The 64,480-nt window shown below is 36.8% G+C and overlaps 3 protein-coding genes and 1 long non-coding RNA gene across 6 annotated transcripts; all 4 read right to left on the reverse strand.

The window, feature by feature from the left end:
- Positions 1-9,085: 9,085 nt before the first annotated feature.
- Positions 9,086-16,373, reverse strand: LOC18431222 (calreticulin). Its single transcript, XM_006841350.4, has 14 exons — positions 16,224-16,373; positions 14,310-14,417; positions 13,954-14,146; positions 12,426-12,684; positions 12,066-12,122; positions 11,516-11,563; positions 11,211-11,297; positions 10,873-10,930; positions 10,651-10,718; positions 10,077-10,172; positions 9,941-9,988; positions 9,815-9,847; positions 9,537-9,602; positions 9,086-9,276 (listed from the first exon to the last, which is right to left on the reverse strand). The coding sequence occupies exons 1-14, from the start codon at positions 16,312-16,314 to the stop codon at positions 9,265-9,267; spliced, it is 1,224 nt and encodes a 407-aa protein (XP_006841413.2). The 5' UTR covers positions 16,315-16,373; the 3' UTR covers positions 9,086-9,264.
- An 8,430-nt stretch (positions 16,374-24,803) lies between these two features.
- On the reverse strand, positions 24,804-28,923 carry LOC148783386 (uncharacterized). Its single transcript, XR_016049819.1, has 4 exons — positions 28,723-28,923; positions 25,789-25,985; positions 25,603-25,674; positions 24,804-24,999 (listed from the first exon to the last, which is right to left on the reverse strand). It is a non-coding gene; the product is annotated as an uncharacterized LOC148783386 (long non-coding RNA).
- Positions 28,924-32,251: 3,328 nt separating this feature from the next.
- On the reverse strand, positions 32,252-40,007 carry EMB2739 (embryo defective 2739). Of its 2 annotated transcripts, none has more exons than XM_020665531.2 (4): positions 34,657-40,007; positions 33,310-33,371; positions 32,919-33,119; positions 32,252-32,463 (listed from the first exon to the last, which is right to left on the reverse strand). In XM_020665531.2, exon 1 carries the CDS (start codon positions 38,716-38,718, stop codon positions 34,789-34,791), a length of 3,930 nt encoding a protein of 1,309 aa, XP_020521190.1. In that variant the 5' UTR covers positions 38,719-40,007; the 3' UTR covers positions 32,252-32,463; positions 32,919-33,119; positions 33,310-33,371; positions 34,657-34,788. The 2 variants fall into 2 exon arrangements, with proteins under 2 accessions (XP_020521190.1, XP_020521189.1); XM_020665530.2 differs by having other exon boundaries at positions 33,274-33,371.
- Positions 40,008-42,461: 2,454 nt separating this feature from the next.
- MIRO1 (MIRO-related GTP-ase 1) lies at positions 42,462-56,788 on the reverse strand. Of its 2 annotated transcripts, none has more exons than XR_016049818.1 (15): positions 56,592-56,788; positions 55,901-56,123; positions 55,005-55,137; positions 54,698-54,844; positions 54,272-54,448; positions 53,913-54,167; positions 53,286-53,354; positions 52,941-52,996; positions 50,989-51,070; positions 46,327-46,538; positions 45,475-46,166; positions 45,258-45,370; positions 43,983-44,133; positions 43,330-43,513; positions 42,462-42,790 (listed from the first exon to the last, which is right to left on the reverse strand). XR_016049818.1 is itself a non-coding variant. In XM_006841346.4 (15 exons), the coding sequence occupies exons 2-15, from the start codon at positions 56,113-56,115 to the stop codon at positions 42,717-42,719; spliced, it is 1,941 nt and encodes a 646-aa protein (XP_006841409.1). In that variant the 5' UTR covers positions 56,116-56,123; positions 56,592-56,788; the 3' UTR covers positions 42,462-42,716. The 2 variants fall into 2 exon arrangements, 1 of the variants encoding a protein (XP_006841409.1); XM_006841346.4 differs by having other exon boundaries at positions 46,094-46,166.
- Between the last annotated feature and the right edge of the window lie 7,692 nt (positions 56,789-64,480).

A 64,480-nucleotide genomic window follows, 5' to 3' on the forward strand; every position in this document is an offset into this window, starting at 1 on the left:
ATAAAATGCGTACAAATTTTGGAAATAACACTTCAATTTTTCAAAAATTTATTTTTTTAGGTTTCTATAATAAATTTAGTAAAAGAGATTGTTAGTAGAAAGATGGAGATTTCAAATAGAATAAACTTTTTATTTTTATTTTTTTTATACCTTTCATATTATTTACAAAAATAATTATACCACTATATAGAACAAAAATTAACTGTTATGTAAAAAATTAATTTTTTATTTTTCATTTTTTTATGCCTTTTATATTATTTACAAAAAGATTTATATTTATACCAACTACTATATACACAACAAAAATATTTATATTTATACCAACCACTATATACACAACAAAAATGCAATACATGCCCCAGGGGATTCGAATGCAACACATGCCCAAGGGGATTCGACCTTGGGACATCAAGTAAAAAAACAAAAAATCATAACAACCAAACCATCTAACTACATGTGATTATAAATTGTTGATTAATAGTCTATATTTACATTTCGTTTTCATTTAATGATGTTTGGGAATTATCCCACATCGAAAGATGGATATTCAACTTTGGTATATAAATACCTATGTAATATGAACTATAACATGCGTACAAAAATATTAGGACAACCTCACACGTGCGCTTGGATACACGTGTGCACGCGTGAGTGTGCGTGGGATACACTCACACGTGAGTGTGCGTGGGGCACGCTCGTATGTGTGCTCGGATACACATGTGCACATGTGAGTGTGCGTGGGGCACGCTTGCACGTGCGCTCGGACACACGTGTGCACGTGTGAGTGTGCGTGGGGCACGCTTGCACGTGCGCTCGGACACACGTGTGCACGTGTGAGTGTGCGTGGGGCACGCTTGCACGTGCGCTCGGACACACGTGTGCACGTGTGAGTGTGCGTGGGGCACGCTTGCACGTGTGCTCGGACACACGTGTGCACGTGTGAGTGTGCGTGGGGCACGCTCGCATGTGCGATCGGACACATGTGTGCACATGTGAGTGTGCGTGGGGCACGCTCGTATGTGTGCTCGGATACACATGTGCACATGTGAGTGTGCGTGGGGCACGCTTGCACGTGCGCTCGGACACACGTGTGCATGTGTGAGTGTGCGTGGGGCACGCTTGCACGTGCACTCGGACACACGTGTGCACGTGCGAGTGTGCATGGGGCACGCTCGTATGTGTGAGTGTGCGTGGGGCACGCTTGCACGTGCGCTCGGACACACATGTGCACGTGTGAGTGTGGGTGGGGCACGCTTGCATGTGCACTCGAACACACGTGTACATGTGTGAGTGTGCATGGGGCACGCTCGCACATGCGCTCGGACACACGTGTGCACGGCACGCTCGCATGTGCGATCGGACACATGTGTGCACATGTGAGTGTGCGTGGGGCACGCTCGTATGTGTGCTCGGATACACATGTGCACATGTGAGTGTGCGTGGGGCACGCTTGCACGTGCGCTCGGACACACGTGTGCACGTGTGAGTGTGCGTGGGATACACTCACACGTGAGTGTGCGTGGGGCACGCTCGTATGTGTGCTCGGATACACATGTGCACATGTGAGTGTGCGTGGGGCACGCTTGCACGTGCGCTCGGACACACGTGTGCACGTGTGAGTGTGCGTGGGGCACGCTTGCACATGCGCTCGGACACACGTGTGCACGTGTGAGTGTGCGTGGGGCACGCTTGCACGTGCGCTCGGACACACGTGTGCACGTGTGAGTGTGCGTGGGGCACGCTTGCACGTGTGCTCGGACACACGTGTGCACGTGTGAGTGTGCGTGGGGCACGCTCGCATGTGCGATCGGACACATGTGTGCACATGTGAGTGTGCGTGGGGCACGCTTGCACGTGTGCTCGGATACACATGTGCACGTGTGAGTGTGCGTGGGGCACGCTCGCATGTGCGATCGGACACATGTGTGCACATGTGAGTGTGCGTGGGGCACGCTCGTATGTGTGCTCGGATACACATGTGCACATGTGAGTGTGCGTGGGGCACGCTTGCACGTGCGCTCGGACACACGTGTGCACGTGTGAGTGTGCGTGGGGCACGCTTGCACGTGCACTCGGACACACGTGTGCCCGTGCGAGTGTGCATGGGGCACGCTCGTATGTGTGAGTGTGCGTGGGGCACGCTTGCACGTACGCTCGGACACACATGTGCACGTGTGAGTGTGCGTGGGGCACGCTTGCATGTGCACTCGAACACACGTGTACATGTGTGAGTGTGCATGGGGCACGCTCGCACATGCGCTCGGACACACGTGTGCACGTGTGAGTGTGCGTGGGGCACGCTGGCACGTGCGATCGGACACACGTGTGCACGCGTGAGTGTGTGTAGGGCACGCTTGCACGTGCGCTCGGACACACGTGTGCACCCGTGAGTGTGTGTAGGGCATGCTTACACGTGCGCTTGGACACGCGTGTGCACGTGTGAGTGTGCGTGGGGCACGCTTGCACGTGTGCTCGGATACACATGTGCACGTGTGAGTGTGCGTGGGGCACGCTCGCATGTGCGATCGGACACATGTGTGCACATGTGAGTGTGCGTGGGGCACGCTCGTATGTGTGCTCGGATACACATGTGCACATGTGAGTGTGCATGGGGCACGCTTGCACGTGCGCTCGGACACACGTGTGCACGTGTGAGTGTGCGTGGGGCACGCTTGCACGTGTGCTCGGACACACGTGTGCACGTGTGAGTGTGCGTGGGGCACGCTCGCATGTGCGATCGGACACATGTGTGCACATGTGAGTGTGCGTGGGGCACGCTCGTATGTGTGCTCGGATACACATGTGCACATGTGAGTGTGCGTGGGGCACGCTTGCACGTGCGCTCGGACACACGTGTGCACGTGTGAGTGTGCGTGGGGCACGCTCGTATGTGTGAGTGTGCGTGGGGCACGCTTGCACGTGCGCTCGGACACACATGTGCACGTGTGAGTGTGCGTGGGGCACGCTTGCATGTGCACTCGAACACACGTGTACATGTGTGAGTGTGCATGGGGCACGCTCGCACATGCGCTCGGACACACGTGTGCACGTGTGAGTGTGCGTGGGGCACGCTTGCACGTGCGATCGGACACACGTGTGCACGCGTGAGTGTGTGTAGGGCACGCTTGCACGTGCGCTCGGACACACGTGTGCACCCGTGAGTGTGTGTAGGGCATGCTTACACGTGCGCTTGGACACGCGTGTGCACGTGTGAGTGTGCGTGGGGCACGCTTGCACGTGTGCTCGGATACACATGTGCACGTGTGAGTGTGCGTGGGGCACTCTCGCATGTGCGATCGGACACATGTGTGCACATGTGAGTGTGCGTGGGGCACGCTCGTATGTGTGCTCGGATACACATGTACACATGTGAGTGTGCGTGGGGCACGCTTGCACGTGCGCTCGGACACACGTGTGCACGTGTGAGTGTGCGTGGGGCACGCTTGCACGTGCACTCAGACACACGTGTACACGTGCGAGTGTGCATGGGGCACGCTCATATGTGTGAGTGTGCGTGGGGCACGCTTGCACGTGCGCTCGGACACACATGTGCACGTGTGAGTGTGCGTGGGGCATGCTTGCATGTGCACTCGAACACACGTGTACATGTGTGAGTGTGCATGGGGCACGCTCGCACATGCGCTCGGACACACGTGTGCACGTGTGAGTGTGCGTGGGGCACGCTTGCACGTGCGATCGGACACACGTGTGCACGCGTGAGTGTGTGTAGGGCACGCTTGCACGTGCGCTCGGACACACGTGTGCACGTGTGAGTGTACGTGGGGCACGCTTGCACGTGCACTCGGACATACGTGTGCACGTGTGAGTGTGCATGGGGCACGCTCGTATGTGTGAGTGTGCGTGGGGCACGCTTGCACGTGCGCTCAGACACACGTGTGCACGTGTGAGTGTGCGTGGGGCACGCTTGCACGTGCACTCGGACACACGTGTACACGTGTGAGTGTGCATGGGGCACGCTCGCACATGCCCTCGGACACACGTGTACACGTGTGAGTGTGCGTGGGGCACGCTAGCACATGCATGTCATGCGTTATGTGTGTGAACTGGACTAAACCGGATAGGAACCGTTGGTTCTACTCTAGAACCGGACGGTTCCCGGTTTTGTGCTGGAAGTCGAACCGGTTGTTTTTTAAAACTCGTCCGGTTTGACTCGTCGTTTTTTAAAACACTGATTTCATTACTAAAAATCTTTTTGATAGCCTTAAAATATATTTTCATCTTTATTTATAAAGTTTAAAGCTTAAAAAATAATGTACTCTTGAAAATCTTGAAAATTGACGATTGAAAAGTGAGTTACAAAACACACTATTTCCAAAACTTGAAATCCATTTTTTTCTCATGTCCATGCATCTTGATGTCGAGATGATGAATTTGAGGATATTTGTGTATCAAAACAACCTCTTCTAGTAAAATTTTTGAGGTATGCTTGAATGTGATTGTTTAGAGCCTCGGCTCTATATAAATTTTTCCCAACAAATAAAGCCTCACTCAAAACTCATTGATAATTATGGTTCTTGCATGGTTAATCTTTAAATCAATCATCTCGGCCTTGACCATGTTTCTATAAAAAAAAAAAAAATATATATGAAGATTTCAAGCCTTAAAATAGTGAATGTTGTACCACATTATCTAAACCATTCATTTTGCCCTAAAAATAAGTGTTTATGGATCCGCAAGGTCTATATTAGTTTTGACCTTCAAATTTCATAATGGGTGTTTGAAAATTGATTTTAAAGCCATGATATAGATTTTGATGCCCAAGTGTTTTTCAGACAAGGATTCAATGTGAGGCGTTACTTTGTTTTCATAAAGCTTAGGCCTTATAAAAATTGCATCAAATTCAAATATATATTATTTTTTTTGCTATTTATAATCAAGATTAAGTTGGGTAATTGAGTGGTACACTACATGCTGGATATGATTAATTGTTCAATTGAAGAAGACAAGCGACCCAAGCAAATAGTGGTACTTACATCACCAATTACTGAGATGATCTCGAAAGTATAAGATGAATTCAAGAAGCTCAAGATCAAGTTTCTCCCAACCTCGAAAAAATTATGTACGGGTTTTTTTTAGTATGTTTAATGGATTTTAGGTTTGGGGTTATTTTGGCTTTTTAGTTTTCTTAAGGGTTTTTATTTTTTATTTTTGCAATAAATAATTGAGGGATAGAATTGAAAGTTTTTTATTTATAGAAAAAACATGAAATACTAGGATATCATTAGGGTTTCTTAAGGAGCAAATTAGATTTTAGGTTTCTTTTCTTCCAGAACAAAATAGAAATAGAAGAAACAAAAGTTTATTTTGAATCTTGTGAAAGATCATTTGTGGTGGATTCCCTTACGGATCCTAAGAGGGTATATTCTCTCTTTCTTTTATTGTTTTCCTTTGTAATGTTCTGATTTATTAATTTTCGTCCCCTGCTCCCTACATCAAGTGTTATCTAAGCTTTTCTCCATTAATTGGTATTAGAGTATTGAGTTGTATTATACCATTACAAACATCAACCGATCCAATCATGAAGCGTTTGGATTGATTGGATCAAATATTTGGGAGACCAAAGAAGACTTTGGTAAAGTAATACAACAAAGTCTAAAAGATCTACTTAGTAGATTGTAACATAAAGAGGTAAATCTTATTGTAAAAAATGTGAATAACAAAAAAATGCTATACATTTCAATTATTAATTATGAAATAGAAGATCCGCTGACCGTATTATGTTAAATACCACCCTTTAAGCTCCAAGGAGAAATCAAAAGGAGAAATCAAGATTAAGTTGAGTATTTGAGAGATCTACTACTGGATATCAAATGTTTGATCAATTGTTTAATTGAAGAAGACAAGGAACCCAAGTAAATGGTGGTACTCCATCACCAATTATTAGAATACCCTCTAAAGGATATGATGAATTCAATAAGCTCAAAGTTAAGTTTTTTTCAACCCCAAAAGAATGATGTAATGGGTTTTTTAAATATTTTTATTTTATTGTTTTATGGATTTTAGGTTTGGGCTTCTCTTTTGGTTATAGAGATCCTAAGAGAGTATATTCTCTTATTCATTCATTATTTCCTTGTTATTTTTTTATTTTTTATTTTCCCTCCCCTTCTCCATAGAGCACCTGTCGTAGCAATAGAGCACCGGTCGTAGGAGTAGGTTTTGGGCACATTGTGATAAATGGATTTTATAAAGCTCTGATACCACCTAGAGCATAGATGAAGGGAAAAGAAAATAAATATTTAAAATAATAAAATGAAGAAAAGTATATGATGAGACCATTTACCTTTATTATAAGGTGGTCACAATAATTCTTGACTGTTGGATGTGAAATTAGATGGCTGCATTTATTTTATTGACCAAAAACAAAGTTCAAACGAATTTTTCTCAAACTTTGTGACATATCCGAACTATCAGATTTCACATCAAATGGTTGTAAGTAATGATGACCTCCCTATTTCAAAGGTAAATGATCTCATAATATACTATCCCATAAAATAAAATAAAAAAGATTAAGATATTACATCATCTCCCAATGTTAGTAAGGTAGCCCATTCTTAAAGTATCATTTCACAAACCCAAAAGATTCTTCTTCCTACTATTCTCTTTTTAAAAAAGTTAACTCTAAATTTAATTCGCTATATAAGATAACGTAAATGCTATTAAATCTTTTGATTCTTCCCCTTAGATCTTTTCAACAAAAAAGACAAAAATAGCTGAAACCTAAAAACCTAAACCTAAATTTATATTTCCTAGACATAATACAATGAAAACAATTAAAAACCCCTAATTACATAAGAAAACCTCCCGTCCATATCTTCAAATGGTTCAGATTAAGAAAGATCGTACTCATTGGCTCAAATCTAATTCCATAGTTTACTTTTAATTTAAATATTATATTATCTGGAATTAGGGTGTCAGTTAATTTGTAGGGGAATAAAAAAAAAAGAAGAACATAGAAACCTCTTATAATATCAATAAAAGGGTTACAACTTTCCCTTGAGGGTGTGTTTTTAAATTTCCTTATCAATTAGATACTTCTTCATAATGAACTTCAAAAACTTCCCAAATGCCCTTCTTCGGTATTAGAATAATAGTTAAAATTCTGAATGATCTAGGGTATTAGAATTCACTCTAAAAGGAAGTCTACAATATGGGAAACTTTAAAAATTTCCCAATCTATAGTATAGTTTGATCTAGGGTATTAGAACTTAGGGTTAAAATTAAACTTGAAAGGAAGTCTACAATATAATAATAATAAATCATGAGTTACATAATCACACAAATAATAATAGTAAGTGTTAATTGGTGGGGTGAATCGTTCACCACAAAAATAACGTTTTGGATTGCTAATTTTAAATTTTGTTTTATTTTCTATACCTACATGTTTTACTTTAGTAAAATGTGATGCAATTAGTAATATATAATTTAAGTTTAAATATATAGCACATATGAACTTGTCAAACCTTTTGTGTACCTTTGATTCTTAATTTGGTAATCACATGCTTTTAATATGACATTTTTTAAAATAACATAATTTTTTCTCGAATCTAATAGTCAATATTCGAGAAATTTTCATTATATACATTTGGTTAGAACTATTACGGTCTTGGCTGCACTTAACCCCATCCAAACAGCTGCGAGTTCCTTTTTCATTTTTTTTCTTTTTTAGTGCCCATTTTGAATCATTTCTTTTTCTTTTTTATTTAGTGCCCATTTTGAATCAGGAGGAACTTGTCTCTCATCTCTACTCCCTCTTTTAAAGAGGCTCTCTGTCTCATCTCTTCCATTGTGAAATGGAGGAACTTTTCTCTCTCATTTATCCTCCCTGCTAAAAACCGTAACCATACGCTCTCAATCTCTTCTCCATGGATCTTATATGCCTCTCTCCACTATCTCTATTATCTCAACCCCTTCTCCATGGATCTTATATGCCTCTCTCCACTATCTCTATTATCTCAACCCTTTGGATGGGCGTTGAGTCTTAATAACACTCTACCATAGTACTCTCTCCCTCCCACACAAAGTCCAAAAAACTCATAATAATATGGCAAAGCATAAAGCAGAGGAAATTTTCAAGTAATATCCTCCTTTTTCTAATAACAGAAATGTATTTTTTTAATAATATAGGTACACAGCAATTTTTTCAATCTCCGAAATTTTGGTAACCACCTAAAAATCATTAGATAATTATTCTCAAAAAATGAAATTTAGAGTTTTCTAAACTTAGATCTCACCCTCTAAATCTTAGGACATTATTTTTTTCTAGTGCTTAGAGGGTGCAATTAAGAAATTTTTTTATTGAAGTCAATCTGTGTTAAAAGATCCTATCCCCTAAATCTGGGGTCCAGCAACTAATCCCAAGTGCAATTTTACCCGAGTAAACAAACAGTATACATCCACTAGAGTAGGATATCTTTTGGCTTTTACACCAACTAAAATGCCCTTACTGAAACGGGCTATGAACTTTTTAGCGGTGTCCACTAGGTTTGTATTCGTGCAAGCACCATTCCAGTATTTGCTAGATTTCAGAAAGCTCCTAAATGGTGCGTATACACCATACTGGAGATGCGCCACTAGAACGCTACGAATCTGACAATTAGTAGCAGAGGCAATTTAAAAAGTGGAGAAAAAGGTAAGAGGTGAAAATTACAAAAAAGATTCAGGACGTCTTTTTATTTCAAAAAGTCAGAAGAATATTACTGAATTTACCCGGAAAAATAACATGTCAAATTTAACGTATACAAAATTTTTCTCAGATGTACCAACATAACCATCAAGAGAGAGGAATTCGGAACATAGACCCCATCTCGTCCATTACTGAGAGGGCAGAGAGAGAATTTACCCTCGTCAAGAGAGAGGATCCAGGGCCAATGCTCTCTTGGCCAACATATACATGCATATTTTTAAGATTTCTTTCACTACTAAATGCGATATATGACCTTGCCATCATCAGATTTTTCCCTTATTCATGAAAACATTGTGTTCTTTTGTTGCCTCACTATAATAGTTAAAAAGTGCACGAGGAAAACGGATAAAAGGCCCCAATTTCTAGAGAGAGAGAGAACAATTTGGGCACGCTCAAGATGCTTATGGTCCAAAGGAGCTCAAAATCCCATGATGATAAGAACTTACACAGTCTCCCACTTTACATGGAGGGAGAAATATTAGAAACAGCATTTGTCAAGAATCAAAATAGCTAAGAGTTATCCTAAAATTGTCCGGCACGATTCAAAAGTGCCAAACATTCTATAATTCATCCTGCAAAAGAAGAAAACACACAATGAGAAAAACATGGATGCAAAAAATACAAAGGGACAAACTCTTTAACAGTTCAATCTGAAGTAAAACAAAAAAAAAACAGATGATAGGCCAGGAAAGATGGAAGCATAAAAATTGATCATCACTCTCTTTCGAAAAAGTCAGGTGGGTTTAAAATAACTAGTGCAGGTAGAAACTCTTGCATAATATTTCAAAGTTGAAACAGCTTTTGTAATCTCTGAGGGGGAGAGAGAAATTACATGTTTTGCCTCTTCTTCTTCGTCATCAGCATCAGCATCTGCATCTGCATCATCCTCTTTCTCATCCTTCGCAGAAACAAACATGATACAAGGTAAGCAAAATTATTAACACCAAATTAGCATGGGCTTCTTTTATCAGTTTTTTGCAAAATAAGTACTTCGCTCAAAAAACTCAAAAAAGGAAGATACAAAGGTAGTGCATGCACTTAAATGTACTACAAAACATAATCCATTCCAAAAGAGAGAGGAAAATGAGTGTGCTTCATTTAGGGACTTACATCCGATCCTTCAGCTTCAGCTGCCTTTGCTTCCTGTGAGAGATTGAGGACCCATAGTGAGAGAGAGAAATAGAGAGAGAGAAAGAGAGAGAGAGAGAGACTAATTGAATGCAGTGAAACACATACCTCTTCTTCCTTTCTCTTCTCTTCCTCATCAAAAGCCGCTTTTTCAGCCTAATAATCCAGAACCATAAAATTGATTACCACTAAGTAGTATGAGCAGAAAAAAACGTTAAAAAGAAATGACGAGGAAGTTTCATACATCTTTTTGCTTTCCCCATGTTTCCTCAACCAACTTCTTCGCATACTCGGGATCATCACATACCAAAACATTGTCGAAAAGGGTTCCCGACTTGACCTAAGATTAGAAACAAAAATATATTAGAAACAAAAGTAACCTTAAAACAAATCTGTGAAATCCAAAGAATTGAAGACATTCTCCCTCTAACTAAAAAAAATGAAGGCTTGTAGAAAACACAAAAAACAAGAGAAGAAGCACAAAGGGAAAGAATAATATTATCCTAAGGATAGTTGCTCCAATAAACTCCTATAAATAGTAAACACTGAAACAGTAGTCCAGTGGGGTCATTACCATCCAATGTAATGGCACACGGTGATGGAGGGACCGGGAAAGAAAGTGAGACCAACCAGAACAGGAAATGAACCTGGTGAGTCCCACTCTGTCCATTACCACCACCACCATAGGACAGTGACGATTACAATGGCCTATAATTTCTCATAGTTCATTAGATTATAGTATAGGATGAAAGGCTTTCATTGGAGCAATGATACATAGATAGTGTTGGACAAATGAACAGTAACGGTTCCATGGCTACCTGCCACAACTCAATAGCAACATATTTGAGATTGGGGTAGACATAGATTTCAGGATCATCCTTGAAATCTGTAGATCAAGGTACATGTTGCATAGTAGTAATCAGAGCAAGAAAAGGCAACGTAAGTTGTAGCAGTAGTAATGATAAAAAACAATAATAATAATCAATAACAAAAATGATGATATGATAAACAAGATAAACCTATCCAACATTAGATCAAACCTGGATTGTCAATCATGGGTGCCTTCCATTTTCCTTGGTAGTTGGGGTTCTTTATTTTCTGTTATCACAAAATTTGGTCATCCGAAGTTATCTTTATTTGCAAAATTATTATAGGAAATTATAGTATTAGAGGGAAGGGGCTGGGGGCACGGTGGTAGCACCCCGCATCCTAGTCAAAACACATTGGGGTTTCCATGCCCACCACCAACACCACCCACTAATACCTTCAAAAAGCTAACTCCTAATCTACTTGAAAAAACGGTTACGGCCTATCTTCCCCATTGAATTCCCCAAAACAAAAAACAAATAAAAAATGATAGTATTAGACCTCCACAAACCTTTGGCTTCCATGGTCCCTTATATTCAGGGTTAGGGATCATTGGGGCTTTCCATTCACCATCTTCCTCGTCATCCCAGTCTTCAGGCTGCAATTATACAAATGGTATAAGTAAAACCAAGATTTTGGAATGTAACTGATTTTGGAATGTAACAGGAGTACATTTGCAAAGTGCCAGCACAGTCAAAACTATCTGAGACTTGGGTCTGAAATCTTTAATGTAACCAGGATTATTACAGGTTTTGTTTCTGACTGTTTCTTTCACACTTTTTTTTGTTTTTATTGAATCAGGAGTTTATAATATACCTTCTGTGCTTCTGAATCCACTATCTCCTTGGGAATGTCATCATAGCCCTTCATAGACCACAAAACGAGTTAGGCCACAAAACAAGAATTGGAAAACTTAAAATCATTAGATTTGTAAGCAAGCAGATTTGCATAGTTGGAACCACCACTTATTTAAATAGAAAGAAGCCATCATACCTAACAAAAATCAATAGAAAATAGGAAATGTTAATTATAAGCCGTGCCCAAATCATAATTAACATTTCCTATTTTCTATTGATTTTTGTGAAAAATTCAATGATTCTAAACAGTACTCAGAATGGGATTCCAATAATAAGATTTTATAACATATTGGTTACGAAATTGTAGTTTTAGAACAGAAACCAGTTATTAGTTATTCAAAAAGACCAAGTAACATACCCCCAAAAGTGAGTTATACATATCACCTTTCAAAAGAAAAACAGTGACCAAGCCATGATCATAAATGTGGTTGGCAATGTACCCACTTTTTAAATATCAAGAGTCAAAATTACAATTAATAATCTACACAAATGTGGTAAAAGAAGCATACCTCTGGCTTCTTATCTTCTGGATCAGGTATGTACTCCTTGTCATCCCAATCTTCTGGCTGTAATATATCATATTAGTTTTTTACCCAAATTTCTCGATTTTGAAAGAACCAGTCAAATTAGAGTAAAGAAAAACTCAGTATAAGGCAATGGAATGGAAAGAATGGCCCATTAGGATCAAAACCAACCATTCATTGAATGGATGGTGCCAAATGTTGATGGACATAAGAAACAAACCCACCCGAGCAAGACATGACCCAAATGATAGGTGCCTGTCTCTATCCATCACCCGTCCAATTCAATGAAAGGAATGATGCCCGATGGATGATTCTGTCCTAGTTCATTAGATTTAAAATGATTACCTTTTTGGCCTCGGGGTCCTTGATCTTCTTAGGTGGGAGAATGTCCCAATCTGAGTAAAGACTCCCGGTTTGTTTCTCATTATTGTCAATAAGGATGCTGTATGTAGCATCAGGGCGGATGATGAAAGTATAGGCATGGGTAAGCTGGTCAGTTTCGCAAGGAACCTCCTTCTTGATCAAATGGTTAGTTCCATTTCGTGAGAGGATAGCATGAACCTTCTTTGTGCTGTACCCACAAATATCTGGTCCAAACATGATGCTGCAAGTCAACGACACAAATTATTACTTGCATGATACATGACCTGACTTCTTATTTGCTATTTTGCTTTCTCATTTTTGGTGTATGGCTGTCCGCTGCAGTCTGCAATTATATTAGAATCTGTACTATTCAAAACAAAAAGATAGAACTATATATCATGTAGTATGTAAAGTCGAAATATAAATAATACGCTTATGTTAAAATTGAAAACGTACAAGTTTGATAAACTCTAGTATGATTTGGAAAAGGGATCTTCAAATGTGAATTTTTAGTTATATATTAGAATTATATTAGGATTGATATGTGCCAAACAAAAGAATAAAACTATGCAACACAGTGTACATAAAGTCACTTTAAGTAGGAACCTTAAGTAGGAATTAGGCTTGGGATTAAGTGGTTGGCAGTTGTCATAAGCAACACTACATCTCAAGTTCGATTCCTACCACTGAACTACCAAAAAAAAAAAAAAATTCACTGTATAAGAAATTCATTTATATTACAATTGAAAACTTACAAGTTTGATAAACTCTAATTATAACTTGTGAATGAAAACGTGAAATGTGAACTTTTGGTTACATACCACACCAACCACTGCAAAATACGACTTGGTTGAGGATTAAATTTCATGCACCTAAATAAACTATCCGAGAATTTTTTATAGCTGCTCGGAGGTTCTCATTATAGTGTTTATTTTTTGTAAGTAAGTCTCATTCTAAATTAGACGACGATTTCTCATTTTACCGTTATAGAAACAACATTAAGTATTTATTCATGCAAAACAAGTTTAAAAATTTATTAAAATATAAGATATTTCAAAAACACTTCATGTTTTCCTTGAACTGCAGTTAAACCTTTCCTGAACTCAAATTTCATGAGATCATTCCCACTATGCCATCTCTCCTGGAGAACAAAGGCACCTCCAATCATTGTTCAAGCAGTCTGATTCAGGACTTGCCCGAGTCGGACAGGACCAGGAGCCTGGAGATTCCAAGCCAAAATAACCCCATAAATCGCCGAGTCTCCATGTTTTTCATAATAAAATTATTTCAGGGACTTGCCCAAGTCAGAAATCGCCGAGTCTCCATGTTTTTCATAATAAAATTATTTCAGGGACTTGCCCGAGTCAAAAGGGGACCTCAGATCATTGGCTGCCCAGGTCAGCACCCAATTCTCTGTATTTAAAACACTGCCTCCAATCGCACATACTTCAATCACCATGCCCGGGAGGCATGCAACCATATAATTGTGAGGGATAGACCTAAAACGTACCTGTAAGGTGTCTCACCACCAAACTTCTTCTGATCAACATCATCACTGAGGAGCTTCATGTACCCCCCACCACAGTCAAGCTTTTGCTCGTGCTTCACAGAGAATTGAAAAACCAAGGTTTTATCCTTGTTACTAAACACAGGAAACTCTGCAGAGATGGCAAAGAACCTGTAGTCTTCACTGGTTTGGATGCCTGCATAGAATAGGACATTTACACTCATCATAGTGAGAAAAGAGCAGAAAAAAAAATCAATAATGCTTCAAATCTCAATGATATATTCTCACAGTTCTGAAATGGGCCATAAATACTTATGTAAACTTCACAGTAGTTCACAAAGGAGTTCAGAATCAAGTACCCTTGTCATTAGGATCTCCAGTCCATTTCCCAGATGTGTGTATCCACTGTCCAGACATGTTTTCATCTTTCTTCCAGTCTGAAACCACCCATCGCTTCTCCCATCCATCTATAATTTCACCAATGAAAACAATGATGAAATGTGTGAAAAATACATCAAGTAATCACTAGTTTGACATTGCCAATCGGCTCAATAAAGGGCATCCAAATCTGTATTGCCCAAGTAGCTTTAGTGACAATCAGATAACAAATGACCTTCAAAGTAAGATAAGTAGGTTGTAAGGCATCTAAGGACCAGCAAGGAACTGCTCCATTGAACCCCATATAACCACACTATCTAACCAATTGCTAATCTTGGTATAAAACAAACGCACACATGTCTGTGCATATTTATGTAAAATTACCACATATGCATCTAACACTTGAAAGTATCAATAAAAAATGTCAAGATATGCATGTTTACATGCTTGACAAAATCTTTTTTTTTCTTTTCCCTCTTTTGTGCTTTCATAAGAAATCCTGCAGACAAAAAAGCTGTTTATTTATAAGGATTAGGTCAATGGGTCTTCTTGATGAGGCCACCTTTCCTAGGATGGTGAACTGGTAAATGAAACAATAACAATGTTATATGTCCAATCCTTCCACTTAATTTGTGGTATTAGGCCAGCAAACTAGACAAAGAATTGGGGAGAATTTGCTTTACAGGAGTCACTAGAATCCAGCATATGGTTTAGAGGTGAAAATTGCTATACTTCGAAAGTTTAACTTACATGGAAGCCAGCAAAAGACTCCAAGCCCATCCAGTAAATATAATCTTTGATGACAAAGAAAGTTCACAATATAAAGGCCTTTCTAGACTAATTAGAATGGAAGAATCATTAAGAATCTGATTAGAGGGCCTCTAAAGCATTTTTGGCCTCTAACAGTGGAGGAGCTACCTGAATTTGACAAGAAGGCTAAGACAAAAGACATCTGTGTCATGGAGGATACACTAGTTTGTTCCTTTGCTTGCTGGTTTCTACATTGTAAGCACAACTAGAGAGTTTTACACATTTGTCAAAGATGTCTAATAGTAGCATCAAAAAACAGAGAGAACAAATTTTGTGGCAACCTATAAAGAGGAAAAGGATCAAACTTTTTTTTTAACATTTTTAACGAAGAGGAAAATGATCAAACTTTGAGGTCAGTTAGCAAGCCAGGGAGTCAATATCACAGAGAAAAAGCTACTTATAGCTATCTTTTGAGTTCTCATGATGAGAATGGATCGGATCCAAGGACCACAACACAAAAATAACAACCGGCATTGCTTATTGGTAAAACAATAGCGTAATGACAGTGTATAAACATATAAGTGTATCTGAATTTACTAAGCCATGAATCAAATAAACACTCCCACATTCGAGAAAAAACACATGAATCATAAGCCAAAAAAAATGTCCCCTTCATGGATTGATCTCTTGTTATACTGATCAATAAACTTACAAATGAATCCACAGAGAAAAACCATTAAAACAAACACTCATAAGAATAAAAATCAAACAAAAAAACATCTGCAAAAATGCTAACAACCATATTTACACATTTCATGCTAAAAAACATAACGCCGAGCAAGATCAAAACATCCACAAACGAAAAATCACAGAATACCTACACATCCACAAACGAAAAATCACAGAATACCTACATCAAAAACTCATCCTTAGTTAAACCAGAAGCCCAAAACAAATGACACCAATTCCATGGAGCCACGAAAATCCAAATCCGATCCGTACATTTCAAGCAAAATAAATACCAAAACCAAAAAGATCAACACAATCTAGAACCAAAACAGTGAAACCTAAGTCCCAAGGCCCATAGTTAACCAAACAGCTCGAAAATGGAAAATGGAAAATGAAGAGCTTGAAAAAGGAGTTACCATCAAATCTCTCTTCAAATAAGACCTTTGCAAGCGGATTTTGGATCAGTAATAGAAAGGAAAGTAGACAGAGAAGCGAACGCCCCGCCATTGTTGCAGAGCTCGAGCTCTAAAAGACTGCTGTGTTTCTCTCTCTCCTCCCACACCCGCCTTGTGTTTCATTTATAGAGAGAGAAGGGTTTAGGGGCTGTCTAAAAATGACGCGATAAATGGCCAGCGGAGAAACGTGATTGGCTACCGCATTCGAGTCCACACCAGTTTACAGTGAAATGACGGATATGCCCTTGGCATATGCTAAAAGGACATTATAGGCCTCATGAATCTTGTAAATTCCAATTGTGCCATCCCCTCTTTGAATATTCGCATTGACGTAAATGCCCTCGGGTGTCGACAGCTCGTGTTTAGGAAATAGCTAAAACCTTAAAACTAAAGCAAAAGTTTGTAAAGGGGCAATTTATTTTTTATATTATAATCACTCTTGATCTTCAGATTTCAAATCTAATAGCGGTAAGGGTGTCACTTACTAGACTTCAAGTCCAACAAAAAATTATTGAATGTGATACACAAAATCAACATTTTAAACTAAAATAAAATATAATATTTACCCAAAAATTTTATTAAAAGAGAAAATTCAGCAAAAATTAACCATTTACTATTGCACAAAGGTTTTGTGATTAAATTTAAAAATTCTATGATATATGACCAAAACTTAGAATAGTTGATATTTTCGATATGGTTTGATAGATGGTGAAATGGTAGACATTTTTGGGGAAAGCATATAGCATGCTCACTCAATGTCATAATGTACAATAACTCTCTCAGGAAAATAGCTATTTGGGAAACATTTTCTATTCAAAATTTTGGGATTCATCTAAATATCGCTAGATGACTATTTCCAAGGAAAACATTTGGATTTTGAAGCATTGAACAACCAAATCTTTCCCTCAAAAAATTGGAGGGTTCCTATGCAATCTTGGGACATCATTATTTTTAAATACACAAAGAGCACGAGTTTTGTATTTTTTCTTAGAGACGTATTTGTAGCATGAGTTTGGGCTTTGGAGATTAGATCCATAAAATTTAGGATCTAGAGAAGTATTTGTAGCATGAGTTATGCCCAAGGGAGTAGATGGATAATATATTTTTGCTGGAGTATGAACTCTTACAATTTTTTCTTTTTATTAATTTCTTTGGACGATTTAAATTGCTTGAAACAAATGATAAAAGATAGATGAGATTAAGTTATTCATGTAGCATTTAACTAGCACATATTTAAGTGGACCTGATAATGCAATTAAATGGATTAAAGGTCAATTGTGGGGAAACTTCAACGGCATTGTAGACATTTGTTATATTTGCTATTCTTAAGGATATGGTGACTTTCTCTATCAGGGTTTTCCAATTACTTTAAATGTTAATAACTAAATAATCATTGCCTAAAATGAATTTAGGAGGCCATAAGAGAAGATACGATATACCATACTTTTAAGGAAACCCTAATGGGAGACAACCTGTATTCATTTGTATTCAATATAATCCATTGAACGTGTGTGTATATATATATATATATTATTTTTATTTTTATTTTCATTGATGGATTGTGACTAAAATACTTTCCCTCAATATTTTTTACTTTTTCATGGAAGGGATTTATATTATGGAAAATGGTTTGATACTATCAAAACAAGAAAAGTCTCATCCATAACTCGTCGAAAATTGCAATTCAAGCATTGGAAAACCTTTACAACGATCATCTCGGCTTGACCATTATGGGTGTGAAAAGCAATTAAGATTTCAAACTTTAAAAATAATGTATATTGTAACAAATTATCTAGACTATCAATTTCGCCCTAAAAATAAGTTTCATAGATCCACAAGATCTGTACCATTTTATTAGTTTCAAAATTTCCTGTCAGTGTTGGAAATTAATTTTAAAACCATAATAGAAATATATGTTGCCTAAAGTGCTTTCCAAATAAAGATTGAAAGTGAAGCTTTACTTTGTTTTCATAAAACCTAATCCTTACAAAAAGTTCACCCTTTATTTATTGTAATGTGTTTGTTATATTCCTAAATTCTTCCCCTTGACTCTCCGTTACTTCCCATGAGAGGAGGCCGGTTTTGTCACTAGAATAGGTCTGTAGCTCCCTAAACCTAAACCTAAACCCTAATAATATTTAGTTAGATGCCCTGTACATTTTCTATTTTGGGTAAGTTTTAGCTGATTTAGTGGAAGTTTTAGATGGGCAATTTTTTCGCTTTTAGTAAGATTTAATTGCCGAGCTTGCACCCATACAAATTATAGGCGTTGCTATTTTTATTTAGTGTCACTAGTGAATTAGTTACAGGGACTCTTCTAGAAGTTTCCCTTCCTTGCAAGAAAAAACTCGGGAAGGAAAAATTTTATACAAAGGTCCACCTTAGAGCGCATCTCAAAAACCCACTAAAAAATAGTTAATTGTATTCGAAAAATTGTACCGACCTCGTAAACTGGTGAAGGCTCCGGCCGGTTAAAAATGTGTTAAAAAAATAAAAAATATAAAAAAAATATGAAAATTATATGTAAAACATGAATAAAGAAGTACATTCAAATGAAGTCGAAAATTAGTAAAAATTGATACGTGCTAGAGGTTATTTTTGAAATTTTTTAAAAAAAGATGGGAAAAAAATGAGAAAATAAATATCCGTAACCAAAACACTTTCCAATCTTTGCCAAAAAGATATAAAAAAAATTAAAAAATGAATTATCAACAAAACCCTTATTTTTTTATTTATTTTTTAAATACCTAGCCAAATCACCAAAAACGGTCAGTGCCTAACTAGGCAGTTACACGTTGAATCAGTGGAGTTTGTGAATACTGCCGCCCTAGATAACCCCCGTACCGATTATTTGGGCATCACAATGAATGGATATTTTAAAAGAGATTTTTTAAGTCTTAAAAATAATACATCTTATAACATATTATTTGGATCATCCATTTTCCATATTTTTAAAGTGTTTATGGATGTGTTTAATCTACACTATTTTTTATGCTTATAATTTTGTTAATTAGGGCTGAAAATAAATTTTAAGGTCTGTAGGAGTTCTTGCCGCTAGAGCTCATTCTGATAGGCCTTTTATATATTTAATTTGATTGTCTTATATAAACTGCACGTAGTTTACTCTATAGTGATTATACTGCACACATGTTTTTCTCTTTCTTTTTTGCACACATTTGTATGTGATGAAAACGCTCCTCACAAGGATGTTTTCAATATGAAATTTTTGGATCCATCGAAGTTTCACCAAATGATTGTTTTCAAATAAATGAAAATCAGATTTTGAGTGTCCATAATGTCAATCTCACTTGTAGGGTATTATTGTTTTCAGGCAATAGAGTATTGATTTCAAAGAAATAATTTTTCAAGTTAGTTGCAAAGTTAGAGATATTACATCCTAAATTTTGAAATCCTTCAAAATATTCCTAAAACTTTTACCAGAGGGAATAAATGCAATGCCTTACACATTCCTTTTCCATGCCCTCTTGTCCTACGAGAAACTATAACATTCCTTTTCAATGCCCTCTTGTCCTACGAGAAACAATAACAATTAATGGAGTTGTCTCATTATTTATGAGATCATTTATCCGAAGAGGTCACAATAACTCATAGCTATTAGATGTTGAAGAGTTGGGTGTGTCGTAAAGTTCAAATGTTTTACTTTTTTATTTTTTTTTTCTGTTCACCGTAGACAAGTCTTATGTTGGAGCCATCCAGGCATGCTAGGGGATCAGAATTAGACCCATACATATATGCACCCTACACAAGCTCATAGAATCTGTTTTTTCTGTTAATTTTTCGGTTTAGAGAAATCGATCGATCCAACTCAGAGAAGGGGCTAGTCACTTGTTCTACATACCTTTTTTCTTGGGGGGAAAAGTATTTCTCTCGAATTGTGTTGTCAATTTTTTCATTTTCCGCCTTTCATTGATTTCACTTTCATTATGAGCCATACTTTGGCAAATCCTTGATCAAGAATTCCAACTCCTAATCGGCGGATTTGATTTTTCGGCTCTTAAACAAACGAATTGACTTGTGATATTCTTTAAATGCATAAAATAAAGGTTTGAGAAATTGTTGATTCGGATAAAAATCGTCTGATCCGAATTAGATATCGTCTTGAGCAACCCAAAACCAGTAATAATTGGGATCCGGCCATGTCCCCTAGAACCAACTGGTTCCAGCCGATCTATGTTGGTTCTTTGCTAGAAAACCAGTTCCTAATAACCCAATTTTTTTCAACATTTTTTCAATAAAAAATGTGTAGTCCAACACATTTTGTCCAAACGCATATATTATCACTTGTGGTACCCACCACACCTTTACATATATACATATATATACGCACCTATCATCTCGTTTGGCTCATGAACCATAGGCTTTTATTCGTAACGTGGGGTTCATACCTTTTGTGGTGCCATTTTCTCTCACAATATTGCATTGTGGGATATTATTTGCCAACTTTTTTCACTCCAACCTTTACCTCAAAGTTGGACATTTTCTATTACATTTTTAAGTTTCCATTAACCTCTCTCTCAGTTTTGCTTATACGTTTTGATTAATATTTCTCTCTCTTGCTTTTTCGTTTCCATTAATATTTATCTTTCTTTTGTTTATAGAAAACAAGAGAAAGGCAAGTTCGTCTGTAAAAATGAAATCTTCTATGAAGTAACTAAAAGTTTAAAAATACTTATTTTTTTTATAATTTTCAAAAAATGATAGTACATATAATTAAGTTCTAATTACATATAAATAAAAATAATTTCCATATAATTATTTTACAAAAATTAGAATTATTATATTGAAATTATTATTGTTTATTTATCTTAGTAACTTAATATAACTATGTTAAACTTATGTCATAATAATTATGCAAATATGATTACATTAAAATTATGTTAATCTTATTATGTTGAATGAATATAATTATATAAAAGTTGTTAACTTATTTAATATAATTATGTTAAAATTGTTATTACTATATTAAAACTTTTATTGTTATAAATACATTAAAACATCGCATAATTTAATATGTTAAAGTATTGCTTTATTAATAAATTGCTATTGTTATATAGCCTATGTTATTTTCATATTTAATATGAATTGTAATTTTAAATTAAAGGGTCCGTCACGTGGTGATATGGTAAAAAGGCCAGCATAAGTGTGGGTTCGAGTCCTAAGAGCAGCCACTCTATATATTAAAAAAAAAATCAAAAGTTAGGACCGTTTTCAACTCCCCACTCCTGGGCCCTGTGTAGGTGAGACCATTAGTAGGTTACGGCCCTTTGTAACTATAAATTAATATGTTTGTAAGTTACACATATATTAATAATGGGTGCGGTTTGCATAGAGCTGAGGCTCTAAGCAATCAAAGTAAAGCCCGCCTTTAAATAGCATTCAGAAATGTGGTTTCAACAATAAAAATATTTATGATAGCCTTAAAATATATATCCCAATGTTATCAAATTCGCTTCGCTTCAACTAAAAAGGCCGAATCGGATTAAGCATAAACCGAAGCGAAAAGAAGCGTGGTGCTGCCGCTTTAATCAGGTTCGAGCTGCTTCATTCTGCTTCAGCCTAGGCTTCGGGCTGCTTCGGTAAGAAAACAAATACCTATATAAAAGTATTTTTTATTTTTTTATTTTTTGCATTATTTATATATATATATATATATATATATATATCTAATATATTTATATTAAATTAAAAAAAAAAGTTCCAAAGTCATCCCCCGAATCAGCCGAAACACTGAATTGCTTCATTTTTCTCACCAAACCAAAGAAGACCCCGAAACGAATCTAACAACATTTATATTTTAGCGTAGATCAAGCATATCTATCAAAACTTGAAAATTTTGAAAATTGGTCAAAAAACGCATTACAAGATACACTATTTTCAAAACTTGAAATCCATTTTTTTTTTGTCTCATGTCCGTTCATCTTAATATTGAGATGATCGATTTGAAAAAATTTGAGCATCAAAACAACCTCTTCTAATGACATTTTTTAGGTTGGCTCTAATTTGATTGTTTAGAGCCTCGACTCGATATAAATTTTTCCTATTAATAAATAACTTGTTAATTTGTTATTGTAATAGTAACTTATTTTATAGAGCAATAAAAATCTAATCTAATTTTAAATTGTATTAAGTTGTTACCATTATATAAAATATATAACAAGTTGTTTAAACCATTCTAAGGCATACACGGAACGACTCGATGAATTGTCGAGACAAGTCAATGAGTGGCCCTAACATGATAAAGAAAAAGAATAAATACGTGCTTCATTTTGGTATTAGGTTGCATTTTAATTGTTGTATGTTCCACTTTAGACCATATATTTATATCCATGTTGATTACAAGCTCTCTGTTTTTAGTGATGTAAATTGAATGGTCAACAAAGCCCCAGACAAAGAAACGTGTTAATATTCACAAATTTTAAAAAAAATCATGAAATGACATATTTTTTAGACCAAAACTGATCGATCCGGCCGATTCTCCGATCCAAATCATCGATTTACCGATCCAGCCTGATTTTCGAGATGACCGAGTGACTGATCCATTTTCTTAAACCTTACCATAAAATACACCGTCCATAGCCATCATTTGGAATGAGTAGCATGGCATTTTTTTGCCTGACGTCCCTTACAAACAAAGGAAAGCCGCGTGATTTACTTTATATGGTTCACATGTACATCGTAATTTTCTACATATACATATAGTTTATTTTATATGGTTAAGGCATAGACCCTATTAAAAAAGTAAATCCAAATTCTAGATCTCATGTAAAATCCTGAAATTAATCATCTCGAATTAAAAAAAGAATTTCAAACTTTTGTAACACGTTATCTAGATGGTCCTTTTTCAAGTGATCATAGATCAGCAATATCTATATTAGTTTTAGAGCTACAAATTTTACAAATTTTATAATTAGTGGTAGAAATAGATTTTAGTGCTTTCATAGCAGTTTCCCATGCCCGAAGTGTTTATGAAATGAAGTTATCAGGTGAAGCTCTATTTTTATTCATAGGCCTTATAGAAAGGCATCCAAAACAACTTTCAAAAAGAAATCGTATGCATCGTTAAATCGGGAAAGCAACATACTGGCAAAATAAAAATTATAGTATTAAATAAATTTAGGTCTAAAAAGAAAGGGCAAGAAATAATTTTAAAAAATAAGTGAAAAATTGCATTTGAATCTAAAATTGGAATGAAAAATTCAAATATGATGACATTACTGTTTTAAGAACGGAATCCTGGATTAGCCTTGGTGACAGATCCGGGTTGGGAATTCCAATCCTGACATACCAATTATTCGGGGTAAAAAAAAAAGTACTATTAAAAAATAAATTTTAAACTAGATAAGAATCCATCAATTCTCCGACCCGAATCCCTGATTCTTTTGACAAAGTCGTCTAGCTCTCGAATAGAACCGGGCTATTCCCAGTGAATTAGACCGATTCCCTGTTTTGTAAAGGAACTAGGTTTGTCCCCCTATTGGATCCGAATCAATGACTCCCAAGCTAGATCGGTTTTTTAAAGCACAAAATCACATAATAGAGTTATAATTTGCAAAGGGAGCATATAATGATTTCATTGTTTTATTTCTATTTTTTTGTCTAAAATTCCATTAAACACAACATCATACTCCGTAGTCAAGGCCATAGGGACAGGGATTTTACTTTAAATGTAGAAAAAAATTAAAAGAAAAATGAAGTCTCATTAATCCAAAGCCAAATAGCGGCAATTGCAAAAAGGTAAGTTTCGTTACGGGTTGGATCCAAGTCGACCCCAACTCGACTCAATCTAACTTGGACCCCGACCCACGCCACCAGGTTGGGTCAGGTCCGGGTCTAAAGATAAATAAATAAATAAATTTATTATGACTCGGGTCGGGATAACTCTGACCCAACCCCATAGGGTCCAAGCCAGACGTGGACCTGGCCCGGGCCTGGTCCAATAATTTGGATTCAGACCCGACCCACCTAGGTCAAAAACCCAGACCCGGACCCAGACCAGGTCTGACCCAATTGCCACCCCTTCCCCTTAGCCTGACAATTCAGTAAGAAGTCTCCAGGGTTCAGTCTGTCTCCCAATTATGGTTTAATCAAAATACTTAACAGGAGTTTCATATATTCCAAGGTTGAATTACTTTGTTTTTGTTTTCTAGGTAGTTCAGTGGGAAAGGGTTCTGCCACCTATAATAAGAATAGAACTCAAGATGTCCTTGAACTCATTGCCAAGTTTGCATTTTTTTATTTATAAACAAAGTCACTTTTAGAATACCTTCAGCTACCAACCCAATTTTTACTGAAAACACCTGGGATGCCAAAAAGAACAGGCAACAGGAATTTATCATTCAGTTGGTCTTCTTCACTATTGTTAACCCAAACATTGTTTTCCTCAAATTTTGACACACACCTTCCAGCCGATATTTCCCCTTTTCTTCCCAACACAAATCAGCACATTTGATGCCTTAACTACCTCTTGCTTAAATGGACCAAGACGGTGAAAAAAAAAAAATTAGGTACTTATCAATCGTATATGAAAAGGCTTGAAGCAAAATCATAAAATAGTAAATATCCGGTGCATTCCAAAATACAAATATGTAATGGACAAATAGCTAATTTTAGAAGATAATGAAAATCATCAAAGTCCACATGATACCATAAAAAAAAAAACTGTCATACCAAATACTGCAATTCCTCATTGCCTTTGAACACCATCTGCAGGAATCTCCTGCATAATGAGAGGCTTATTAGTTCCAAAGAGGGCAACACTAGGTAATGAGCACCAACACAGCACTAAAGGGAAATAACAAAAGAAAAAGAAGATGAAAATTACATTTTTTTAAAAGAGCACCAAAAACAACAACATGCAGGAGACTTCTCTAGTATGTCATAGAAATAATTGTTAAATGCATCAGTAGTATTTTAAACTCTTCTTTCTTCAAATTCAAATTGTTATTAGACAAGCAAGGCAACAGGGGAAGTCAAGTCCACTATCATTTCTAGTTGTAGAGATAAGGGAATTGTCCTTAGTATAACAAATTGGCAGCCAACCCATAAAGACAATGCTCGCAATTGCGATACCAATATAGCAAGAATACAAATATTACAGAAGAAACAACAGAAAGGGACATGCAATATCATCCCACCACTGAAAACTTGCCACTGATGCCGAACAACTTTAGACCAAATAAAGTATCATTGCATCCTTGAATAAGATCATTCGATGGTTGAAATCAGATTGAAGGGTACATACAAAATCATCCAATTTGCAGAAAATAAAAGCTTAAGAAAAGCATCACCGCTTTATGAATATTGTGGTGCTTAACCTTACCCCAGGCTGCGGCTCAACAATGTTCCCAAAAATGCTATTCTACGGTTGATGTACATTTGTCACTGAATGGCCCTGTATGTTTAATATTATCAGCAAATCACATTTCTTATACAAATGCCAAAATAAAGAGAAAGAGAAAACAATAGTGTTAGATGCACGAACTCGAATATGTATAGGCAAACACACCTTCCATCAGAGCATTCAGCAAAGCAGATTTCCCAGCATTCCTCAGACCAAATACAAAGCGCTGGAAAACATTTCTCTGAGATGCTGATGCTTGCGATCTTGCTGCCTTCACCATGTTACATGCAAAGCAGAAGTCAAATCACCAAATATGTCAAACTCGCCACGCTACTGACAGGTGTGATCTGCCATGAGGCCCACTGCAAGTAACAATTATAAAATGTTACAAAAGCATTTCCATTTGAGAAGAAATCAATTACACTATAGCTGTTGAAATGAAGAAATACAGCAAGCAATATTTTGATTGTTTGTTTCTAAAGAAACATGTTAACAACCATTTCACATGAGATTCTAACCACATAAAATGTTGACATGCATACAGTTAGCAGTTTATATGCTATAGCAGTAAGAACATTATAGAACCTAAACTAGTCATATAAACCTCTAAACAGCACTGATGTTCATTGCAATTTTTAAAAAATAATAATAATTAATAACCAAACATTATATTCACCACAAGTGCCTCCATGGTAAATGATAGGAAGCAGATCAATTTATTTTTCTTTTCGATGTCCGGAATAAGCATCATTTTGTCAATTGCCTAGTGATTCGCGTCACCCAAGGTTCAGAAATTAATATGGAATCAGAACTTCACATTTTAGAGTGACCTAATAATTTCTTCCAGAAATGTGCAAAACACTACATGTCAATGGATAATATGTATCAAGCAAGAAACTGCATAGCAATGTATCAAATTTCAAAATCAGTCAAGACAGCAAACCAGCCTAACCACATTCTAGAGCAGTGAACCCATGTAAATCAGCAGCCAACAATCTTCATGCTTTCAGCTGATGAAATAGTTATTCCAAACTTCTAGCAAAAACATAACCCATATCTACCATAGGCTAGGCTCATTACTTATAATGCATAAGAAGATTATTAGCATAGGTTACGCATACACATCAAATCAATTGATGTCATGAAAGCGAAAGCATTTCCGCTTGTTCACTCTTTCAACAAAATTTTCACTTAATTATTTCCTTCCATTTTTCGTTTGCTAGTTAAATTATACACCACTATTCTATTCAAAGAGTTCTCCGGATATTTGGAGCTTAGAGCACCAGCTGTAAAATTCATGGATAGAGAACCCCAATATACTGAAATGCTAAAGCTTATTAGCTTAAAGAGGAAATATGAAAATGATGTAGATGGGAAAGCAGTAAGAATAGCAATAGTAAGGGTAGGGAAGTTTAACAAGAACGCAGCTGATGGCTTTTTCATGAAGGGCAAGAAAGAGGCAAGCAAGACATGACCCGAGTAAAGGGTTCCAGTCTCTCTCCATCGCCACCCATTTCATTGAATGCCATGATGCCAATGTACAGTTCTTTGTCCACAGTTCAGGGTCCTTGATTGTCTTAGGCGGGAGAATGTCTCAATCCGGGTAAAGAACCTTTGATTCTCATTGTTGTCGATAAGGATGCTATATGTGGCATCAGGACAGATGATGAAGTATAGATATGAGTCAGATGGAAAATTTCACAAGGAACCTACTTCTTGATCAAGTGGTACAGATTATTATTTGCATGAGACATGAGGTGACTTTTTTTTTCCATTTTGTGTATCAATGTCCACTTTACTGTACAGTTAAATTGGAGCCTGTATGTAATTAAAAAGAAAAACTAACATGTTAGTATGTAAACTCACTAGCTGTTGGGATCGAGAATGGATAGGAATCGGACAGGAGATCGTGAAAGGCTAAAAGATCCCCATGGTTGGGAGCGTTGTCCATACAATGTAAAAGTTAGGGATAGATTCCTAAGGTATAAAACCTAAATATTAGGGATATCAATCCCAATCTTTTAGGGATCTTGATCCTGACCATTTGGTAACTTATTGGGGATCTTGCTGATAAACTTAAAGAGCATGTAGTTGAGGATCATATATACTCATAGAGTAGGGATCGCTTTGTTTATAACCAACAAGCAATGCAATTATATTAGAAGCATAGTGCACTGGTAGTTGGTTTGAAAATCATCATTTTGATCAATATCTTGGTCTTTAAGGTAAGAATCGAGATCCTTACCACGGAGAACCGATACCCTGAAATCTAAAAGTTCAAGATTCTTTGAAGATCCCTTTCCCGAAATGCAGGAGCAAGATTCAGAGAGGGATCGCCACCTAGGTTGGCAGATCTTAGCAACTATGTATTTTATATCAAAGTTGTATTTAATATTGAAGTTTGAAAACTTATAGGTTTGATGAATTCTATTATGATTTGTGCAAGAGACCTTGAAATGTTCATCGTAGGTCATACATTCACAAAAGCTCAAAAGTAAGGCTCAGTTGAGGCATAATTTTTAACATGTCTATTACAAAAGTAAAAAAGCTAAGAATTCTTTACAGCTGCTGATAGGTTCTCGTTTATGGTGCTCCTATTGTTGATAAGTAATTTTCATGCTATATTAACAGGTTTTTTTCTCATTTTATGTTGTTGAAACTGCATAAATGCCACAAATAAAAGAAGTAAACAACAGTTAAAAATTTATAGAAATACTGAATATTTCTAAACTACTTCAGAAATTACTTAAATTGCGGTTGAACCGTTCAAGAACTCAAATTTAATGAGATCAACCCACAAAGAAAATATGGATATGGTAAAATGGTAAAATGGTAAAATGGTAAAATTTCTCTTAGCATTGTTTCCTGCTATCCACGGATATGGCCAAATGGTAAAATTTCTCTTTGCCAAGAAGAAGATGCGGTTTCATTTCCTGCTATCTGCCTTACAAAAAATCAACTTGTATCAACCAATCAAATTTGTTTCCCTCTACCAGGGAACACCAGCTCCGCCAATACACATTCTTCCAAACACTCTACTAGGTAGGCTACGAGGCATCCAATTATACAATTATGAGAAAAGACAGGCTCAACAAGTACCTGTAAGGTGTCTCACACACTCACCACCAAACTTCTTTTGATCAACATTATCACCGAGGAGCCTCATGCATCCCACATCACAATCAAGCATTTGCTGGTGTTTGACAAATAATAGAAAAACCAATGTTTTATCCTTGTAACTAAACTCAGGGAACTCTGAAGAGATGGCAAAGAACATTTATTCTCCCCTAGCTTGGATCCCTGCATAGGATAGGAAAATTATATTGCTCAAAGTAAAGAACAAGAAACAATTCAATACTACCTAAAATCTCAATACTATATTCTTAAAATTTTGAACTGGGCCCCAAATACTTAAACTTTAGGGGGGGGGAGGGGTCGTACAATCCTTTAGGATTTCGATTAGAGGATGGGGACTAAACCCGCATAGATTCAAGGACCCATCTAAGAGGTTGATAATTAAGAAGTGCGGCTTGCTCTATTCAGAGGGATTGGAAGTTCCTTTTCTCTTTTTTTTGGCCACAAGCATTTTACGGAAAACATAAAGATTCAGAACCAAGAAATTTCCCTTTCAAAAGTAACCCCACACCTAGAACTTCTTAAAATGGAAATATACCGACACACGAAAATCAAGGCACTTCCTTTTTTGTAACGCAAGTACATAGAAGAACTGAAAGGTTTTTTATTTTATGGTGGGTGTTTATGAAATTTCAGTGATGCAGATAGAAAAATAACGGTCGAGAATGCCAAACTGATAAGGCATACCAGAAACAAACATGAAGCTATTGACGAGCCGGCGATATTGCTTGTGGTTTCTCCCTGCCTCAGTTTAAGGAATGCTCAAGTGTGGGTGTTGTACGGCATTAATAATCCTTCTAAATAGGTTGTTCACATCTCCTAATCTCATACTGACTGTTATGGGCGCTTCTATTCCCATATCTTGGCTAACCTATACAAGCAAAATTATAACAGTAGTGATTATTAGACTGACAATTACCCTGAATCAAACTGCCATGAAAATCACCAAAGAGAAACAGAAGAAGATGAATAGAAAATGAACAAAAATTCCCAAGGTGGCATTCATTTACGTCGATTATATACCAGAGGAAACAATAAGCTCTTCATATTAGTAATTCATGGTATGCATGCTGAATGGAATGATGCCCACTTAAGTTAACACTTTGTACGACATGATATGGACAATATTTCAAAAGCATGTGCATTATTTACAACTGCCTAACAGTAACATTCCGCAGCAAGTAAATTGATGGGTAAAATCAATCGCCAGATACTTATATCGCAAAACCACGAAGGTTTCTAGGTTTAAAGATAAAAATAAAAAGTCACCAGTTCGTTGCATAAAAATAGAAAAAATAAAAACATCAATTCCAACAAGAAAATAGAAAAAATACTCAACCGTTTGCAAAACGCTAAAGCATCAAGATCTTCAAAGAATGTACCCTGGTTGAATCTGATATGGCCAACGGATATGGGTCCAGGTCATCCTTCGCGGCCACAATGAGGCAAGGGATATCGTAGCCTGTGACTTCCCCATGAGTGGCTACTTCAACAAGTAGTTCAGTTGCTCTTTTCCATGAGCTTTCATCAGAACTGAAAACACAGATGACGCTTCCAAATCAATTCGGTGCTCCAGAGGTAGAATTTCAATGTGTTCTCAAAGTAATCTCGAGGTCAAATCAAATAATACTGCAGCACAATGAAACCTCACAACAAAGATGAAGCGCACAAGCAAAACGAGTAAAAAAAGCCCATGTCATAGGGACTATCCATCAATCAGCTAATCTCTAAGTCAGCCTTGACAGGAGATTTCTCTGATTTTAAGTAAAATGGTGACACAGCATTGATCGCATGGAGTAGAATGGAATTTAATGCAAATCTGAGAAAGTCAACACAACATGATGCACTATCAAGCCAAGTGCCAAAACACAACATGACTCGACCATCTCAACCAAATCTAAAGCCTCTAAATTCATCTATTTTTTTGGAAACAAAAGATTCTTCGATCCCCTCCTCTGGTGCTCCCTGCTTGGATTTTAGAAGCCTTGGTAAATCGCATGGGGGCATGGATTATAAGTTCAAATGTAAAAAATCTTATGAACAAAAAATATCAGTACATTCAAAGCCAATAGCCAATAATAATTGCAACACACATAGTAGCTGGTTTGGAACCAACATCAGAAGGTAAAATGTTTTTCATGAGAACTTATATATTCCAAGTTTGCATTTCTCTATAAAGAATCTTTATTTTAGAATACCTTCTGGTTCCATATCTATTTTTTTGCCAACAACTTGAATGCCAAAAAAGGTAGGCAACAGAAATTCATCATTATTTTTAGCACAAGCATAACTTTCCCCAAATTTGTACACGCAACTTCAAATCGATATTTCTCCTTTGCTCCCCACACAAATCGCCACAATCAATGCCCTAGGAACTGAACTTATTCCTCAAAAAAAACAAAGAACTAAACCTAACGCTTAAACGAACTGAAGCAGTGTATGTATCTTTTGTCACGGGAAGAAAGAAATCTATCCAATAATAGTCTACTCAATAGTATATGCGAAGGCTGGAAGCAAAATTATAAAAATGGAAAATAGCAATTCATTCCGAACCACAAAAATGACATGTAATAAATAGCTTCTAGAAGATAGTGAATGGATTCGGCTAAATCACCGAACTCCACATGATAATCTCAATTAAAGTAGAGAAAACCAAAACTGACACAGAGGTGGTGGCTTCTCTAGTATGTCATCGAAAATCCTTAGATACATCAGGCATGTTTCTTTACTCAGCTTCTTCCACTTGAAATGGTTATTATACACATTAAAGGCAATAGCGGGCAGTCAAATCCTCTAACTATCATTTCTAATTGTAGAGATTGCAGACCTGCCCGTAGTATAACAATTTGGGAACCAACTCAAAAGGATAATACTATCTGCTGGATATCAATTTACTAGGGATACCAATGCTACAAATGAAACAGCAGAAAGGCTACCCACATCCAATATCATCATACCATTGAATCAGATATTTTGATGGTAGAGATGAGATCTTATCCAATCTCTGGAAAGAAAGAAAATAGCTATTTCAATTTTTACTATATCAGAAATAAACTTGCTTGAAAACTTAACCTTCTCTGATGCTCAACAATCATAACAACACATAGTAGCATTCTATCATTGAATCAGATCATTTGATGGTTGAAATGAGAACGAGTACATAAAACTTATCTGAAACATACAAATTACCAGAAAGAAATATGACAGCTTTTTTAAAATATGTAAATAGCTTTACCACTTTATAACAATTGCACTTGCCAAAAGAACCGCTGCTCAATAATGTTAGCCGCAAAACGCTCTTCCATTGTTGATGAATGGTTATCACTGAAAGGGATGTATGTTTTAATATTAGAAGCAAAGTCATATTTCTTACACAAATGCCAAAACAAAAAGAAAACGAGCACCATGTAGAGTTATTTACATGCCATTTTATCTTAAAAAAACACCCCTGAAAAAACTGAGCCAGGACTCGAGTATGTGTAGGCAAACACACCTTCCAATCAGAGCATTTAGCAAAGCAGATTTCCCAGCATTCTTTGGACCAAATACAAAGCACTGGAAAACATTTCTCTGAGACTGTTGACACTTGCGATCTTGCTTCCTTCGTTGTGTTACATGGAAAGCAGAAATCAGATCACCAGGATATGCAATGTATGTCAAATTTGCAATGCTATTAACTGGATCCAAATCTGTCATAAGAGCCCACTGCGAGTAACAATTACAAAATGTTACTAAAGCATTTACATTTTAGAAGGAATCAATTATGATATAGTTGTTGAAATAGAATGATGAAAAGAGCCAGCAATATTTTTTTATTATCTCTCTCTAAGGAAACATGGTTAACACTATTACATAAAATTCTAATGAAGACGATTTTGTGAAAGATAGACTGATTCTGGATGGTGCACTTGTAGCCCATGAATGCATTTCGACTGGGAGAAGGCTTATGACCATGTTAATTGGGTACTCCTTGAAGAAACCCTCCTCATAATGGGATTTGGCAGCCGCCTTACAAAAAATCAACTTGTATCAACCAATCAAATTTGTCCTCTACCAGGGAACAACAGCTCCGCCGATACACATTCTTCCAAACACTCTGCTAGGTAGGCTCAGGGGCATGCAATTATACAATTATGAGGAAAGATAGGCCCAACAAGTACCTGTAAGGTGTCTCACACGCTCACCACCAAACTTCTTTTGATCAACATTATCACCGAGGAACTTCATGCATCCCACATCACAATCAAGCATTTGCTAGTGTTTGACAAATAATAGAAAAACCAATGTTTTATCCTTGTAACTAAACTCAGGGAACTCTGAAGAGATGACAAAGAACATTTATTCTCCACTAGCTTGGATCCCTGCATAGGATAGGAAAATTATATTGCTCAAAGTAAAGAACAAGAAACAACTCAATACTACCTAAAATCTCAATACTATATTCTTAAAATTTTGAACTGGGCCCCAAATACTTGAACTTCACAATAGTTCATAAAGGAGCTCAGAATCAACTACCCTTGTCAAAAGGATCTCCATTCCATTTGTACTCACTGTCCAGGCATGTTCTCATCCTTTCTTCCGGTCTGTAATTACACTTCACTTCTCCCATCCATCTACAATTCCACCAACGAAAATAATGGCAAGAATGAGAAGTGTGATAAATGCATCAAAAAATAACTATTTGGACACTACCAATCTATCCAGTAAAGTACCGGACAAATCTGTATTAATCCAATAACTTTACTGACACTCATGTAACACATGACCTTCAATGTAAGAAAAATGGGTCATATGACATCCCAGCACCAGCAAGGAACTACTCCATTGAAAACCATGTAGCTAATATGTAACATAGATTAACCCTTGGTATCAAAAAAGTGGTCGTGATATATCACAATCACACATGAGTCTGACTGTGTGTACTTACCAAAATATGGATCGATATATTAAACTATCAAAAAAGTGGTCGTGATATACATGAGCACGCATATTTTCCAAAATAGTTTTTTTCTTTTGTGCTTTAGGAGAAATCCTAGACAAAAAGGTTGTGCTATGTTGAATGGACACGGCACACGCGTCAGTATCGGATACAGGTACAGGGTAATGGTTTCTTCATGCCATGAAGAAGAGGATTTTGTGACCAGCAATGTTTTACTCGAATACCATTTCATGATGAGGAGCAAGAGATAATCATTTATACCATAATTGGCTGAATCCATAGATTATTTGTGAGTTTCATAGACATTTCGAAGTTCACGTGTCAACTCAAGATAGAATAAAGATCAAGTCACTCAAATGATGTAATCAATGGTTCATAATTAAGCAAAAGAATCCAAAAGAATCTGTACAGTGCATGTGTCATCATGCGTCCAACATGGATAAGGCACCGAAAGGGAAGAATCCATTTAACTTGAAATGATAGTTAAGAATAGTTGCACCTCTGTTATATTTAGTCATTGGTGTGCGAAGTGTCCGCAGACAATATCACAGACGTGAAACTATTCATAACTACCATTATAGTGATCAATAGATGAAACGAACAAATCCACCCAAAAAAAAATGGAAGAGAACACTTTAAGCACATAAATCAACCAAAACCTCTGCCAAAATGCTGACAATCATGTTCATACATTTCATGCTTACAAAGGTTAAAGATCAGCAAGATCAATAAATCCACAAATCCAAAATCATGGAAAACCTACATTAAAATCCCATCCTCAGTTAAACTAGAAGTCCACACTAATGACATCAATTCCATTAAACTATGACAATCCAATTTTGATTCAAACTAGAAAACATGTAAAAATATAATTGTCTATCTAAAACATGCTCCAATACATGGTATGCTATTGCTAATAGATGTAGCGAATAAAAAAATCAAGGTGAGCTGAAAATTACATTTGCTTTGGCCGAGTATATACACAGCTGCAACATAAACCAACCCTACTGAGCTGTAGGGAAAAGCTCAACGCACTCATGGATCCCAACACCAAGCAAACCAAACTCCCCATAGTTTGCGAACCAAAATTCCTAACGTAATCTGTCAAGAAGATTGAGTAAGTGAGTCCTCATGTCAAAAACATTTTCAGCCATAAAGCTTAAAGAATCTCTTCTCTCCAAATCAAGGAAATCTAAAAATCCCGTGACAGCTGCTTGATTAATAAAAGTAACACTTTGGCTTCGACCTGCTGAAACAGTATTACTTAACCACTCTTCCAAATTTCCGAGCAAAATTGAGCCATGGGAAACTGACCAGCTAGCCAAAACTGCAGCTGCAAACTTTCCATATGAATGAGGTAATGACATTACAGCAGCAATCAGGTCCAATGAGGGAGAAAGGGACTTCAAAAGCATAAAGAGACCTCTTACTGCCACAACATGCAACTGGAGATCTAAGACTGCCAAGCATAATTCTTGGAGCAATTTGGCCTTGGGAACAGTGGATACTAACAACTCTGATACCAACAGGCCCCACAATTTTTGTTGCTCTGAAAATTCCCAGTATAGAGAATCCTTTACTAAATGGCATATCATTTCAATATTGTCCCCAAAAACTGAAAATCTCTTCAATCCTATCTCAAACTCCATATTCAAAAGCTCTGCATGATCTGAAATACCCAAAAGCAATCGAACAATGGGCTTCTTACAAGTAGATAAATCAGCAAGGTGAGAAAATATGTTTTCAAACATGATATGTGGATTTCTCTTTTTCCACCCAAAGCAGCACTTCAAATCAGATAAAAGGGACCTAGTAAGAGCTGGATCATCCACTCTTCTCGCATTGCATGGGAGCCTATTTGGATTTGCAAGCAATGGGTAAGTAATAGTGAGTTTCCTCAGTAGCAATTTATTGCAGTATGTTTCTAGAAAGTTTCTATATGCATCAAAAGCACTCTCAACCAGAGAAGAAGCCAAGCTATTATCTGCTTCAGTGTGAGTGGTACCATTACTTGCAAAGCCTTTTCTTCCACTTCTCATGAAAGAAGTGTACCCACAGATATGCCATTTCAACAGTAAGCTATTCTCCAAATCAATTTCCTTCACAGGAATCTTTTTGTGCCGTTTTGGTGTTGGCTCCACACTTTCTTGGTTCTCATCTTCAAGAAAGCTATTAATATCTTTAGCTGTGATTGGATCATTTTGTGCTTCATGAGCAAGCCTTGATATATAAGATAATAAACGGGAGCCAACAGGAAGACCATTTCTCGCCCATAGAAACATCCATTCTTGTATGATTTCATGATGTGTTATAATATATTCACGAATAACTAAGGCTGTTGCAGACTTAATCTCATCATCTTCACAGGCATTCGATGGTCCCGCAATGGGCATGAAAATCTGATACCCATTAGACTTAAATGCATCTGATATCTGGCATGCCAAAGCTTCCCCCCCAACCACAGCATGAGAAGAGGTCGCTAGACACGTCAAAGCTTTCTCTAACAAATGCAATCCTTTTTCTCTTGAATCTTTTAGAGCTTCCTGAAGGCTGCTTGCCAAATTCTCTAACTGACCGATGTGCATCATTTCATTTTCAACAGAAGGACAAGGATCAGCAGGCTTCTCTACAATTTTAATCGAAGTGTCTGTAATAGAAGTGTCTGCAAATCCATTCAAATGCTCTGAACCATCCATACCCATCTCTAAGTTCTCATAGGAAGCACAAGCATCAGCAGGCTGGTCAATAATTTTAACAGAAGGTTCGGCAACTTCGTTGATATGGTGTAAACTATGAGCACCCATCTCTTTATTTTCTGCAGAAGCACAAGGATCAGCAGGCTTATTGATAATTTTAATAGAAGGCTCAGCAAAATCACAGATTTTGTCCAATTTACCGACATCCGTCTCTAGACTTTTCATAGAAGCACAAGCACCCTTAGGTTTATCAACAATTTCAACAGAAGGGTCAGCAAATTCACTGAAATGGGCTAAACTACCAAGATCCACATTATTAGTTTTTGCAGAAGCAAAAGGATGAAGTGGCTTATCGACAATTTTGTTTGAACGGTCAATGGATCCATTGGAAAAGCCATTCTTTTTGTGACATGCCACATTTCCTGCCTCCATTGTGGACATTTTCAGGCTCTCAAAGCTAGACGCAATTTTATGAGTACCAAATGCACCTTTTGCAACATTGAAAAGTGCATCACAAGCACCTATCTCTGTATTTTCCGCAGAAGCACAAGGATCAGCAGGCTTATTGATAATTTTAATAGAAGGCTCAGCAAAATCACTGATTTTCTCCAATTTACCAACATCCGTCTCTATACTTTTCATAGAAGCACAAGCACCCTTAGGTTTATCAACAATTTCAACAGAAGGATCAGCAAAATCACTGAACTGGGCTAAACTACCAAGATCCACATTATTAGTTTTTGCAGAAGCAAAAGGATGAAGTGGCTTATCGATAATTTTGTTTGAACAGTCAATGGATCCATCGGAAAAGCCATTCGTTTTGTGACATGCCACATTTCCTGCCTCCATTGCGGACGTTTTCAGGCTCTCAAAGCTAGATGCAATTTTACGAGGACTACCTAATGCACCTTTTGCAACATTGAAAAGCGCATTACCGTATCCATTTGATGTCTTATCGTAGCAATTTTTAAGCTTCTCCCTGAGCATGGGAGAAATACGAGAGGAAGAAAGAAGTGGCTCCAAGGAATGCACGACTCCTCTTCTAACCAATGCATGAAGCGATGTATATATGCCTTGGGCTATGATCTCCTTCCTGTTAACATCATAATTGTCCATGACCAGAAATAAAAAATCCAGAAGGGTCTGAGTTACATCAATGTGCATATGTATGGAGTTCAACATAAGTAACATGGCTGGTTCAATGTTCATTATATTATCAAACTGCTCATCAAAGAAGAACCAATCATAAAACAGAGCTAATTTAGCATTGGCCTCTACATGGAATTTTTTACAACATTTGAGGAGCCACCCACTTATGGCCCATCTTGAGATGACATTGGATTGGATAACTTCATTAGGGGGATGGTGGGCACAACATATGAATCGGATAATGTCGCATATCAATGATTCTCTATTTGGCTTTGAGAGGAACTTACTAGCAAACCATTCTTGGTACCTAATTTGGTTGCCCCATTTCACATGACTAAGCATAAATCTCAGTTGGGTTTCCATCTCTGGTGTAATTCTAAGCAAAAAATACCTGTTCGGTGTTTTCAAGCAATAAATTTGAGAGATATCAGAGAACTCGGGAACATTAAATGCAGAAGGATTTGAAATTAAGTCCTTCCATAGATCTCGAAATTCAGGAATGAGAACCAAGTCTTGTAGAAGACGAATAAGATCCCTTCCAATCCCCATACATGAATGAAATGATTCCCTCAAAACTCTGATACAAAACCCAATTTCCATCATCTTGAGAACAACCAAATTTGGGTTTGGGAATTTGTAATGATCAGCCAAAAGACGAAGGTATGTGAACAAAGCAGAAGTCATGGAATTCTGTTTACGCAAAACCCACCCCCAATTTTGGTTCAAAACTTTAAGCAACTCCATTGAAAGCCATAAGCTTTCATGACTAAAGTCTCCACTAATTATCTGCCTCAAAAGAGAAACCAAAAGATTCTCAACACCCAGAGCTTCAACTTCTATCAATTTGCCAAAAACCCAAATCAATTGTGCCCTAGCAGATTCAAAAAGCTTTCTGTATGATTCACTCACAAGCTTCACCAATAAACTAACAAATGAACGATATCCATCAGTAACAATGGTGTGAAGATGAGTTATATGGACTTTCGAGAGCTGGGGTTGGGTCAAAATTGCGTAAGCTAGGGCTTGATTGAGCTGAACATACTCAGAAGGAGAAGAGATTTTCAGAGAGAATGGAGGCTTCAGTTGAGGATGAATTTTCGAGAACGCCAGCCTTATAGATAACTCTAATGGATTATCGGCATCATATGGGCCAAGTTGTAGTAGTTTAGAATTCATGGTTTGTTTTCTCAAGAGAAAGAAGGCTGGTCAGAACACGAGGAACTGGAGAGAGAGAGAGAGAGAGAGAGAGGATGCGTATTTGAAGCGGAAGTTTTAGAGAGAGGGGGGCGGGAAGGCGAGAAAGAGAGGTATGCACTTCAAGCGGTAATTTTAGAGCGAGAGGGGGGCGTATTTTAAGATGTAATTTTAGAGAGAGAAGGGGCGTATTTTAAGATGTAATTTTAGAGAGAGAAGGGGCGTATTTTAAGATGTAATTTTAGAGAGAGAAGGGGCGTATTTTAAGATGTAATTTTAGAGAGAGAGAGAAGAGAGAGAAGGTTCGTATTTTAAGATGTAATTTGAGAGAGAGAGAGAGAAGGGGCGTTGTTTTAAGCGGTAACGTTTGAGAGACGAAGGTGCGAGGGAACGTTATTTCCAAACTCTGTGCAAAACACATTTGCCTTCAATCCATAGTTAGCAATTCGGCCATTAATCGCTGAAATTTTCAAAAAATTGGTAAACATTTGAAAAATATTTTAGAAGTCGTTTTTATGAAAATTCATACCAATTTTAATAGTGATCCATCCTACACATGTATGAGGAATGGTCCAATAGGATCATTACTCTTTTCATAATACCATTAAAAATACGATTTTTTTAAAACAAATAAAACGGGACAAAAAACCATCAGTGAAAAAAACGAAAAAGGCCATGTTTCTCTCTTTAGAACCTCTGTGAAAAAATAATCTTATCTTAAGATAATTAAAAAACTTTCGATAAAAATTAGTGAAAATCCTCATAAATAAGAGTAGCAAAAGTTTTATATAGAAGAGATGAAAGCTTAACAATGCGGAACTTCGAAAACAATCGAAAAATAGAATGCCAAAGTTTCAGAAAGCTAAAACATAGAAAATATTTACCCCGTAACATTTCGAATCAAGAAACAACAATACTTACAGGAAAAAGATTAAGTGAATAGAAAAAGCAAATAAATGAAGGGTGTTATTCTAACGAGTGCGAGCCTTTGTATGCATTTTTTAGATCTGAAGCATAGCACTCCAACCCTAAACTTGCATAAAAATCACCGCCTTTCTCTCCACGGGCTGCCATTTTTGCCAGGGAAAAGCTTAAATCACCGTCTTTCTCTCCACGGGCTGCCATTTTTGCCAGGAAAAAGCTTTAGAGATCACTTCCTTCCCTCTCAAATCTCGATCAACATATTATGTGAAGTTCAACGCCTGGTTTCTGTCGAAAAAATGGTAATGTCGACGAATTTTGTAGCAGTTCCCTCATTCTCTCCTCTACGCCTTCTCTCTCTAGAAAGTAATGCAAGTATGTATATAAAGTATAAACTTTAATCACTAACCATAGTTATAAAGTTGTTATATCATAGTTAAAGCATTTGATGATAAAAAAAACCCTGCCTTGGCATGTACTTAAGTGGGTGTGATATTTGCTAAAGTATTTAATGAGAAAATTTATATGGTGTATTTTTTTTATATGTATTTAAGTACGTTTGATATGGTGTATTTTTTGATATGTATTTATCCGATTTTTTTAGCCTAATCCGATATATTGACGATATCTTTACATGAAGTATTTTTGTCAATCCGATTTTTTCATCCGACTTTTTAAAATAAAAACGAATTTTTTTCGATTTTAAGGTATGTCAATTTATTGAAGATCCCCGAAACCTAGTGACAAACAATAAAGAAAAAATTTATGCAAGGTTGAAGCCTCATGTGGATGTTGTGGTGGTGGAAGAAGACACTTTCAAGAGCCCTTGAAAAATATTATTTGAATGATGAAAAGCCTCTGATTGATCATCTCGACCAATGTACAAATATAGAAAAAAAGTTTGAAATCTTAAAATAAGAAAGAAAATCGAAATCTTAAAATAATACATCTTGTAATACATTTTTGGATTGTCAGTTCTCAAGATATTCATTTGTTTGAAGGAATGCTGGATTGTCCATTTTTTTACTTCAAAATTTTAATAATTAGGTTTGAAATAGATTTTCAAGTTATTATAAAAAAAAATTGCACTGAGATAACATCTCTAAACGAGCTTTGGAGGTGTACCTTATTTGAATTTGTTTAAGGTTGAGACCTTATATAAACCACACCCTACAAATAAATGAAGTTATCAAATTATTTTTTTAGCGGTTATCACAGCAAAATACGCTACTTTCTTCAGTACATACCATTACTAAATGGTGAGAAATTTGCCTTTCAAGCATTAAAATTGGGTTACCACATTGATTTTTTTATTTTTTTTTTGAGAAAACTATGAAGCCAAGTAATATAACCACCCCCCGCCCCCCCCCCCCCCCTCCCATGTTCTAGAAGCTCAGTGACATCGTCAACAAGTTTGCTGGACATTATTGTTCACTCCTATCGGTTGAGTAGTTATTAGAATTTTATCGTAAAGTTAATATATGAAAGTAATATTAATTTGTTATCATGGAATAGATTTAAATTCTCCATCGGCACTCTAATCAGTCTTAAAGTTTTTGAGATATGAACCTATTTCAATATTCAAATGAAAATTTGGGTAAATTTTTAAACCTTTTCCAAAAATTTAAATTCAGAATGACAAAATTTCAAGGTATTTCTTAGGCAACGTGGATTAGTTTTAAAATTTTAAATTAAGCTTTTTCAGAATTTTAGCATTCAAAACTAATAAATGTTATATTACTAATTAGAAAGGGACGTTATATCACTAATTAGAAAGGGACCCCTCATTTGAGCTATTTCTTTCTCCGATTTAGTCTCCAAAATGTTTTGTTATCGTCGCCTAGGGTCATTATAGGGAAGTATCAAGGAGGCCCATATTACCGTGAAAATTTTATTTTCCATGAAATCGATATTATCAGGCCTTGATCGCCTCATAAGAAAATCAATTTCACCCATCAATGATAATTGTCACTAAATTTAGAAGTTGGTCCATCAGCAAGAATGGACATTTGGCTTGGGTAGTCAAGGCAGGAGCCATAACAAGAAGCCAAGGTTCAATTTCTACCCCATTAATATGTCAAAAAAAAACAAAGAAAGTCCAGTAGCAAGCAGTGGCCCTAGCCCTAGAGTCTAGCCCACTCCACCTAGACCGAAGGGGTATAGCCAGGCTCAACCCGGTACCCTTTACACGATTGAGTTGAGTTATTCCTGCATCCAAACCAGCCAAAAGAAATGCCACAGAGATCTTATGCACAATTTGGAGCAACAGCCCGATCATGTAGTGAACCATTGAATGCCTGATATATTTGAGTTCAAAACAGAAAAATAAAATTATCCACAAAATTATTAGATGCAACGGATTTCATAACATTAATGGTGGTGCAATTTTTTATTCATCATTGTATTCACAAAAAATGAGACAAGGTGAACTAATATTGAAAATAAATGATCCAAATAATATTTTACGGGCACTATTTTTAGAACTCAAAATATTTTTTTATTCATATCTATACATTCCAAGATTAGGATGTTCAATTGGAGAATTTCCCAATATCGGAACAACTTCATGGATGTTTTCGAAACCCTTACATAAACTTAACCAGCAAAAGGTGCTTACTCTCTCTATCGATGCAGCAAAAAAGGTCCTCTTCTCTCTCCCTCTTAAATGGTCATGATACTAGATGCGAGCGCACCCATCAAACCATCAAGAAGCCTCATCAAATATCATTCTCTTGATTCTTATTTTTTAAAGAAGTTTTGCTCAAGCAAAATAGATGAGGCTTGGCAAAGTGGTTCCTACTAGGTTCATGCAAAATAAACCAAATCAATAGATGAAGCGCACAGTAAAAAGACAAAAGAGCAACAATATAAACATTAAAAGAAAAAGACAGAAGCCTCCCCTACTTCTCGACAGGCTTCACGGAACTCCTAAGCTGCTCTGAACATGGTAGTAAGTAAAATTCTTACAGAGAAATCATGGTATACAAGGGCAAGTGAAAACCCATTTTCAAAAGCAATATTCTCAAATGAAAGTAAATATCAGGTTGGTGGAGAAAACCCTAGCCAGAAGAACGCTTCCTCGCCGCATACACCTTATAAGCTGCCAACCCCACAAGTACAACTCCAGCTCCAACTGTAAATGAAAGAGACATTATAAAAGGCAATAGATAAATGCATTAAGACCACGGATGCATATAAAAAAGAGTAAAGATTCACAAATGAATCAGTATACAGTTTATGTTCGAGATAAATGTTTCCCGACTCGTTTGTCCATCAAGTGGAGAAAGGGGTCCCTGCTGCCCCTCCCTCATTGAGGATAGTGGAGACCAAACCCACATAGATTCAAGGACACGTTTAAGAGGTGGATAATTAAGAAGTGCAGCTTGCTCTATTCAGAGGGATTGGAAGTTCTTTTTCTCTTTTTTTCGGCCGCAAGCATTTTACAGAAAACATAAAGATTCAGAACCAAGAAATTTCCCTTTCAAAAACCCCACACCTAGAACTTCTTAAAATGGAAATATACAAACACATGTGCATCAAGGCACTTCCTTTTTTGCAATGCAAGAGCATAAAAGAACTGAAAGGTTTTTTATTTTATGGTGGGTGTTTGTGCAATTTCAATGACGCAGATAGAAAAATAACGGTCGAGAATGCCAAACTGATAAAGCATACCAGAAACAAACATGAAGCGATTGACGAGCCGGCGATATTGCTTGCGGTTTCTCCCGGCCTCAGTTTCAGGAATGCTTAAGTGTGGGTGTTGTGCGGCATTAATAATCCTTCTAAATAGGTTGTTCACATCTCCTAATCTCATACTGACTGTTATGGGCGCTTCTATCCCCATATCTTGGCTAACCTATACAAGCAAAATTATAACAGTAGTGATTATTAGAGAAACAGAAGAAGATGAATAGAAAATGAACAAAAATTCCCAAGGTGGCATTCATTTACATCTGTTATATACCAGAGGAAAGGATAAGCTCTTCATATTAGTAATTCATGGTGTGCATGCTAAATGGAATGATGCCCACTTAAGATTAACACTATGTACGACATGATATGGACAATATTCCAGAAGCATGTGCATTATTTACAGCTGCCTAACAGTAACATTGCGCAGCAAGTAAATTGATGGGTAAAATCATTCACCAGATACTTATATTGCAAAACCATGAAGGTTTCTAGGTTTAAAGATAAAAATAAAAAGTCACCAGTTAGTTGCATAAAAATAGAAAAAATAAAAACATCAATTCCAACAAGAAAATAGAAAACAATACTACAACATTTGCAAAACGCTAAAGCGTCAAGAGCTTCAAAGAATGTACCCTGGTTGAATCTGATATGGCCAATGGATATGGGTCCAGGTCATCCTTCGCGGCCACAATGAGGCAAGGGATATCGTAGCCTGTGACTTCCCCATGAGTGGCTACTTCAACAAGTAGTTCAGTTGCTCTTTTCCATGAGCTTTCATCAGAACTGAAAACACAGATGACGTTTCCAAATTAATTCGGTGCTCCAGAGGTAGAATTCCATGTGTTCTCAAAGTAATCTCAAGGTCAAATCAAAAAATGCTGCAGCAAAATGAAACCTCACAACAAAGATGAAGCGCACAAGCAAAACGAGTTAAAAAAGCCCATGTCATAGGGACAATCCATCAATCAGCTAATCTCTAAGTCAGCCTTGACAGAAGATTTCTCTGATTTAAGGTAAAATGGTGATACAGCATTGATCGCATGGAGTAGAATGGAAATTAATGCAAATCTGATAAAGTCAACACAACATGATGCACTATCAAGCTAAGTGTCAAAACACAACCTCGACCATCTCAACCAAATCTAAAGCCTCTGTATTCATCTATTTTTTGGAAACAAAAGATTCTTTGATCCCCTCCTCTGGTGCTCCCTGCTTGGATTTTAGAAGCCTTGATAAATCGCCTGGGGGCATGGATTATAAGTTTAAATGTAAAAACTCTTATAAAAGGAAAAAAAAATATCAGTACATCCAAAGCCAATAGCCAATAGCCAATAGCAATTGCAACACGCAAAGTAGCTTGTTCGGAACCATCATCAGAAGGTAAAATGTTTTTCACGATAACTTATATATTCCAAGTTTGCATTTCTTTATTTATAAAGAATGATTATTTTAGAATACCTTCTGGTTCCATTTCTATTTTTTTTGCCAACACCTTAAATGCCAAAAAAGGTAGGCAACAGAAATTCATCATTATTTTTAGCACAAGCATAATTTTCCCCTAATTTGTACACGCAACTTCAAATCGATATTTCACCTTTGCTCCCCACACAAATCGCCACAATCAATGCCCTAGGAACTGAACTTATTCCTCAAAAAAAACAAAGAAATAAACCTAATGCCTAAACGAACTGAAGCAGTGTATGTATCTCTTGTCATGGGAAGAGAGAAATTTATCCAATAATTGTCTACTCAATAGTACATGCGAAGGCTGGAAGCAAAATTATAAAAATGGAAAATAGCCAATTCATTCCGAACCACAAAAATGACATGTAATGTATAGCTTCTAGAAGATAGTGAATAGATTCAGCTAAATCACCGAACGCCACATGATAATCTCAATTAAATACCTGTCATAAACAAATACTGCAACATCACATGATGCCAACGATTCCTTATTGGACAGCATCTTTTGAACACCATCTTCAGGAATCTCCCGCATAATGAGGGTTTTCTTAGCTCCCTAAAAAACACCTTCAGGTAATGAGTACCAACATTGAACTCAGAGAATCAACATAGAACTACGGAAAAAGAACAAAAGAACAGGAAGAAGAATATGAAAATTACAATATCATTAGTAGAGAAAACCAAAACTGACACAAAGGTGGCTTCTCTAGTATGTCATCGAAATCCTTAGATACATCAGGCACGTTTCTTTACTCTGCTTCTTCCACTTGAAATAGTTATTATACACATTAAAGGCAATAACGGGCAGTCAAGTCCTCCAACTATCATTTCTAATTGTAGAGATTGCAGACCTGCCCGTAGTATAACAATTTGGGAACCAACTCAAAAGGATAATACTATCTGCTGGATATCAATATACTAGGGATACCAATGCTACAGATGAAACAGCAGAAAGGCTACCCACATCCAATATCATCATACCATTGAAACAGATATTTTGATGGTAGAAATGAGATCTTATCCAATCTCTGGAAAGAAAGAAAATAGCTATTTCAATTTTTACTATATCAGAAATAAACTTGCTTGAAAACTTAACCTTCACTGATGCGCAAGAATCATTAGAATACATAGTATCATTCTATCATTGAATCAGATCATTTGATGGTTGAAATGAGAAAGAGTAAATAAAAATTATCAGAAAGAAATATGACAGATTTTTTAAAATATGTAAATAGCTTTACCACTTTATAACAATTGCACTTGCCTAAAGAACTCTTACCCCTGGCTGCTGCTCAACAATGTTAGCAGCAAAACGCTCTTCCATTGTTGATGAATGGTTATCACTGAAAGGCCTGTATGTTTTAATATTAGAAGCAAAGTCATATTTCTTACACAAAAGCCAAAACAAAAAGAAAACAAGCACCATATAGAGTTATTTACATGCCATTTTATCTTAAAAAAACACCCATGAAAAAACTGAGCCAAGACTCGAGTATGTGTAGGCAAGCACACCTTCCAATCAGAGCATTTAGCAAAGCAGATTTCCCAGCATTCTTTGGACCAAATACAAAGCACTGGAAAACATTTCTCTGAGACTGTTGACGCTTGCGATCTTGCTTCCTTCGTCGTGTTACATGGAAAGCAGAAGTCAGATCACCAGGATATGCAATGTATGTCAAATTTGCCATGCTATTGACTGGATCCAAAGCTGTCATAAGAGCCCACTGCGAGTAACAATTACAAAATGTTACTAAAGCATTTGCATTTTAGAAGGAATCAATTATGATATAGTTGTTGAAATAGAATGATGAAAATAGCCAGCAATATTTGTTTATTATCTCTCTCTAAGGAAACATGGTTAACAACTATCACATAAAATTGTAATGAAGGCGCTCTTGTGAAAGATAGACTGATTCTGGATGGTGCACTTGTTACCCATGAATGCATCTCGACTAGGAGAAGGCTTATGACCATGTTAATTGGGTATTAAGAAACCCTCCTCATAATGGGATTTGGCAGCCGGTGGAGGGCTTGGATGAGAGGGTGCGGTGCATTTCCAACCCCTCTTTCCTCGTGCTTATCAATGGCTCCCCAAGAGGATTTTTCTCTTCCCCCAAGGGTCCCCGACAAGGAGACCCTCTATCCCCCTTCCTCGTTGTAATAGCGACCGAGGTTTTTACCCAATCTCAGTGTTTCAAAAAGCGGACCGCCCAGCGCCTGGGCAGCCGCCTAGGCGGTTCTGGGGGATTGGGCGCATCGCCCAAGGCCTAGGCGCCCAAAAAAGGTTCATTTGAAACCTAAAACCCATTAGAGCCTATTTTAGCGAGAGAAAAACCCCCAAAAAAAAAATTTCTACTGGGCCGCCCAGGTTCTGGGCACCTGCCTAGGCGCTAGGCGGCCTGGACCACCCCAACCGCCTAGGTGCCGCCTAGCGCTTTTTGAAACACTAGCCGATCTATTACCTAGTGTTCAATTCGGGTCTACTACATGGCTTCAAATGCGGGCCCAAAGGCCCCATTATTTCTCAACTCCAATACGCAAATGACACCCTCGTCTTTTATAAAGCGCACACTTGTCCTTTATGCATCAGCAAACCTAAAAACGGCAGTGGGCTCACATGGTAGATACGTTACCGTAGACTAGCAGGATAGAAGGGTCGATATCTCTCTGTGGCAGGCAGAATCACGGTCATTATGGCCTCTTTAGCCAACATCGTGGTCTACGAGATATCATTGTTCCATATGACGGCTACTATGATCTACCGACTTGAACAGCTCATGAGAAACTTCTTGTGGTCTGGGGAGAGCGAACAGAGGAGGATCCACCTCATATTCTGGCTTAAGGTCTGCTCGCCCAAAAGACTTGGGGGTCTCAATATCCGGTGTCTTAGAAAACATAATACTGCCCTGCTCGACAAGTGGTGGTGCCATTTAGACACCCAAGGCAACCACCCATGGATGCAAGTGCTCCGCCACAAATAACACATCCAACACTCTGAATGGGCGCCTAACTGCAGAGCCAATAATAGATCCTCTGGGGTTTGGAGATCCCTTATGTCCTCCCTCTCCTTGTTTAGGGCCAACATTCGCTTTCATCCTCGCTAAGGCCAAATGGTAAGATTCTAGTCGGACCTCTAGGAAGGTCACACCCCATTTCAATATCTGTTTCCCTCACTTTTCCTCCTTGCCATCAACAAACACACGTTAGTTGCAGACTACTTCCCACATTGTTGCGTCTTCTAGAGCTTGGAATCCTGACTTTAGGAAACCCCTAACTGAACCTGAGTGTGATGAATTTCTCAGCCTTTCATCACTCTTACACTCCACATTTCTGCCTCTATCCAGGCAAGACCAGCTCATTTGGTTCCCTTCCCCCTCCAGCCTGTTCATGGTCTCCTCTTTCTACCATAGCCTTCTTCAACACCCCACCTTTCCCCTATCCCCAATTGCCATCTCTGCTAAGGCTTGGTCATCCATAGCACCACCCGAGATCCAAGTGTTCTATTGGATAGCCCTCTTGGAAAGGGTGCTCACGGTTGATCAGCTGCAAAGAAGAGGCATACCCCATCCCAACCATTGCATCCTATGTACCAACGCCGAGGAAAGCCATGCACACCTCTTCATCCTTTGTCCTTTTGCCTGGGAGCTCTAGGGTGCTATCCAAAGGTTGCTCAACTGGCAGTGGGCCACCCCCAATTCGATCACCCTGTTATTTAGGGCATCTCACTTTCTTCCGCGGCCCAAATCCGATGTCATCTTGTGGAAGGCGACAGTGGGAGCCACCCTATGCATCATTTGGATTGACCGGAACAACAGGATATTCCGAGGCAAGAGTACCTCTGTGATGAAGCTGTTTGATAAAATCAAATCCCTTGTAACCTTCTGGGTGATGAATCACAAGCGCTTCAAGGGTGTTTACCACTCGGCCTTCATCCTCAATTGGCAGGACCTGCTGTTCTCCCGCCAACCTTGCATATCCCGAGCTGCAGTTTGGAGAGCTCCCAAACCTGGTCTCCTCAAACTCAACTTCTATGGGTGCTCGCTTGGCAACCCTGGCCCCTCTGACATTAAGGGACTCATCAGGAACCATGAAGGCCTGATCCTCATCTCCTTTTGCAAAGAGCATTACAGAACTTAAACCAAAGTCGTATAAACCTCCGACAACACTGATGTTCATCTGTAGTTAAAAAACAAGTAAAAAACTATGATCTCCACATGTGCCTACATGGTAAATGATAGGATGCTGATCACAATTCCCTTTTCTTTTCTTTTTTCCGGTTGACATCGGGAATTTCAATAAACTTCATTCATCGAAATCCCCTAGAAATTTGAATCATCTAATGTTAGAATCAGAACTTTACATTTTAGAGTTACAAAATAATTTCTTACTAAAATGTGCAAAAGTACAACTCAAAATATCAACTCTCACGACCGTTTATCAAGATAGCCCAACCAACATTCAACAGCTCAGAACCTCGTGTATACAATATCCAACAATCTTCAGGCATCCAACTCAAGACAGAGTGGCTCAGGGCTATATGATCATTCCAAACTTCTAGGAAAAATGAACCCAATACCATAGGCAAAGCTCGTTGCTCACACGTAATCTCACCAGGTAATAGTTGGCAGTAGAGGCAGTGGAAATGATGCCAAAATAACACCAAATAAGAGGAGTGGAATAAAAAAAATTAATTTAATGAAATGTTAAAAGAGGTGGGGCTAGTGACTCTGACAACCAGAAAGAATCAGGTAGGTGAGGTCGAAGAGATAGACACATGAACAGGTAGAATTCCATAAAAAACACAACTTCAAAATTGCATACCGTCCTTTTTATTTTTATTTTTGTTTTTTATTTTTTTAATTTCCTTCTATGTTGCTAGGTTGTCATGACAAGCATGTCCAAGGTTCTTGGCATATGTCAACATGCCAAGACACAACATGCATGTCAACCACTTTAGAAAGTAAGGAACTTTTGCTCAACCTGTTTTAAAAGAAATTTACTATGGAAATCCATAATGTCACTTAAAACCATGGTTCCAAAATTTGGCCAAGGCGACTCCGAGTCGGCCGAGTTACTTGGCCTCAGGACCCTGCTGAAGCAAGTTCAAGGTACACACTCGAGTGCATTAAAAAGTATATATGTTACTAAATGACTAAGAAATGATGGATAAATATGTTCCATGTAATTTTTAATGTTTTTATAATGATTGGTGAATTTTTCTTGTTACATGCTCTCTTTTTCTATTTTTCCCTTTTTTGGATTTTCCCGAATTGTTTCAAGCTATAAATCAGCTTTTTTCTTATTCCAGCTTCTACATACTTTTTCCCATCTGTCAAAGATTTTTAATGCTGTTTGTAACTTATTTTGCCTTTTATTTTTTCTGTTTTTTAAATTTTTTTATTGAATTTTTTAGGCCTTTTTGGGCTCATCATACATGACTCAAGTGAGTCGCTCGAGTTACTTGGCTCGAGCAGGGGCCAAGTCCCAACACCAAGCTGATAAAATTACTCAAAACACCTTCCACCCCATCGAAGATACATTTGGAGGTGACATGTCTAAAAGGCCAACTTTAGGGTTGGCATTTTTGACCCTTGTTAATGTTGGATGCTAACACTTGCAAATTAACAATTTGAATAACCACGGTATCAATGATTAAACCTTAAATCATGTGTATGAAACAACTTCCCATGGCAAAGAATGAAAATAATCTTATTAAAGAAATTAATCAAAACATCCCTTCTTCTTATGTATTTATAGATTGGTGAAACCCATTAGATATTAAACATTTTCAGACTTAACTTGAAACATATAACCTTGATCTAAAATCTGAAACAAAAAAAGAGAGGAACATAAGAAAGAACAGAGAAACATAATGTTAAACAATACCAAAAGATAAGATAGCTGGTATCTTTCAGCATTTGGTAATGATATACTACAATAACGATAAGAGATTTTGACAATATCAACATGCCACAAATAATCGAAAAAGTAACCGCCCATGCACTACCAAAATCCGAAAAGATTGACAGCATGTCCAGCATTTCAGAAAATGAAAGACAAGTTCAATATGGGAGTAGCAAACAAATTATAATGTGTACACACTCACATGAAGAACAAATACCTTCCAAGGCAAAAGGATTACATGCATGAAGTACAATATAAGAAAAATCAAACCTCTGATAAGAAGCCATTCAAGGGCAATCCTCCTAGCACATTCTTTTCCACAGCGTCCCTGTAAACTCCTTCACTCCATGGGCTGACCAAACACAATTAAGAAAGGACAAACCAAAGCAAATTTTAGTTGATACTGTAGATATTCCAGGGTAGTGCACAATTGACGAGATGTCACTAGTGTATGCAGGATTATATTATTATTATAGCTGTAGCAGACGGTTTTGGGCATCAACATGCTATCACCAAAATTATAACCCTTCCCTCCATAATGTATGAATATTATGGCATTATCCATCCCAGTAATGTAAAGCAATGGACAAAAACCTATAAAAATACAACCGAGCCTGTTTATCAAGAAATGCAGTAGTCTACCAGGAATACCCATGAAAACATATGTTCATCAAAATGTCATTACATAGCCTCTCAAGTTGTGAGGTATACTGAGAAGAGTTCTGAACATGACTAAATAGTGCAAGTTCTACAATTCTTGAAAACAGTGTTCTTAAAAATTAAAAATAATAATAATAAGATCCTGGAAAACAGTTTTTTGAGAATCCATACATGAGCTGTCTCTATTGCACAAATTTGCAGCAAATGAATCCATCGCAGATTCAGAGTTGCCATCTCCTTTAGTAGCATAGTAGAGCAAAGCCAAGAGTCCAACACCGCAGAGGATTACAATAGCATATCCAGGAAAAGTCAACAAAGAGATTTTCCCAAACAACCAACCACAGGAGGGTCGTTTGTTTTGACATGGACTTCTCCCTGGTAAGTTTGGACCAATTATTTCTCTTATTCAAAATATTTGCTACCCACAATGAATTGTTTTCTTTTGTTTTTTTTGTTTTTTAACTTTTGACATTGCCTTATGCCTACCAATTACTAATCTTTTCCTTCCCTTCCCTTCCTAAAAAGTCCCATCCCTGCTTGCACATTTTTGTACAGATGACATTTAGAACTCAAGATGAAGAAATAAGACAAGATTTAAGCCTGCCACAAATGAAAGTCAAAAGTCCCAATTTGGCAGAATAAAACAGGATTGCCTCAACCACCAAGCTAAATGCCAATATCATTCCCATGAAACTTCTAATTGTCTAATCAACACGCTTGCAAGAGGGACTTGAAGGACAGTTTCCAGCTGCTTGTTACGACTAAATATTATGCCGCATCATATTTATGACTAGAATTTCTGCATTTAAACTCTTTTCTTCTGGTAATTACCTACTCATGTACTAAGGGAACGAAATAACCAGTGTTTCAAAAAGCGGACAGCCCAATGCCTGAGCGCCTACCTAGGCGGATATCCCTAGGCACCCGCTTGACCCCGCCTAGGAGGCCACCCAAGGGCAGAAGTGCGGCTCCTTGAGGGTATTTTTGAGTCATTTTTTTAATACTAAAGGGGTAAAATTATAGGTTTTAGGTTCATTTGAAACCTAAAACCCATTAGAGGCTATTTTAGACAGAGAAAACCCACAAAACCAAATTTTTCTACTGGGCCGCCCAAGTTCTGGGCGCCTGCCTAGGTGCTGGGCGACCTGGACTCCCCCGACCGCCTAGGTGCCGCCTAGCGCTTTTTGAAATAACATATACATCTAGTTTTAGCTAAAAAGTACATGCAGGCAGTAACATCAGTCTCGAAACTACGTAAAAGAATCCTAAAAAAGAAATTAAGAAGAACAATAGCCAGCAAAGGGAATATTCACTCCCACCCCCAATCAAGCCAGGATAATATAGAACGAGATCTCAGCAATCTGACAATGTCAAGTTTGTTATGCACGTCACTTGTATCAAATGTAATATGCAGTACGTGCTAGCTTGCTCAGATAGAATAACTCAGAACTCTTAAAAGAGGAACCATGCAGGTACATGCAAGTAATTGGAGTACTGGAACACATGATTATGCAGGAAGCATGACAATAATTATCCACGCATAGTAATCGATAAACACTCACTTCTCAGGTGCAGTTGAAAAAAGATCATCAAGTTCAGCAGGTCGAAGTGCCCCATCCTAGCCATCACAAGTACCGCCATGAGAATTTCAATAAACTCTAACCTCTTACTTACCTAAAGGGAGACCCAAACTCATGAAAATATTTTAGAAAATTCTCAGGTTAAATGGCAAGGTAAACATTTCCAGAAGGCTTTTGCAGGGATATTTAAAATATCTGAGACATTCACAAGCATGGGAAACTACGGAAACTTTCAGGCAAATGGTCTTTCAGCAAGTACAATTATGGCAAAGAGTGAGAAGATGATGTGAACATCCCAAAGGTCATGCAATAGAGACTAATACATACGCTATCAATGTCAAACATTGAAAAAATCGCGTTCAAGTAATCAAAGGCGTCATTCGTCAGCTCCACACTCTACAGCACATAACAAGAGAAGATTGTAAGTCTCCACAACCATTCCAGGAATTCAAAGTACTAACATTAAAATTTACCTAGGGAAAGCCTTGGACAAAGAGAAGAGAGGACAGTATAGGTGAAAGAGAGAGAGAGAGAGAGAGAGGAAACATAAGAGATTCGACAAGGATGCCACCTAGAGAACAGATTCAAGTTCACATAACGTACATGCTTAGACTAATAGCTCAAAACAACCAGTGAGTTATTTAAGAATATCAAAGTCCTTAACAAATTTGGGGAATCACAGGGATAACATAAAACACAGCTTTCATTTTCAAATATGAATTCGTGAATGCCTATAACCATTCCACAATAATTCAAAACATCCATTTCTGGAACGTGTCAGATCACATGCCATTTAACATATCATACAATGTATGATCAAAATGTATCCTTCTCTATACTATGCATGAATTTGAACATATGTTTACCCAAAAAATTCTATGCAGGCAACTCGAATGGGCCAACATCCTGCTAAGGACAAAAGACAACAAGAAAATACCTAAATGGCAAGCATACCTGATCAGGGGACTTTTTGAAGTGAGCAACAGGAAGAAGATCATCCCTGAGCTTAATCTCATTATTATAGCCAAACTTCCTCAAAACAGTCCACGTTGTTTCAAGCCTCCCCTTTTCTATAAAAAGGGCATGGAGGAAAAGAAATCCAGTCAAAGTGAGACCTCGGTCATTAACCCCTTCCGGCAGCTTCTCTTGGACAACCTTCTTCACGCCTACTATCTCAGATGGTTGCAGGGGAGCATTAAAACATCTAACCTGTACATGATATGAAATCCAGTAAATACGGCATAATTAGCTTAATATGCCAGACAATCTATGGAAGGAACAACATAACCTCAGAAGCCAAAGGAGAGAATAACCTGAAAATCATTCAACTCTTGGTCACTTAGAGCACCATCCCTGTCCCGGTCACAAAGAATGAATATTCTTTTCAGAGCCCTCACACACCGTGGCTTTAGAGTCTGTGTTTCCTGATCAAATAATGGGGCAGTTGGGTGTAGCACTGCTTTTTGAGCATAATAGAATACTTCAGGGACCTACGGAAGGATAACAACTTTCATTGTCAGAGAAACTTTCAAGATGTAGATAGTTATAGCAATAACATAAACAAGGAAAGCCTACACGCAATGCTAAGAATTGAAACCGGCTACAGCGTATGTCTATAATTAATGAGAAGCCCAGGGGAGTTCTGGTTTTCCAGTCAACTAAAAATTAGGGAACCAGAAATAATGGCTTAGAAATAAGCAGAATAGGGGATTCACGATATGTAGCTGACAGAATGCAACCTGGATTTGCCTCAGAGCAGAACACTCTATACAAGTCTCGATCTCACGAAACTGTTGCATGATTGGTGACATTACTTCCTCAAGACTCAACTGTTGGTCATCACGGAGGTCCAATTTGCAACCAACCACAATCACCGGGACATTCACCTGTTCAAAAGGTATAAATACCAATGTGTTTATAATTTAAATGCTTTCATAAAAATAGGAAGAAAAATAAAGCAGATGAGGGGAATGAAAATAAATAAACAGATGAAGAGAAATCTTTATTAATTCTAATGCATTCTTAAGGGAACCCAAGAAAACTCACATCTAAGCTACGAAGTTCCGGAAGCCAGAAGGTGGAAAGACGATCCAGTGTAGAGGGCTCGTCACATGCATAAGTCAACACAACTGCATCTGCCAATCTGCACTCTGATGCAAGCCTACTCCGATCTTCAGGTCTACACAAGGTATAAAACATCATATCTATGAAAGCTAATGACATAGTTCCCTTCATTAATTACAGTTCTGTAAAATATAATTGCATGGAACCCACGTAACTGTCACATAGGATTTTATACTTTTATCTAGAAATCTTCGAAATCATTGAATCAAGTGATTTGTTTTCGTGAAATAGCTTACCATGTTTGGGGTATATTTAAATAGTCCTAAATTTTGAAGAGCCCAAGGACTGAGAGTCCAAAGTTGCTATGAGACTACATAAGTGTGAAAGTGCATTAAAATTAAATCACTGGTAAAAAGAAAACCCCAAAGAAGAAAAGCAAAACAATCAGCTAGAGATACAGACCATTATATTCTCTCGTGAAGCACTCAAAACCCTCTGTAAGTATCAAACCATCAATTATATTTCTTGCATTTCTATCCAAATTCGATAATTCCTAATTTCTTGGACACCCAAAAAGTGGCAGGGGTTCTTCTGCGACTACAAAGTATAAAACATAACATAAACCAATCAATGTTCCATACAAACCAAAGAACTCAACAAATATATATATAAAAGGAGAGACAGATGTACGTCTAAGACAAAACTTACATGACAAACAATGTAGCCATAACATCATACTATCCTAATAACAGATTCACCAAGAACTCACATTTCTAAGAAAAATCAACTCTCTTTAGAGAGCAATTTAACAAAATGTTCCATAATAAAAAGCCCCTTATTCACAAAAAAAAATCCATAAATTGGAAAAAAATATATACCTGGATGATGTATCGATGATGACAAGGGGCACACGATCGGGGTAGAAATCAACAGGAAGTCGAGTAGGAGGCAACATGGGTGGGACCGATTCTGGAAACGATTCAGTGGCCACTGAAGCAATCAAGCTACTCTTACCAGTTCCAGGGTCTCCAATAACCACAACACGAACGCTATTGCGACTCCCAAAATTCACATTACCAGGTGCACCAGCCATATCGAACCCTGATGGCAATAATAAAACCCAAATATGATTACCCAGAAAAGAAAAACCTAATCTGCGTCTACCAATCCAACCACCGCCTGTTCTTAAAGAAAGATGATATGATTCACCAGTTAATTACAGAACAACAAATAAAATCAAATATTCAGTATAACATTCGCCCATTTCTTCAAAAAGCATAAATATGATGCCAAGAAAAATCTATGGACTATAATCAAGTTGAATGCTACGTGTTTTAGATCAAACTATAAGTGGTAACTGGTAAATCGTCCAAATATGGATTCAAATTAGATGAACAACAAGAAAAGGGGGAGCAATAGTAGGTTTCATGAGAAAGGACTGAGAAGAGAGAGAAACAGAAGGCGATACAAGAACCTTTGACGTTCTTCCAGTGAGCAAGAACTGTAGAGAGAAAGCGTGACAGAAAAAAGTTACTTTAGAGGAAGTTAGAGAGAGATGGAGTAAAGTACCTTTGGGGAGGTTCCTCGACAGATTTTCGTCTCACCAAGCTACGCTTGATGCCCTAGCTTTTATGTAACACAGAGACAGAGACTGAAATATGTTTGCAAATGGAGGGGGAGAGAGAGAGAGAGTAGAAGTCTGGTTTAGAAAGAGAAGAGTCCTACCACTAAGGATCCGTTTCTGACTAATTCCTGCTGCGCACTTCCTTTTAAAGTTTGGTGGCCTTTTCCTTTGCCCTAACCCCCAAATTTCGGTGAGTGTACGTTCCTTCTGTCTCAAAATTAAATACAAAATTAAACATAAAGCATAATGATTTGATGCGTCCATTTACCCTTGAATTTTCACGAGTATTGGGGTGGAATCTGGATTCACATATTTAATGATCGAATATCTCAACCACCATAAATACAAATCTAAAAATAAAATAAAATAAAAATTTCAAATAAAATGAAAAATATATATTCTTATTGTAACCCATTAAGCCTTGGTGGGCCCACCAAATTTTTAATGTCTAATGTTTTTTTTTTTTTTTTTTTTTTTTTTTTAAGGGTGCCATTTTGTATAAGGTTGCAATCTTGTTTATAGAAATAAAGCTTTGATACTCTACGGCTTCTATTTTAATTGGACAATATAGATTTTACACATCTTTTGAAAAAGTGTCAATACGTTGCAACTCATTGGAAAATCTTAACATCTGTCATATCAACTTGAATATTTTGGTTGTGAATAAAAATTAGAATTTAAAACTGTAAAAATAATATATATATTATAATAAATTATTTAAACCATCTATTTTGTTTTAAAAATAAGTGTTCACAAATCTACAAAATCTGTATTAATTTTTTAGTTTCAAAATTTATTGCCGGTATTGGGAATTTATTTTAGAGTCATCACAAAGATTTCCGTTGCCGAAAGTACTTTCTGAACGAATATTTAAGGTGAAGATTTATTTTGTTTTCATAAAACCTAAGTCCTATAAAAACCTCATTAATCTGTACATCACTACAGTCATATTGCAATGGTTGCAACCTTAAATAACCCATTTCCTTTTCTTGAAATATCATTTTTTTTCAATGTTTGACGCAGTGCTGGAAGCTAGTGTAGAACTACATTCCCTCATGCATAAAACACTTCTCCCAACATGAATGTGAACTCAGAATAAAAATAAGATAAAAAGTTTATAAAAAGTGTAGGTTTTTGCGACCCAAAGTAAAGTCGCATCCCAAAATCCCTTTTAAATTATGGCTTCAAGAAAACCCACTTTCCTCGAATTAATAATTATAAATTTGAAAAATAAAAAAGACCCTAGAGACAAGCTAGCTGGTAATGGAAAAAGTTCGTATCGACTTTATACCAAGAAGTGAGGTGTAACTAAAAAACCCATTGAAAAATGTTGTTTCGTTACTAGAAAATTTTCAATTGATCATTTTGACCTCGATTTTCAAGTATTCTTAGATATGTTAGATTTGCACTATTTTTTTAGCTTTCAATTTCATTATAGGGGTGAAAAATATATTTTTAGGCTATAAGAAAAGTTTTAGCATCGAAAATACATCTTTTAATGATATTTTGAGATGCACTTTAGAATGAATGTTTAAGGTTGTGACTTTATACAAACCTCACTTTCTTGTAATATAGTACCTAGACCATTCATTTTCAAGAGTTCTGCAATCTATTGGATCAACACCATTTTTTGGCTTCAAATTTTATGATCAGGGTCAGTTTTCAAACCGTTGTAAATGTTCCAACACCAAACTGCATTTTTGTAGCAAGCCTTTGAGTGCAACTTTACTTTCCAACACAAGCCTGGATATAAAAGATGATTTTCCAATAACCAACTCAGTCACCACAAAAATAGTCGTGTTTCGAGACAAGACGATTTGGCTCAAGTAGCTATGGAAAAATTGACATAAACTTAAAATATGATTTTACTTGGGTTTATGTTAGACCCCAATAATTTACAATACTGTTATTCCTGAGATGTGACAGACAAAACATATATACATCTATTGATAGGACAAATTTACAGTGGCGAGGTCTTACAAAGTAAATAAAAAAAACTAGCACAACAATAGTATCTTCCAAGGTTGATCTTGACTAGCACTCAAAATGAATCTGCAGTTATCCTGAAAAAATGTTTACCATAGTTTGATGAGTTTGGCTACTCAGTAAGTGATCATCATAATCCTAAAAATAATCATGGTTGAAACATATCAATATTTTCAAAAAGACGATTTATTAACAGAAATGCATCAACAATTTGACTTTCAATAAATGCATAATTAAGTATAATCCGAATAATTGAAATGCACATAACACTTTAACGGCAATGCATAATTCAAAGGATTTCACAAAATACCCTACTGGCGTCCCAAGTAGGTCACCTATATACCCCATCAGCGTCCTGATGGGTCTACTTAATCCCTATCGGCGTCCCAAATAGGTCCATTTAATCCCTGCAGGTCCACTCATGCTTCACCGGCGTACCGGATGAGTTCACTTAATCCCTATCGGCGTCCCTGGTAGGTCCACTTATACCTCACCGGCGAACCGAATGAGTCCACTTGCAAATTTAAATTATTTCTAAATCTCTTCAAACATTCGAAAGCAGCAAATATCATGTACTCGACATATCACTGAAATCATTAATATGAATCTCACTGATACCATTAATAACAGTCACTTTCAATAACATTTAAAAAATAACCAATCAAATATTTTGGGCTCAATTTTAGAAAGGTAGCAATTCGTAAGACATTATAGCATAATTGCCAATCTAATATGTATAGAAAAACTCTTATAGAAATTAAAAAATACGGAATTAAGACAATTTATGGGATATCAATCCACAAATAAACATTTCACAACAATACTATAATCAATTGCAAAAATGTCAATTTTTAAATAATAAGGCAGTCATTTGCACATGAATTTTACAATGTCTAAATATTCAAAACAGTATAAAGAAATATCACAATTTTACTAAAAGCATAAATATCACATTTATTTCTAACAATAGACAAGAAAAATAAATAAATTTATTTTTCATAATTTACAGCATTCAAAATTTATAACATAGATAAAATATCATAATTTTTATTAAAAATATTATTTTTCAAGATAATGAGGTCACGTGCGCATAAAATTTATCGCGCCTAAATTCATGATAATAAGCATAAATAATTATTTCATTTCATTTTTAAAAAGAATGGATTATTTTTCGAGACAATGAGGTCACTTACATACAAAACTTATAAAATAAAAATCCTGGACGGAAATATCACTATTTATTAAAAACAGACTATTTTTCAAGAAGATGATGTCACTTACACACAAATATTTGAGAGGGAGCTTCCGATGAAAATTCGGCTCGAGAGAGGAGTTCACTATGTTTCGACCAGAGAGAAAAATCTCATAAGTTTTTTAAGGTAAGAGTCTTCACCTCTCTGAATTTAAATTCTACTAACATATTATTTTATTCTTTTATTACGTTATAGGTGTGAGCGTTAGTTTACGTTTTAAACACCTAAAGCTTTTATTACGTTACAGGTGTGAGCGTTAGTTTACGCTTTAAACACCTAAAGCCCGCGTCCTTTAGTGTGGATGTGGCAAGAGCAAGGAAACACAAAGCTTTTAAAACAAAAGCTTTTTAAAGTAACGATGGTCCCTAAGGACAATCATGTTCAAACGAATTGTCATGTATTAATAGTTTTTTTTTTTTTTTGAGAGTTTATGATTGTTACAGTTTATGAAAAATTATCCATTATTACATGTATTTCGATACAAATTTTCAAGAGGGTTCGTTATCTATCTTCACGCATTAATTCTACAGAACAAGATAGAATAAACAAGAAGAATGACTTCTATAGAAACACTACAATTCTAGAGGTATAAATAAAAAAATCCAAATTCAATATCTAATGCCAAAATGAACGACGATGTGACCCGATCATTCTAAGCACCACCGTGATGAGTAGGTCCGCTGGGAAACATGGGAACCCCCTCCATCTCGAGTATATATGTAGCAAATTGAAGAAGGATTTGGTTGGAGAACCTAGTTAAACCCTTAACCAGGTTTCCCATCCCAACCCAAAGTTTCCAAATTAGTCTCACCCGGCAATGCTACTTGGGCTTTGGAATAGCTCCCACATTTCACCACCATCATTTGTATCATGGCATCAAAAGATGCATCATTATCATCTTCTCTTGCATCCTCCCCTGCATCTTCTTTTGCATCTTCCTCTGCACCACATTGTATGCCCCCTCACACATCTCTTGCTAGTTGCTCAAATCGTGGCCTTCTCTGTTCTTGTTCACCTTTCTTTTTTTTGTTTTTTTTTTTTTTTTTTTTAACTGTAGTTAAGTGGTATGAATTGAATTCGAGATGTAACATTGCTTGACATCAACTACTATCCACTCGAGCCCAAGTTAAATTCTTTGTTCTTGTTCACCTCCTTCTAAAGGTTGATTCCCAATGGGGCACATATTTATTTTTTGCAGTGCCCTCCTATCAAGAAGTGGCTCTTTCATTTCCATAAAGCATTCCTCATCAAGATATTTTATAAACACATGATCCAAGTTTGCGAGGTCACGATCATCGATTTCCATCTTATCTACCACTTTTGAATATTCAATTTGTAATAGACATAGACCAATTTTTAAAGCCGGCTAAGAACCTTCTTGATAGTGCAACCACTAGAATTCAATCCAATCTAACATTAGAACTTTGACAAAAGATTTTGATTGATATAATTTACGTAGGTCGGGTTCTCGACTTCCATTTGGTTATCACCACTTGACTAAAAACTAAAACAAAATAAGGATAATTATCAAAAATTTTATAATTGGTAAAATACTCATATGTCTTCAAATTTATGTGCATCCCCGTTTTTCTTGTTGCATTTTTTTATCCAAAAGAACCCCATGAAGACCCGTCATGGGCCCACCAGACTTGTGACGATCCCAAGATAGGCCCATAATGGTCTCAAGATCATCATGGACGTATTAGGTCTGTGATGGTTTCAAGACCATTTGTTTGTTGATTCTAACTCTCATGCCTCATCCTCGCAAGAGTATTTGTTCATTGATTTTAACTCTATTGTTGATGGTTTTGGGACCATCATGAGCCTATGAGGTTTGTGATGGGTCCTCATTGAATCCCCACCCGCCCGCTTGTGTGGGTGCTTCCTAGAGGTCCAACAAGCATGCATGGGACCATCATGGACCTATTGGTTTTGTGATTGACCATCACAAATCTAACATATCCACGAAGAGGCATTTTGGGTGAAAAAATAAAATGAAAAAAATAGTATGGGTGTACAATTTAAAAAACATGCGTATTTTTTAATATGATAATTTAAATAAATTCCCCATAAATAAAAATAACTCGCAATAAAGGTTATGAAACTTTAGAGTTAACCTAGATCCAACTTATTATGATATGTTAAAATAATGTTATTTGTAAATACCCCTTGCGCCCAAAAACTTGAGGTGAAAAATGGGGTTTAGTGGTTTGGACTTTTACAAAGCACCAATTTAAATAAAATTACTCACACTAATTTGTTTCATCCTTCAAAGCTTCGATGTCTCTTTCCTCTGCTTTTAATACTCTATATCCGCCGTTAGTTGACCTGCTTCATTACCTCAGTTCAAGTGTTTGCGGAAAATAGTAGAATATCAAATTAAAGAATAAACCTAGCCAACACAAACATTAAGAGAATACACGATTATCAAGTACACACATCATCGCCAGACAATCATAAAACCATAGTCAAATATTTAAATATTTAAGGCTTTTAATGTATGAACCACTTAAATGCTCGATGATCCTCGCCTTCAATCTCCTTGCGGTCTAGGTCCGGAGATAGGGACGTCCACTTTGTGTTTGTTAAATCCGGTGGTTGAAATCGGAACTGCCTAGTTAAATCGGAAGTAGTCACTAGCTGGTTCCAGTTCCAACCAATTTTGGTGATATGCCTGGGTATTTAAAAAAATTATATAAAATCCCAAGAAATTAAAGATTTGTTTGTAATGAAAGTTTGAATACTTTTCATCGTTTTGACAAAGATTTAAAAGTGTTTTGGCCATTAATACTTAGTTTTACATTTTATCATTTTTTAAATATTCCAAAAATAGCCCTAGGCAAAAATAGATATTTGAAATCTATTTTTTTCACTAATTTACAACTTCATTTTGATGTGTTTTGTTCAATCATGCCTTAAACATACATTTCATATTTTTGTTTTATTATTTTTATTTTTTCACACTTTTTTGACTGGCATGTTTACCAGTTACTAGGTGGCGGGCCTTGGCCAGGTTGATTTTTCGAATATCACATCTACCCATACTTCTATGGCAACCGTTTCCATTATGGAAGAAACACCACAAAAGAAAAATAAAATATTTAATACATGGTAAAGAAACCTAAAGAATAACAAATAATTTCCTGAATTTTTTTAAAATGCGAAAATCAAGATTAAACAAAGCAAGCTAATAATGCTGCAATAAACCATAATTATAAAAAAGGCTAAAATAATAAAGGAGAACATCACATCTACCCATATTTATGAGGCAACCATTTCCACTCTGGAAGAAACACCACAAAAGAAAAATAAAATATTGAATACATGGTAAAGAAACCTAAAGAATAACAAATAATTTCCTGAAATCTAAAAAAATGTGAAAATTAAGATTAAACAAAGCAAGCTAATAATGTTGCAATAAACAATAGTTATAAAAAAAAGGTTAAAATAATAAAGGACCCGATTTCTATGTGGCCAGGCTTGCATATGTAGAAATGCGAGCCTCGTAATAAATCTATTTTTTAGATGGATTTTAAGACTTAAATTTGAAGGACATGTAATCTCTAACATGGAGATCGTGAATATGAAAAAAAAATAAATTAAAAACTAAAAATAATAACTATTGTAAGAAAATATTTTGACCGTTAGTTTCCATTGTTTTTAGATGGAACACCTACTTGCTTCCAGTTCTAAGATGGATGCGTTACACTTTTTGGACCGCATATATAGAAATGCGATCCAGCCCGCATGAAACAAATATCCAATAAAATAATAAATTGTGATTTTTGCACTAAAGAGGGAAAATAAATACGTTTCAAAAGTAAATCTCAAGTTCGAAGAAATTGCAATTCTCAATCTAGTAGTTGATCAACAGATAATTGCTAGATCTAGTTGAAATAAGCCCAAGCCATTTAAATCCACAGGAAAATAAAAGAGAATAGTGACATTGAAAATAAAGGGCCAAAGAAAAATGACATATTCACAAAAAGAGAGCATATATTTGTTGTAGATCAACCATTTCATGGAGAAAAATGGGGATGAGAAAGATCGAGGTTCAAAATTGACAAAAACCACAAATTTAGGAACTTCAAATTTCAAATTTTTGGGGCATCAATTTAATTTATTTATTTTGACAAAACCCACAAATTTGGGAACTTTAAATTTCAGAAATTTGGGGCATCAATTTTATTTTTTTTTGTTTTTGACAAAACCCACATTTTTCTAAAAAGATTCGGGGTTCAAAAATATTATTTAAATGAGTTTTACCCCAATGGAGCAAATGCACAATATACTCCCACGAGAGCAACAAATCTTTTCACTCTATTGAAATCAAAGCGAGTCGTGGGTTATGCAGCGCGTGACTCATTTAATTTATATGGCAACGTAGCATTTATTTATTTTTTTATTTTGAATGTTAAGAGTTATCGGAGCATTTAACATAGCAAACAAATTAATTTTTTAGTAGCACTTAAAATTTGAAAATGGTAAATGATGTGACGCTGTTTCAAAATTAGTAAAGCCTCGCCTTATCACTCATAAAAAAATTAAAATTCAAGCAATAGAAAACCTTTACATCAATCATTTTGGCTTGAATA

The sequence above is a fragment of the Amborella trichopoda genome, chromosome 2, assembly GCF_054954075.1.
Source record: "Amborella trichopoda isolate Santa Cruz 75 chromosome 2, AtrichopodaSantaCruz75HAP2 v2.0, whole genome shotgun sequence".
NCBI lineage: Eukaryota > Viridiplantae > Streptophyta > Magnoliopsida > Amborellales > Amborellaceae > Amborella > Amborella trichopoda.

Coding starts and splice junctions, on each gene's coding strand:
- LOC18431222 (XM_006841350.4), bottom strand. CDS start 16,314: ATGGCGGGGCGTTCGCTTCTCTGTCTACTTTCCTTTCTATTACTGATC. Junction 12,685..13,953: donor GGTGGTGAGACACCTTACAG/GTACGTTTTAGG, acceptor GTTGACTTGCAG/CATCATGTTTGGACCAGATA. Junction 10,931..11,210: donor AGGGACCATGGAAGCCAAAG/GTTTGTGGAGGT, acceptor TTGTGATAACAG/AAAATAAAGAACCCCAACTA.
- EMB2739 (XM_020665531.2), bottom strand. CDS start 38,718: ATGAATTCTAAACTACTACAACTTGGCCCATATGATGCCGATAATCCA.
- MIRO1 (XM_006841346.4), bottom strand. CDS start 56,115: ATGGCTGGTGCACCTGGTAATGTGAATTTTGGGAGTCGCAATAGCGTT. Junction 54,845..55,004: donor CGGAACTTCGTAGCTTAGAT/GTGAGTTTTCTT, acceptor CCTTTTGAACAG/GTGAATGTCCCGGTGATTGT. Junction 45,371..46,093: donor TTGTTGAGCAGCAGCCAGGG/GTAAGAGTTCTT, acceptor GGTGTTTTTTAG/GGAGCTAAGAAAACCCTCAT.